This window comes from Polyodon spathula, chromosome 3, assembly GCF_017654505.1.
Source record: "Polyodon spathula isolate WHYD16114869_AA chromosome 3, ASM1765450v1, whole genome shotgun sequence".
NCBI classification, from domain to species: Eukaryota; Metazoa; Chordata; class Actinopteri; order Acipenseriformes; family Polyodontidae; genus Polyodon; species Polyodon spathula.
Window position 1 is genome coordinate 5,288,278 of NC_054536.1, and position 72,089 is coordinate 5,360,366.

The 72,089-nt window shown below is 36.9% G+C and overlaps 1 long non-coding RNA gene across 2 annotated transcripts; it reads left to right on the forward strand.

Moving 5' to 3' along the window:
* Positions 1-2,911: 2,911 nt before the first annotated feature.
* LOC121310906 lies at positions 2,912-36,552 on the forward strand. Of its 2 annotated transcripts, XR_005948965.1 has the most exons (5): positions 2,912-3,043; positions 13,433-13,490; positions 28,388-28,584; positions 29,255-29,320; positions 34,493-36,552. It is a non-coding gene; the product is annotated as an uncharacterized LOC121310906 (long non-coding RNA). The 2 variants fall into 2 exon arrangements; XR_005948964.1 differs by lacking the exon at positions 34,493-36,552 and having other exon boundaries at positions 28,388-29,596.
* The last annotated feature ends 35,537 nt before the right edge of the window (positions 36,553-72,089 follow it).

The following is a 72,089-nucleotide window of genomic DNA, read 5'->3' on the forward strand; positions in this document are numbered from 1 at the left end:
CAATGTGGTGTGCATATACTGTAAATATGTGTTATATAGGAAATATAATGAAAGCTAGAATTGCAATGTTCTGTACCGATTTCACAGGAGCATGTTAATGGAAGAAAATGTTCATAATGAAAGCTACAAACCGGTATGCTGTTGTCATACCCTTTCAATACAATACAATATGCGATTGCCTTGTTTTTTAGGAGAGCTTACAACAAACTTGTGTGTGCCATATAAAAAATTGAATGTAAAGCTTTCTTTAACAACAAATGTATAAGTGTCGCTCCAGTGGGTGAATTTTTATAGTAATTAAGAAAGGGCCTTGCTAATATTTTTATTGAAGTTTATTTTATGAACTACATTCTATCAACTTGTGTTTCGTGTAATTACCCTTCCCCACTTAGCAATTTCCCTGTATCTGCTGGTTTTCATTCCAACTGAGTTCTCAATGACTTAATTGAACCCTTAACTGAACTATCCATTAGCTTAATTAGACCTTTTTAATAGTTTTCAGCGTTTAAACAGTTGGAGATGTCAAGTTAACTATGCAATTTTATAAGCAACTTGAAATCAGCAACTTTTTAGAAGATGAGAACAATTAAAAAGGTCTAATTAAGCTCATTATTAGTTAAGGGTTTGATTAAGTAATTGAGAACTCAGTTGGAATGAAAACCAGCACACACACGGTGGTCTCCCAGGAACAGGATTGGGAAACCCTGCTGAAAAAGACAGACGATTCTTACATGCGCCACTTTACCAACAGTACATTTTTACCTGGCAGAGATTATTCCCTGAGGCATGACATGAAGTTCATGTCGCTTAAAAGGGAATTGATGACAACAATGACCTCTACACTCTAAAAACTATTCCTATCAAATAAAATTCTGTTAAAACAGGTTTATTTGTTCTTGTCTGGATTGTTCTTAAAGTCTTTTACAGTGTCTTAACTTGTTAAAAATGATCTGATCCGCTTAAATATAGTTTTCTATCAAAATATACACCCCTGGATTGATGGTAGCTAAGGCAGTATAAATAGAGGCATACAGATTGAAATGGAATGGTCACATAGTTTTATAACACATTATCAAACTATATGTGTGTGTGAAAAGTGATAGCTCTTCATGGCATAACATTTGCTGAAGCCGTTGTAGACTTCAGTTCCCAGATTCCCCTCTTAATTTTCAAAAATATTAAACAGGGCGAGCTTGAAACTAGTCTGCTTGTTCAGTTTTATTCCATAGCTGATTTACGGCCCAGGATGTAAAAATGTACAACAGAGTAACGACCTGTGGTAAGAATGACTTTGTGTTAACGCTAGACCAGGAAGAGACAGACTCAGTACTATGAGGTAAGCACAGCTGCACGTTTTAATAATAAATAAAATGGGTGAACAAAACAAAACAAAACACTTTTGTAAAACAAAACTGCATGATGGCCGAACCAAACAGACATAGACCAAAACAATGAATCCAAACAAGCATCGTGCTGAGATAATTCAGCACACATAGGGGGTGCTTTTCTTTCTAGTTCTCTTTAACTCACTTTCTCGTTCATTCGCCCTGAGTGCCACATCGCGAGTGAGAGAGTCCGTGCCTCTTTTTGTGCAGTTGTGCTGGGACTCGATTGCTTATTAATCAATCGAGTCCAAGCACAGGCTGTATGTGAACTGCTTGGGAAGATAATTAACCCTTCCCTGCCAGCTTCAAACACCCATGCCCAAATACATAACCCAAACCATACAAAATAAACAAAATACACACAGGGGAGGGGGGTACCCTGTCACAGACCCATTCAAGATATTTTTAAGTGTCTTTTTTTGTTTTGTTTGTTTTTTTCTATATTTATAGAACATAACAAAAGTGGCATTCAAACCCCAGAAATAGCAATACTTTCTGTTTAGAGTGTAGATTAAATCTAAAACTAATTGTGTAATCTTCCCATTTGTGGTTTATTTTACGCAGCATACAATCAATCTAACTGAAGTTTCAATTTCCACAGTACAGACCCACTTGTATTGAAATAAAAGACTGGAACCGCACACACCCTCGCTAGCAGCAGGGCAGACACATAAAGGGAAGAACACTTGTGTTTTCTGACTCTTAGTTTATTAATTGAAACATCTCACCTAGATGTTTTGCAGTATGTAGAAGTATACACACCCCTTTATTGATGTTGTTGTAGATAAAAGCTAGGTTGCTTTTACATTGTGCATATGCTGTTTTAATACCAACATTTATCCCTGTGCTCTGATTTTATTGAAGCTGTGTGCACATTTTTAACCCTGTATATAACCTGTGTCTGAATCTATTCAGTGTATTTACATAGTTGTTACTTAGTAAATACATGTGTTACTTACACATAATTACAGTGTTATGCAGAGTTACAATGTATTTAATCTGTACATTTTTATGGGTGATATAACCTGAACTCCATCCCTATCCCTAACTCAAAACTTAACCCTAACCCTCGCTCTACACCTAACCATAGCTCCTTTCTCATACGATTGTGTACTTACATATATCATTCAAAAAGATTTGCACAGTACATTTTAACAATTCATGATAACATTGTAAATACACAGTAATTAGAGACACTTGATTCTACTTGTTCATTGGCATGCAGGTAAACAGTTTTTTTTTTTTTCCCCACAGTGGTGATTTATTGACCCACTTATAATTTACTATATAAAATAAAAAATAACATCAATAATAATATATGAACTTGCTTAATGGCCTTTGCACTTGTGAGGGTTAGGGAGGAAAGTGTCTGGGTGTACTGTACTTCACCTCATCATGCTTCAGCAAGCCCTGGTTAGCTGCCCAATGAGAACCGGTGTACACTTCCTGGGACTGTCTCCACCTCTATTGTTCAGGTACGGCAGCATTGTAACATTTGTATCTTTGGTTCAGAGGGTGAACCGACACGGCAGGGCTGTCACTAAGATTAGCAGTCGTCTCTTCATTTACAATCCTCCTCATAAGCAAGTGATTGAAATGCACCTTTGTGAAGGGCAAGACAACAGCAACGGCTTCTTGAGCACAAATAAAATGTTCCTGTAAGTAAAATCTAATTTGGCTAAAAAGGTATTATTTTAATTAATGTATGTGATGTTGTATCATTTAATTGATTACTATTGCAACTGAACTGTAACCTGTGAAGGCAAATTGTGCGAGCTGTGTGCAGTGCTGGGGACTTGGAGGATTGGAGCTGTGTGAGATGACCATGAGCAGTAGTGCAGGATCAGGGGGATTGCTGCCTGGGAGCAGTGTGCTCATGAGCAGTGAGATATATAGCCCTCCATTTATAGCGCTCACCCGCTCTCTTTCTCGAACACTTAGCCTAGGTGGCCTGGATAGATGGGGCATTAATGTGTTTTAAATTGTATGTAGTCTTTTAGAGTGAATCATGTAGTGGCTGTCTATTTAACTCTTTCACTCATGAGAAATATGTAAAAATGCCAGGGAAGATAATATATTTAAATGATGACTGTATTTTGATCTGCCACTGTTAAGAAAAAAACTCCACAGTTCTTATGCCAATCACTTTGCAACACTTTTACAGGCTATACCGTGTCTGGTTAGTTGTTTTTCAGATCTCTGTGAATCAAATAACAGCTGTGCTAGGTAATTATAAAATAGCTTCGTACAGCTAGGTACCAATATGTTTCTAATACAATCTTATTCTTAGCAAAAAGTAATGTGGGAGATTCAGGGTGGTTCGGCTGTCCACAGTCGACTATTTTTTTTTATTTAGAAGAAGGAGAACAAAGGGAAGTCACACTGCAGCTCAGCTACTAAATAGACCTACAAAACCTAGCAGTGATCGATTTCCCTTTGTCACCAGCTCCTTTTAAACACAGAACAGGCCTTCAGTTCAACCCTTAATCAAGCCTCTCCGATGAGATTCATTGCATTCTCATTGCGTTTGGCCATCTCAGCCCAGCAGCGCCAGCTCTGGCTTCTTTGTTCATTTCTAATGCAGACCACGTGAGACGCTTAATCAAAATAGCATACCCACACCACGACATTTTATCAATGTGTGTACACTAACTGTTTCCCTGAGCTGTTTCATGTATGAACCTCCACATCTTGTTGATGTGGAAAACCAGAAAAAGATCAGCCACAGTAGGGGGAATGTTCCAAACACTAGGAGCTTTGAATGGAATGTTTTTCCATATTCTGTTTTAACCTCCGATACCAATGTCCTGACTGTACCCTTTCCTAATTTTACCACATCTATTGATGTGACAGTTGAAATAAGGATGACTAAGAACCAAGGAAGGCTTTAAAATACATATACATTGCTGTGCTTTTTTTCTTCACCTAATTCAAATTTTATTGATGTCTTTTTGTTGTTCTTGCTGAAGTAACCAAATGCAAATATTCTTTAAGTAAAATAAAGCAAAACATTGTAGCAGTTTTGCCCCCTGTATCTTGGAAGATCTTTGTACATTTACATAAAACATTTTCTTGCCTTTATACTTTGCCAAAGCAGGTCTACTGGGAATATGACATGAAAGCATGAAAATTAACAATAACAGTTAAAAACTCACCAGATCAGAAGGGATCATAGTGACAGAGGGTTGTTAAGATGAATTCCCCAATAGTCACGATAGGGGAAGAAGATAAAAGTATTGAATAAAGTCTCATGGGCTTTTCTTTTGATCACCCTTAGTTTGGAAAACATCAAGCCTACCCTCTGAATCTCAGATAAAAAGGTGCAAGTGAGATTCTGATCACAGAAGACACAGATTCCTGTTAGCATTACTGCATTGGAAGGTGTTTTGTACTTTGGGGAATAAACTCATACCCTCACTAGTTCTTTTGTTTTGTCTTTAGAAAGAAGATTCCATCATGTCAGTCTTATCTGAATCAAAAATCCGATGCATTGATGGATAACTTTGTACTGAAACCGCACAGCTGTTAAGAAGATCTGTCAAACAAGAGTGACACGCACATCACATTTTAAAAATAAAGCATAAACAACATTTCATTTAAAAATAGGTTCATTCTAATAATTCTGTAGTTTAAAAAAAAAACTGAACAATTAGAGTTTGGTAATCTGACATCCCCTTCAACACAATTCCTCCTAACTTCATTTGAATGCCAAAATACACACCATTCACTATAACAAACTCCCTTAAAAATCTCTATGTATTCATCACAACAACATAGATGTTTTTTGATTTTTTTAAATTATTATCATGTTTAGGTTTCTGTTTTAAGATTATATCAGAATAGAAACATATTTAAGAGAACTGAGAGAATCTTGAAATAAAAGGAAATTCAAACAGAAACACAGCTGACCAATAGCTTGTTGAATTTCTGCTAACTTCAGTCCATTGTTGCAATCTTTTTCTTTGATTTTAGATCTTTCATAACTAAATGTGTGTACAGTATTACAAAATACTCTGCTTTTTAAACAGCGAAGAAATACAGTACATTACTTATGCAATAAATAGAATAAATAATTTCAAGTAGGTTTTGCATCTCAAGTTTTATGGCATTGCAAATATTGACTGCTGCCCCAGATAGAGTAGCACACACGTATTAATATGGAATCAGTACTACAATACATTATTACTGGCTGAATTCACAGACCCTGATTAGCACTTGTCTTGGACTACCATAATGTGACCTAAGGTAAGGCAGTCCAAGATTAGTACAAATCAGGGTCTGTGAAGCCATCCATAAGTGTATTGTCAAAATATACCGTGGTACCATTCTAAATTACATGCAGCCATCGCCCTTTCATACAGAACCTAATGTACACGCAGCCATCTCCCCTTCATGCAGAACCACTGTAGTGTCATTACAGTGTCACTGAAAATCATTTTATAAGATCAGAGAGGGTGAATGGTCTCTTTTATTTACAATCAAAATAAACGTCTGGCACTGGATATTGCTGATCCCACGTATACTGCTGTTAGGCATTTACTATTGGGTACAGCCAAATCTTTACAAAAATAAAATCATAATTTGGAAATTCTGTTCCTCAGATTTCAAAAGACATGACTTTGTCAGGGTGCCTTTGTGCCCAGGCTCTAAAAATATTATGTGTGCTCAGCAAGCTGAACAGTACTGTTGCAATGACTTTGAGCTATTTATATTTCCATGGCAACGTTTCAAGGAAAACATTATTCAAAACGGCATTTGCGTGCTAATGAGATCAAGATGGATTAGGAACTGACCATTCTATTTTCTGACCACGTTTATGAGGACCACAAAATTCAAACTTCCTGAAATTTGACTGCAAGATGCAAGTGCTGTTAAATTGATTCACTCGGATGTGGTTCTAGGTGGAAGTATTTCAGTGAATCAGTCCATTAGCAAACCACTTCGAAAGTTTAAGATCCGTTATGACAAGACAGGAAATTCCTCCTTTTAAATGTTTTCTACAGTAAAACATGAAATGCTCTGCAGTCTCAACTGTTCCCAGGGGGCTTTTTTAAGAAGCTGGACATGCATATCAACAGTTTCAAACTCAATATACCATATACTCAATATAACCCTGTAGAATAACTATAACTGCAGATAAACCTACCATTGCAGTACATTTTTATTAGGGGAATGATAGGGGAATGATTTGTTTCCTTCTACTAGAAATAACATAAACAGCAAACATCATAAATACTACTGATGAAAAGACAGATGACTAGCATGATTTTGCTCCAGACACTAGAATCTTCTCAATGTTGATCGAAGGCTTCTTGCTTCCGCATGTAAAGTGCTTACTTATGTCCTTTGCTGAGTCACATTGAATAGTTTTATTTTTCATTGTCCAACCTTCTCAATATGGTGTTCAGGTGAAGTTATTTTCTGATAACGAGCTATGTTTAACCAATTTGTGCAATTCAAAAGCCTGCTTTTCTTTCACTGAAAATATTGTTATGTTTTTGTTGTTGTTGTTGTTGTTGTTGTTTAGATAATGGGTTCACAAATTGTGAAATTGTTCAAATCGTGAAAATTGGTATTTGTTGTTGCTATTTGAGTCACAAACTAGAACAAATGAAAATGCATTAAACCTTTACCCAGCCATTAATCAAAGTGATAGCAATTCAAGACTTCCCTGTTGAGTAACCCGTTCTTATGAATCCTGACTTCCTGCTGCCTCTTCTGTATTTACTTTAGTTTGTCTGAGCTGATTAGTAATGTACCTTTGAGTATGAAGGGTAAATCTGTATTAGTTCAGACTGAATGAAATTAGCAGATGGACGTGCGCTTCATTGTTTCCTTTTGTGTGCCACATACTGATGTTATTTACATACTAGGTAGGAGTTTGATAAAGGAAACTGTAATGGGGGAGTCTAATTTAGCTTGGTTTCACTAACCTGTTTCCTTTGTAGAGTATTCACATTCCCCCTTGGTATTTTAGTATCCCTATATACATGATATCCCAAAATGTAGCTAATCGCGGAACAGGTTCATTATTGTGCTACACTAGATGGCACTGATCCCTATACAAACATCCACGTTTAGATTTTGAAATAGCAAACCACAGAGTTCATAATTATTCACTGAAAAACACAGCATAAATAAGATACAATAAATTGACTTGGTCACAGTCTCACACCTACAGTACACACCTTTCAGGTAGAGTACAATAGCTCTGTACTGACCTCCATGTTACATGTTGCTGGTGTGTAATACTCCACGATGTTCATGCTGCAGTCAAACAGCAGCTCTGCAATCAAGCTGTCAGAAAAATCAAATGCCTGTAGTATAGACATATACTAATTTGGCTTTATTTGCAACTTCTTTTTTGTGGTATCACAGAGGTCAACTCATATTTAGGCAGGACTTTGGTAGAGTAAATCTGAGGGAACACAGGAGACTAGGTTTCAGACCACTACATGGCACACCAGGGGAGACTTGGGGGTTTAATGCAGACAAGGGTGTTGATTATCATCTGATGCTTTATTGATTGACCAAGTGAGCCAGTAACAATGTATTGGCATCTCATTTCTTTTTTCATCAAAAATCAATAATATAGCAATAGCCATTCCAGCAATAGTCATTTACTACATTCCAGCAATAGTCATCTACTACATAACAGCCTCAAATGTGTATTTTAATCATGGTTAAGAAATGAAAAAAAACAAAACAAGTTGAGCAGTAGAATTGCAATTACAATTCTGCTTTGTTATTTCTGATTAGCAGTGAAGGTCAGACACATTTATTTTTATTGTGTGTAGTTTCAAAATATTTATTCTCTGAAACTAGGTCAAGGATAATTATCAGGTTTGGATCATAGCTGATCCAGTGCACACCACGAAGCCAGCACCTCTTCAGGAAAACACTGCTATATTGGCTTAGGATAGCATCATGTAACTGGGACTTCTTAGATATTATCTCTTACATATTCTCCTAATTAACATAACCTGCACAAGGTTTATATTCTCCAGGTGAAGAACATGTGGTTTCAGACTTCTTATATGTTCTGTTACCCCTAACTGGAAGTTGGCTAGATTCTGTAGTAGTTTAGTGTTTATTTTATTATTTATTATTATGTTTTTTTGTAATGGTTTATGCTTGTATTACTGACTTTTTGGTAGAGAAGTTAATGTAGTCAGTACTGTGTATCCATCAAAGATTGCTTTAGAGTTGGAGACTGGCTGACTAACAAGCTGCTGTATCGGGTTCCACAATCTACTTTGACAGTTTTGAGCTTTTGAACCCACCATTGGTCATTATAATATTGTTTTCAACTGAAATGGTTGAAGTGGTATTGAGTCATTCTGTATGTATAAGTATCAATACTAAATTGTGAACAAATAAACAGAGCCTGAACACACATATTTTATAGTTGACAAGTGTTTGTATTGATTAGGACTATGGCATCAGCTTTAATGATAGCATCCAGGCAATACGTTCAAATATCCATTTCTAGGCATTGATTATGGAAATACTATATCTTGGGCTGATATAAACTGCCATCATATTTCAATGGAAATCCATTAAACAAAAGAAAGTGAAATGTTTTAATGGACATAAAAAATTTACAGAAATATAAATGATGGCATCCAATATCAATATAAGGTGGTATTTATATATGACAAAGGAAATGTAATGTTCAATGTTAATACTGTTTTTCAAGATCTCTACATGTCTAACCTGCATCCCACTCGGGCTGGACATACGCAGGAGTAATGAAGCAGTAACAGCGCATAATCACATTTTATTCCTGGCTTCTTTCTGTGATCATTTTAAGCAGTTTATAGGGAATATGTGCAGTATAGATCTGACAGAATCATTGTTAAGTTCATATAGTTGCCACATCCTAAGGTATAAAAAGTAAAACTAGTTAAACCTGTATGGGGCACTGCAAATGTACAGTAAATATAGGAAGGCTGATAATTTATAAGCCCTTGTAGAAAATATTACCTCTTGCTGTTTACTGTATTTTGAAATAATGTGAACAAAAAGTTTATTTTTTGGTTAGAAGTAAAAATTTAAAGATGATGTTATTAACCTTGAGTTGCTGCTATATAACATTTCATATAAAAAAGGGGTATTTTCTTTATAATTATATTTTTATATTATTATCCTTATACATTATTTAAAATGTTTAACAAGTCCCTTATTTTGTCAACAATAATATTGTACGTACTTATTTGTCACATTTATTGAGAGAGATGTGTTTTTTATTTAATTTTTTATATAAAGAGCAGCCAAAAGGCATTTTCTGTTTTTGTAAGAGGTGGTGCCAATCTTATGTTCAAATAAATGATTTCAAATTTCACATAAAGTCTATCCGTTCTTGTGCCTTGGCTGTTACAATGGCATACGAGGAAGCCCCTCAATCCCACATTAACAAAAAAAAAAAACCCTGAGGTGGACTGGACTGTTTTGAAATGAAAGTTGAATTGCCAGGAAGGAAATCAGCTGTTATAAAACTCAAATTGATGAGTCACAGTTTTCTAATGGTAAAATCTTTTCAAAATAAACAAAGGAAAACAGCCTGGATGTTTTTGGTTTTCTTTGTTTTGTACAGTATATAGTAATTTGTTAGGCTGCATGTCTTCAGTTAAGGTCTCCCGTGCCTCTAGGAGGAGTAGAGGAAGATTAAACTGACAGTCAGAAGGACATGTGGACGGTATTTAAAGACAACAGGATCAAGTGTTAAAGATGACATCCTTAGAAGTAGTCCTGATGGAAGACATGTTTTGGATGCCAGCGTGCATACAGTATTTAAATATGGTAGGGTGTCTGATCTTTTGCTTTCAAGGTATGAAGGCAGGAACTGTCCACTGGGGAATAGAGAACATAACATGAAGCCCAGCTTTGCAATTTAGTTGTTGGGTGAATTCTGCTTGAACTGATATATTGAATGTGACATCTATAATATAGACTTTCGTTTTATGAATTAACTCATGTAGCCTGCAACCTTTAAAAACTCTGTGTTGTGTGTTAACATTGCTGCAAAATGAAGATGCAGAGTTCAGAGGAGCTCTCTTACACATTTCATGTTTTCTCTTTTTCATGTTTGGTCTTTTTGTCTGTGTGGCTAATACAAATCAGCTGTCTCACTGCAGGGTGGGTATTTTTAACTGGTCATGGGGTCAGGCTAAATTTGCCTCCCTCTGCAAAGGATATCCTTACTGGCAAAAGACAAAGTTTAGTTCCCGTCACAATCAAATCAGAGAGCTTGACGTGTTAGGAAGGCACGTTTGAAAGAGCTTTCGCTGTTACCAAGGGCTGCCTTCCTGCAATGACAACACAGTATGCAACAAAGATAAGCCCCATGGCATTGAACAACAACACATAGCAGTTAAACTGACAAGTTATATGTTAAACTAGCATGTATATTACAGCTTTTGTTAATATTCAGGGTAAAAGGAATTCTGAGGGGGCCCTAGGATTTTGTACTTTACTCAAATTCACCTTCTGTAGAGAATAACTGAATCAACTTTATATTAAAAAAATAAAGATTTGGATGGTCTCATGAACCCCTGTTTCCTTTTATCCTCTCAGGATATAGACATTAATTTCCATTTATGAGGACTACTAAAAGAGATGTATGTCTGGTTTCATAAGATTATTGTCACACTACCTGTGTTAGTTGTTAGGGGTGTGGAATAGAAACTGAATAATGTATTCAGTTTCTTTTACCTTAGACTTTTATTTGATTTTAAATTGCATTACCAAACAATGCTATCTGTACATTAGGATCACTCTAAGAACGAAAGAAAAGCAATAATTTATATTTCTACTGGTAAAAAGGGTGACAAACTGTCCGTATGGATTTACCATAGAACACATCTAAATCTATCTCTACTACTGTAACACTTTTTTTCCCCCCAGCTAAACCCACTAATTCATGTTTGTATGTCAAAGGGAAAAGTTTCAAGGCAGATATGAAATCAATCTATTTTCCTATATTGATAAAGCTAAAGATAAATGCTTATTGTTAACAATGGTCAGTTATTGTTGACAATCCCCAAAGCTACTGGTCAATGCTGATAAATGTACTTAAGCAATCACCAGTTATTGTTGATAGAGTCACAGTGGTATGGGCCACGATCTACATTTCTGTGCTTTCTTTTTATTATAATGTGGGGGGCTGTGGATGCTCTCGCTCTCTCTCTCTCTCTCGTGCTCTCTCTCTGTCTGTCAATATGTCACACTTACACTTGCATATACTGTGTCTAAAGAAGTGCTTATTCACATGTGAAGAAACTTTATTTGGACATTGAGGGTATCACAAGCACGGGGTGTTTGGACAGTTTTTACATGTGGTTTCTTTACCATGTGACATGATTGTTTACTTGCTTTCTTTGATGACATACTTCCTATTATTTCTAATAGATTGCTGTCAAGAGCAGTAAAACAGAACTGTACAAGAACCTTGGGAAATTCTTATTTAAAAAACAAAATAAAACACAGCATGAAAAAAGACTCATTAGGACACCACAATATTGAAATAACCTTTAAGCCATCAATAGGGAATGTGCATATTAATTGATGGGATATGCTGTACTGTATGTTCACAAATACTGTATACTAGGTTATACTGTTCTGTTTGTGTGTGTGCGTGTGTGCATGTGTGTGTGTGTGTGTGTGTGTGTGTGTGTGTGTGTGTGTGTGTGTGTGTGTGTGTGAGAGTGTGTGTGTGTGTGTGTGTGTGTGTGTGTGTGTGTGTGTGTGTGTGTGTGTGTGTGTGTGTGTGTTACTTCAGCCTTTATGGCAACGTGTTCATTCGGCAGAGCTTTTCAACCTCTGATGGCTGGCAGCCACTGAGTGGTGAATATACACACTTCTTGCCAACCATGTGATTTGCAGCCAGTTAATGTTTTGTGATCTTGAAAGTGTCACAGGATATTGGCAGCATGAATCACACCACAGGGCTAATGGATGAAACGGCCAGTCTCCAGGGAGTGAGGAACAGTACAGAAAGCATTGACTCATAGGGTGTGTTTGTTTGCTAAAACAGTTGTGTTCAAGTCAACCAAACTATATTAGAAAAGTCACAAAAGTTTCCACTTCAAACAGCAGGAAAAAAAAACAGCTATGGAGAATGGTTGGCCTCTCCCCAACCTTTGCTTTTTATAATTAAATATAAATATCCATTAGAGACTGGCAGAGAATACAGACTACTATGCGGAAAGCAGTGCAAATCTCTGATAGTCACTAACCAAGAGTGGCAGGGAACAATTTAAAACACGTAAAAGGGGGGAGCATTATAATTAGGGCTTCGAGTTTTTGGTTTTTATTTTCCATCTCTGTCCCTCCCATTAAACTTTAATTAATAGTTGTTAAGCATTAACTGAATACCAGATTGTTTAAATTAGCGACGCACTGCTAGAAACTAACGCTGTGGAAATTAATAAGCTGAATTCGTGCATGTGCAGAGAAACTGAGTAGACAGTAAATTCGAGGAGTCGATGTTGCAGTTTTGTGAAATTCTAGTTTATATTTTGACAGCGCCAGATATGAAAAAAAAAAAAAATCCTCTTAAGAAAATATTAAATAAACATTTTACAGTCAAAATTAGCAGCGTCACTGTACAATTATTTATCATACAGGTGAAGTGAACTAAGTAGAGGTTGAGTCGCCAAACAACCGTACGTATGCTCAGTAATCAAATGTGTCACCAAGGTGTTAACTCTGAGGCATGGGTCTGAATTCTATCACCAGGATTTACATTCACAGAAGCAGACAGCCTGTACAAGCTTATAGTCGTGTTTTACATTTGAAACACCCCGGCCCTTATGTGTTATGGATATTAAAATGAATTCAAATACATTAGTTATTACTTAATAGTAGAACAGTACTGAAGAACTGAAACCATGAATAAAATTGAAATGCCAAGCATTCTTCTGCCTCATCAGTACTGAGAGATTACATATGTATGGCAAAGATATTGCTCAGGGTGACTGTCAGAGCTAAATTACTTTGTCTCTGGTATGTCTATGTGAATATCTATTTTTATACTTTTTTTCTAGAATTCCTTTGAGATTTCTCGACTCTACTACTTACATTCAGTCATGCCATGGGACAAAGGTAATTTCAAGTTTCTATTAAATGTACTGCAATGTTCTTGTCAATGAGAGTTGATTAAATACCACATTAATAACAACACTCCATTCCATTGTACTTTACAACAGAAGGAATGCCTGCATTTCTACACTTAGAAATCTCAATAAATCAACTTTTACTATTAAACAAGATGAAAGACATGAAAAGAAATCAATTTAGGCAAGAACCTGCAAGTATTCAGGATTTATAAGGCACTGAAAACCTGGAATACAGTTCCACTTTGTGAAGCCAAAGTTTTTAGTCAATGATATGCATAAGGCTTTAATGTCAAGTAAACTGGATTACCTTATAATTCTTCTTTATACTACCAATATTTATTTAATACACACAATAAAAACATCTCATAATTTGTCATATAATATTAACAAAACATCATAAGATGTTTTTGTTAGTTGTCGGACACCCTCGCATCCTAGTCATGACAGATTAAGTTGATGATCGAACCAGACTTTACGCTCCAATCCGATTATGGTTTCAGGGGACATTGCCTCAGTTTTCCACAGACACTTCAAATCCAGATCGGTCATTAAAATTCCTTTAATGTTGTTGAGATTGTTTGGACTTATTTCAATAAAATGAATGTCCATTTTTTTTTTCTTTAAGTACATTAACCAGCCAGCCAGCCCATGCTGTAGTTTTTGTTAAGTGTTTTTTTCAATCTTTGTTTTCTTCTATTTCATTTAGCAGTTCATCATCTATTGTTATGTGTCTGCTCTTGCTGGTGGACTGTTTTTTTCAGATGGATTGCTGTCTTCACTCAGACTGGTATTGTACCAGTTATGTGGAGTTTCATCCCCAAATATATTAAAAGAACTAAGTGAAATGCCACTCATTTTTGGCAGCGGTTTTGTAACTAATAACAAATAATATGGCAGTTTGTCATGGAATTTAGAATGTAGTGTGCGTAGTGATTTATTTAGTGTGAAGTGGCCTATTAGTATGCAAGCCATGGTATACGTTATATACAGTGCCTATAGGAAGTATTCACACACACACACACACACCCCTTGGACGTTTTCACAGTTTGTTGTGTAACAACATAAAATCTTGATGCATTTAAATTGGATTATTTTTTCTTTTCGATTTACACAACCTACTCCACACTTTGAAGAGGCAAGATCATTTTTATTGTGAAACAACAGTTAATGAAAAATAAAAAACTTAAATTTCTTGGTTAGATAAGTATTCACAAGTCAATACTTGGTAGAACCACCTATGGCAGCAATTATAGCTGTGAGTCTTTTGCGGTAAGTCTCTACCAGGTTTGCACATCTGGATATATTAGCCTATTCTTCTTGGCAAAATTGTTCAAACTCTGTCAAGTTGGATGGGGATCATTGGTCGACAGCAATCTTCAAGTCTTGCCAAAGATTCTCAATCGGATTCAAGTCCGGGCTTTGACTGGGCCACTCTAGGACATTCAATTTCTTGTTTTTAAGCGACTCCAGTGTCAATTTTGGCTGTATGCTTGGGGTCATTGGGGTCATTGTTCTGCTGAAATGTGAATCTCCGTCCCAGTTTTAGATCTTCTGCAGACTGAAACAGGTTTTCCTCAAGGATTTGCCTATATTTAGCTCCATCCATTTTGCCATCTACCCTGACAAGCTTCCCAGTTCCTACCAATGAAAAGCATCCACTTAGCATGATGCTGCCACCACCATGCTTCACAGTAGGGAGAGTGTTTCCTGGGTGATGTGCTGTGTTAGGTTTGTGCCAGATATAACTCTTTGCATTTAGGCCAAATAGTTTGTTTCATCGGACCACAGAATCTTTTGCAACATCTTTTCAGAGTCTCCCACATGTATTTTTGTAAATTCCAAGCCGGATTTGACATGTGCTTTTTTCAGAAATGGCTTCCTTCTTGCCACTCTTCCATACAGGCCAGATTTGTACCTCAGCTATTGTTGACACATGGACAGTTTCTTCCATCTCAGCCATGGAATACTGTAGGTCTTTCACAGCTGTCATTGGCCTCTTGGTTGCTTCTCTGACCAATGCCCTTCTTACCCGGCTGCTCAGTTTGGGAGGACGGCATGCTCTAAGCAGAGTCTAGGTGGGGCCGTATACCTCCCACTTCTTAATGGTCGACTTGACTGTGCTCCAAAGGATATCCAGTGCCTTTGAAATCATTTTACACCCCCTTCCCTGATCTGTGTCTTTCCATCACTTTATCCCGGAGTTGTTTTGAAAGCTTCTTGGTCTCCATCTTTGCTTTGAATGCACTACCCAACTGTGGGACCTTACAGAGACAGGTGTTTGGTGACAGGTGAACTACTTTTATTGCACACAGATGGACTCCATTTAACACAGTGTGTGATTTCTGAAGGCACTTGTTTGCACCTGAGCTCATTCAGGTTTTTATTTTGAATTGATTTGTTTTTTTCATCCCCAGAAGGGAGATATATTGAGTGTATACCCGACGTACCACTGCAGGTGCAGTGGAGGCGAGAGATGTAGTTCAGAGAGACAGAAAACTGCATCTCCCAGAAGGTAATGGTCTAATGAAGCCAATTTTGGTATAACAAATTAGTTAATTATACAGCTAGTTGCAATTAACTAATGAGGGCTGGTATAAAAGACCGGTGCAAACAGTTGGTGGTGTTAGCATGAGGTATGGTTATAAACACAAAGGAGTTTTGGTAGCTCAACTGGAAAGAAAGGTAAAACTATATATATATATATATATATATATATATATATATATATATATATATATATATATATATATATATATATGCCTTTTGGTTTAAGAAGGGGAGTAGGAATTAGCCCTCTCCTTTTATAGACAGGGACTAAACAAGGGAAATCACCAAAGTTAAAGTGGAGCTCAGAGAGATTTAGATTTTTCTTTTGTTTGATTTTTGTACACTGTTTTTTTCTTGTTTGCATTTAAAGGGCCAGTCGCCCTATTGCCCTGTTTTGGAATGAATAAATAAAACACTTATTTACTACATATTACATATCAGTACTCTGCCCACAACCCAGAAACCCCAGAAATGACATAACTGCTTGAAGATAGCAGCCTCGCCACACTACCACACTTGCGCTATCTCACTAATATACAATTTGCAAATGTAAATCAAATATTTAAGAGCCAAAGTACATTTCTTGGATCATTTGATCCTGATGTCAAACTATTAAACTTTAAGGGATTTGGCCTTATAGCTGGATAAGTATTTAAAGTCTTGTAATACTGTAATCCTCTCTCTCTCTCTCTCTCTCTCTCTCTCTCTCTCTCTCTCGCTCTCTCGCTCTCTCGCTCTCTCAATGTAATGCAATTATACATGTTATGCTTATAAGTGGGAACCATGCCACATTGTGTGAGACATTGAGAATGGGCTTTGAAACAGAAAGATTATAATAAAAAGATTCATCAGTCCTTGCAAATATTGTATTCCTTCTTGGGTTCATCAGCTTTCTGTAGCTAAACAGTACATGGAAAATACATAGCTTTTCTGTCTTGAGTACCCTAACCACAACCCTTGCCTCAATGTATTTCTTTCTAACTAAAACAATCTGACTAAGTTGCCCATGACGAGTTGAAAGGAAGAAAGGTGAATTATTAATGAGAAGGTCCAGCAATCGACTGGATTCACATACTGTATGTTACTCTTAGTCAGTAGATCCTGTGGTATCAGAACAGCAACCAGGGTGTTTCAGTCAACCAATCAATAAATCAATACCTCATTTGACCATGTAGAACCCTTTTTTTCTTCATTTTTTTGTTTTATTGACCTGTAATGTGACTTGTAATGTTCACACCCTGATGTCCATACAGTATACAGAACCTGTATACAGCAGAGTGTAGAATAGCGGGACAGTGATGGGCGAGCTTTGTCTCAGAGTGAATGATGTCCCCAGCTGAGCCAACAACACCTGTTTGTGCAGTACCTGATGTGAATGATCTCCACCCCAGGGAGTGTCTGCGTCCAACTCAGTTTAACTACTATAAAGTTCCAGAGTGTTATGGCTACAGACAGGATACTTCATGTCACCCCTGAATTATTACCTTACCATTGTTCTGGGATATGTATGTATAACACACAGAAACAAGCTGTAGTCATTGCATTAGAAAATGGTCATTGCTGTTGTAGTTGATGTAATACACACCTCTAATTATTGAGCATGTACTGCAAATATACTGACAAATGCATTCTTACTCATTGTGTTATTTCATGAGCCATATACTGAAAGAGTATTGTCAAGAACAAATGATGTCATTATGGTTTGTAATACAATAATTGCCAGTTGTTTGATACAGTTACGGTAATGCAATGACGTACATAAATATATGACAGTTTGCTAACAGTGTAATTAAGTAATAGAGGTGTGGTTTGAAGTCACTGCCCCCTGCATATATATAATAGTGTTAAATGAGGCTGATTCAGCAGCTTGTTGTGGCTTGACTGTAACCACGTCCAGATAGAAACAACTTCCTGTCCCGGAGAGCATGGATGGTTAAGGCACCCAAGGAATATCATGCTTTTTTGCTTCTTTTAGGATTCACTTCAGTAATTGAGGGCCTTACCATTTTTTAACGCAGTTCCGATGATGTTACTGCTTCCCTTTTGAGAAATATAAACAGCTCCTGATTACAGGTTTGTTGTAAACATTTAAACATGTAAACATACATCTATGACATTTATAGTTGTTTTTATATTGTCAAATTTGCTTCGATTTGTGCTTTACGTACAAAGAAAGATTCAGGAATGCAATGTAAAATCAGCCTTTTTGTTTATTTCTTCAAGCCCCAACACAAATGATGCACTTATGAAGCTCAGAATGCATTGAGGTTGGCGTCAGAACAACCAAAAGCTTTTTAAATATTTTGTCTTATCACTTGGAATTGGGATCAGTTCAGGAATTCAGTAAGGTTGCATCAGTTACATTATGGAGTGAATTACTGTAATAGTTGGTTGCCAGTGACTACCAGACCTTGAGATCCAGGAATAGCATAGCATTTATCTAAAATCCTCCAAACAATTGAAGCCAATTTTTAGTAAAGAGCTTAAAATAAGCTAAGCAACCAAGCTTATTTTCTTGACATGTTTAATATGCTCCTGTAGCAGGGCGATTGCCGTGCACATGGAGAAATTAGTGTTGTAATTTATATGTGGAAATTGATTTATTGTGTGTGCTTTTTTGGAGTTGTTATGTTTCATTAAATTCTTGTTTACAGACAGGCGCTCAAGTGAGATTTGCTGCCAGCTAGGTTTGGTTGAGAGGAAGGGCAGCACGCGATTGGCTGTGTCGGTCTTCGACCAGCAGGTGGGCGGGTCTCAACTGAGTGTCTGTCAACATAAAAACATCCAGTGGGGATCGTTCTAGGCCACTGCTCTGCCATGCTACACAGAGGGGCGCTGTGTACCCTCAGGAGGAGAGCACCTGCTCTGCAGGAACTACAGCTACACAACCCTTGAACTGCAGATGGTGCTCGTGAAGGCAGTGCCCAGCCAAGGCCGTATGAAGCAGCAGGAGTCGTCGTAAGAACACCAGCTCATCAGTATGTTAGTTTAGGGGATAGTGATCACATGTAATGTATAGCGAGGGTTACGTAGTGTAGCAGGTTCCTGGAGCGGGACGCCTCGTTTAGTAAGGCTAGTGCTCGCCCTGTGTGGCATCTTTTATTTGTAGTTTTTGTACGGTGTTCTATTTTGCCTTTTGTACAGTCTCCTGTATGTGACCCGTTTGTTTACTTTTTGGGTGTGTTAATAAATCCTGCGGGCCTGTGCAGCCTGTGACAGAGTTGGCTGTAGAGGTGACATCAGGCCAGAATGCAGGAACAAAAACAAACACAGTACTGCAGGACAAAAGATGTGGAGTGGGCCGTTTTTATTTAAATAACAAAACCAAAAAAAGGCTTTAACAAAACAAAGCTAACAGAGCAAAATAAAAGTTTAAACAAAACATAATCACGAACACTAAAGACAAACAATAGGTCAGGCTGGGCAGTTGCAGTTACTGTCACTGTTCCTGTTTATCTTTTAGTTTCATTTTCTCTGTCGTCTCCTCCGCTCTCGTTTTCCACTTCCGAATACCCACCCAGACTGCAGAGAGCTGCAGGCATTTATGCAGGTGACCATCTCCCGATTAGCAACAATGAATCACTTCATTAATAGGGAGATGGCCACCTTCTACACAAGGTTTTTAAATTGTGGATGGGGCTTCCCATCCACGCTGCCAAACAAAAACACCCACAGCTCTTCACCGTCACATTTAATAAAACAATAACAAGATGCACGGCTTTCGACGTCATTTAAATACATAATTAATAATAATAATAATAATAATAATAATAATAATAATAATAATAATAATAATACAAAACAAATACACTTTATAGGAGCATGGCTTTGCCCTGCCCCCTTCTCATGTCAGGGCTCCTGGCTCTGTTAAGCAGCCCCATAAAGATCTTTCTCTGCCTTTCTTCAGTGGAACCTCAAGGCAACTGTCAAAATGAATGCATTGTTGACTTCATTAGAAAATAAAAAATGCAATCGCATGAACTACTGTGACCTTCTGTGAAAGACAGAAACCCAGTAAACACAAATGCAGATGAAGTCAGTCAATCAAACAGGATGGGTCTTCAGCGAAATACAAAAGGTTTCTTTGAACCAAGTAATTATTATGTTATGATGAGGTTTAAAATATCTAAATTATATATGCCTGTCTTGACCTTGTGTACTGTGTTGTCACTTGAGGTTTCAACGTTGTTTTTCTGCAAAACTGCTAGCAAACACAATGCTTAAAGTCAGAATATAAATGCACTGTTAGTAGCTTGTTTTACATTATTGTTAACAGAGATTTTTATTTTCAATATCAATTTTTTATCACATACAAAGATGGCTTTTTTTTGTGCTCAAATGCATGCGATACTGAAAATTTTTAATCAATACCAATAGTCTTAGGAGTATCTACTGTCTCTGTCTTGTGTGTTTCTTTGTAAGAACATCTATGATAGATACCAGACCCGTCTGAGCCAGATCCTAGCTTGCTCATTGCTGTATTAGTACACACAGATGATTCTACAGCTGTTAGCTGTTTCTATCTGTTTCGGTAAATCTAATTACTGTACCTCTCCAACACTTACAGTAACTTTCTAAGTAATCCTATTCTGAGAACTCTACTGTATTTTATGGTTATCATCTCTCGCTTGGGACGCATATCCTAGATGATGGGGATATACTGTAGTGTATGCAGCCTGACACATATCAGTCCATGTGAGATTTAACGACCCACCAGTCCAGCTGTTATTGGATATATCTTAATATCAGAAAATATGGTGGTGTATTTAATAATAATTGAAGGGTATACCTTACAGATTTTAATATGCTGTATTTTTTCTCAATCACCAATAGAGTCAAATTAAATTACTTTCTAAAATGACCTCCTATACCAGGGCTTCTCAAACTCGATCCTGGGGACCTCCTGTGTCCGCTGGTTTTCATTACAACCAAACTCTCAGTTACTTAACTATACCCTTAATTGAAATGATAATTAGCTTAATTAGATATTTTTACTTGTTTTCAGTTTGTAAACAGTGGCAGTTCAAGTTACTTATAAAATGTTACCGCTAACTTCAAATCTACAACTGTTTAGAGCTGAAAACAAGTAAAAAGGTCTAATTAAGCAAATGATCAGTACAATTAAGGATATAAGTAATTTAGAGCTCGGTTGGAATGAAAACCAGCAGACACAGGGGGTCCCCAGGATTGAGTTTGAGAAGCCTTGTCCTATACAGATTATTTGTTAGAAATTTACATTTTGTTTAACTCAACACTAAAGTTTATGACGCCAGCAGCCTGCTGCAGTGCGGTGTCTATATTGACCTGTACAATATGAGTCCCATCACATTTAAACTTATTTGAGGGAATTCTTATAATATTGAAAACATTTGCTGAATAAGGGTAGTTATGTAAATGTCAGTAAGGTAATTGATCAAATGCACAGAGTTTGAGGGAATTAATAAAGTTGCGTATTGTTATTTGTTAAACTTATACATGATTCAAAAGGCTGAAGTCTTAAGATTTCAACAATGTGGATATTATTGGTATACAATAGTTTTATAAACACCATTAACATCTAAACAGGGGTCTTCCATTTGCCTGACTATATAGACCAGGACTTCATATAACACTGTCTCAGATCAGGAGACAGAGCATGCAGAACTTTGCAGTTTGCTTATGTCATTATAAATGCAGCTATTTGCTAATCAAATGCTTCATTTTATAGGATGCCATCTTTAGATTTCAGCTATATAGATGTTATTTGTATATAACAGCTATTTCTTTTAATACATTATTATTGTAACTGTTCTATCTGGGAATGACTTTTGAATTTTAAAATTTAAAAATAATAATTATACATATTTTAAAAAAAATAGACAAAAGCAAATAGACAAAAATTAATACAAAAACTATTAACTGTTTAACATGTAGCTCAGAATCTCTATTTCTGAAAATGGTTACATTAAACACTTTTTAAAAAATGTTCCCATTTAGTTATTTTCATGCAATGTGCTCCTCTACAAATTCGTAATTAACTTCATGGCTCTAGGGTATAGTTTTAAAGAGTCTGATCAGTTCCTGTAATAGTTTTTGATAATAACCATAAGATACCAGGCAACATGCATGTCCTTGTGTCTGTGACTTGTAGGAACATTCCAGTATTCTCTGGTGTAACTAGTTGTGGGAATGTTTGTGGCAATAATTTTAATGTGACAGCACACATGAAACCACCTGAGAGACAATAAAGGCAACAGATACACAAATATTGAGCGTGTGTCTGTAGAGGGGGTGAGGATTTGAAAGCCATGGGTAACACTTTACATTAAGTGTATCATGTTACTGTGCATTTACATAGTAGTTACAATGCACTTAGAGTCTGATGTAAGGATATGTACAAACTAATTTGCGGCTGCAAAACACCCATATTATGCCCAATATCTGCCTTTTGCACGCATAAAGTGGGACTTTAGTGTCCATTAAAGATGTGGTGCTTGTGAAGAATGGTTTTCACCTGCCGGTCTGCACCCGCTATCAAATTAGCACATGACCATTTAGATGATATTGAAATGTGTTCATATGAAGAAAAGAGCATGGACTTGGGCAGGGATCTCGAATAATAAGTGGGCTGTGGCAGGCTGGCGAGTGGAAAGAGGCCCAGAGACAGACTGCAGTTCAAAAAAATAACTATTTTATTATAAATAAACACAAAAATGAAAGGGCACAAGGGCCAAAACAAAGCAATTTAAACACAAAGAAAGACAAAAAGCAAAACTTACAAAAATAACAATTTCCAGGCTGGGCAATGCCTTCACTGGATTCAAACTTTCCAAACAACCAAAGGAAAAACCAACCTGCTTCCTCAGCTCCCTCTCCCAAATGAGAAGCAGAGGCCTCCTTTTATGTCAGGTGGCTGGGCGCTGATTGATTGTTAATTAACCTAATCAACTAATCAACCCCAGCCACCTGAACATAATAAACCCAGGCAGGTAGGGGAAGTTAACCCCATCCCTGCCAATTTAAAAAGGGCAGAGCTTTGCTGTGCCACATGGGCACAAACATTATAATTATTATTTGTTTATTTAGCCGATGCCTTTATCCAACACAACTTAGAGGGACTAGTGTGTGTGAGCTGTGCATCAGCTGCAGAGTCACTTACAACAACGTCTCACCCGAAAGATGAGCACAAGGAGGTTAAGTGTACTGCTCGGGATCACACAATGAGTGAGCTGAGATTTGAACTGGAGGACCTCCTGGTTATAGCCACTGGACCACATAGACTCCTCCTATGATGAGATGGAAGGATTTTGCCTTGTACTTTTTGCAATTGCTGACCCTCCAAAAACACCTCTTACAAGGTGTAATCCATTGTAGAAGCGAGTAATTCGGAGCTGTATAAAACCAAACACCTTCAGAGACCTGTCATTGGCCTCAGGATGGCTGTTGTGGTACACTTCCCGATGTGGCAAAGCTTGGCTCTTGTTGAGGACAGGCAGGAAAACCTTTAGAGAAGAAGGGCAAGATGGAGAAGAACCTACATGTTCAAACCCAGGGTCACTTTGCTTGGGCTACTAGAGGTTGAGGTGGTAAGGTGTATTGTCTCACTACGCAGGTCATCCTAGATTTCAGAGCCAAATTTTACCTTTTCATCACGTTGTTGACTGTCCTCCTGATAACACTGAAAGCATTGACTTTCTCCACTATAGAGGACCATATGCCCTCTTTGGTACCATAACTGATTTTGGCTGAGGTTTCGCCAAATAGCTAAATTGCATGCTGAGTGAATAAAAGAAAAAGAAAACAATATTGCTTAATTTAAAAGTATATAATTTTATATAATATTTAATATTCAATGGTATTGCATTAAGAATGCATCAATGAATAAAGTGTACATACAATCATATGTTGACAATGACAAACTTCAGTTTTTTACATCACCCAAAAACTTTCTACAATCATATGCCTGTGTATTGTGCTGTGCACTCAGGCCAAGATTGACCTTAAATCCAATCATATCTATAGATATGGTTGTTTTTTGGGTTATTCAGAGACTGTCACGACTCTCCCTCCCATCCACAGAAAATAGTCTGGACCAGCATTCCAGCTGATGAAACTTGCTACCTATGTATCCGTCCTTATGTAATACAGACACATAGGTTTGATTATACACAGATGCAAGTAGGAGTCCTGAGATTAACATCCTGAGTTCTATATGACAAAATTTAAAATATTATCTTTATTAACAGCAGGTGGTCAACTAGGTCATTTAAAAAATACATCTCTTCATTTAGTGAGTCATGAGTGTTCTAGTTTGCTGATTTTTTTTTTGCTGATTGTTATTTTAACAGAACACAAATATGGTTCTGGATTTAAATGATTCGTTTTTGTAAAAGTATCCTTTCAGAGAGCTTTAACAAGTCCAGTGATTCTGTGTACTGATTGAGAGTGCTGTTTTTATTGTTCTCTTTCGGCACACTTTCCAACACACTTGCTTGCGAAGTCAGTTGATATACTGTATTACATAACTCAGCAGTAGACTAGTGCTGCTAGTAGAAAAAAGAAAGATTAATACTGAATAGAATCCTACTTGAATAGCAGTAGCAATATGTATTCATAATGCAGACAGCAATACATGAATTCAATTTATGTAATGATTCTGACCCATGTAAGTGTGAAGATTACATTTTGATAAAATACTCAAATGACATTTAGAGGTAGAAATACAGCAGATATCAAACACTTCACATAAAATTACAAATTTTCTCTAACCTCATTTTAACACTGCCTCTGGGAGCTACACTGTTTGCATGTTATAATAAATGATATGCTGTAATAAAAAGTATTTTAATAGGATTTTTCTTACATTAAAGGTTAGTCTAGTTGTTCGGTCGCTCTGTACTGAAATATAAAAAGAAGGAATTTCCCCTCTATTCCAGATTACACATTTTAATTGTAGATTAGGAAAAGCAATCTTTAGAGTACAGTGGTTACTATCGTAGAGTAGATGCCCTCTAAGCTAACACAGCCATGGAAACTCTTACTAAAATGATGCATAAGATCCCGTACAAAGAGAAAAACACACATGTTATAATAGCCTTATTATCAACACATACAAACGCACACACATACAAACAAGGTGAATAATAAATACCTTAAGCAAACATTTACCTGGATATGTGCTTTTTGTTTTTGCAGTGTAAAATATTGCATCATGTGTAGGTTGTACTATGTGTACGGGTTGTATAACAGATACAAAGACTGTTTGCAATCTGTAACACAATATAGACTGTACTTGTGTTGCTTTTGTTCAGTCTTAAGCAAAAACTATGTGGAATTGGTATAGGATTCCCAGAAGCAATAATAAAAAATAACAATCTTGTAGCTTGTATTGTAGTGACCCCTGGTGGTCAGTAAGGGTTTTAACTTAATTTCACTAAATACAGCAACTGTTGCAATACAAGCTGTTATATTGTTTCCAATCAATCCAGAATGTTCAGTGCTCACTAATGTTGATATCAGCAGATGAATATTTTATAAAAGCCTCAGGTAAATAACAGCATTTGTTACACCAAAATGTTACTTTTAAGATATGGTCACCTTAACACAAGTTTAATAATCCATGACAACTTTAGCTACAGGTTAAATTGTTTGCCAAGACAGCGAGAGTGCAGGAGTTAATGAGACATTCAAGAACTGAAGCCAGAGAAAATAAAATAGATGAAGCGATAATTATTGTTTTTGACAAATTCCTTCAATGCTTGTAGAACTTAAAACAAAACTCATCTTCACATTCGCCAAAACTCTCAGCACACACAGCCAATTTGTTATTATCCCCTTTTTAAAAGATGATTTAACAAGGGAAGGTCATTTAAACGAGAAAGACTTACGCATAATTCCAATGTTAATATTGCGATGTTAATGTGCCTGCGAACTTCGGGCTTTCTCACTAATCATACCCTTCTTTTCCTGCCCACTTGGGAGTCACCCTCCAATCACATCCTAAATGACAACCTGCCCCAAAATTGCCACAGAGACACATACTGGTGTATCGCTATAGAACCCCCCTAGCCAACAGCCTGAACCCAGCTTCCCTCATAACCCATATGGAATGAATTTGTTACAATGTGACAATGTGTAAATATTTTTGCTATATATATAAGTACGCAATTGTATCAGAAGAGGGTACAGGGTAGGATTAACAGGGTTGGATTTAGAGTTAGTTTTAGAGTTAGGGTCAGCGTTATATCATGCAAAAACAAATGAAATTACACATTAAGTACATTACACATGTAATTGTGTAAGTGCACATGTATGTACTATGTAACTACTATGTAAATAGATAGTAATGGGAGACGCTTAATATAAAGTTTTACCTAATGCAGTAACAAGCCAATGATATAAAGTTAAGAAATAGAGTTTATTTTGTCCTCTGGACAGGGTGAGTGTGTGTGTTTATTATTACTGAAACTCTAAAAGGATCTGCCAGGCTGTCTTGCCTTCTAAATTTACACAGCAAACCCAATTGGGAATGAAGACATTGGTGCTTGAACCACTTTCCCTGTGGAAAACGCTGTAATGAAAAATAACTCTCCCCAAAAACATAACAGCTTCATTATAATAGAGAGCCAACTCTGCATGATAAATCATATGTCTTCATTACGGAATGAACTGTAGGTTGTCAAAACTCCTCTTGTGGATTGCTTCTGTACTGTGCCTCACAACAGCAAGTTGTCATAGAACTGGGTGATAACCCTATGACACTCAGTTCTGTGGGTGGAGCTAATGCTTAAGGATTGGGGCTGATCATATTTAGGGGCTGATCGCATTTAGAAGAGACTGACATTTTTCATGATTACAACAATTACTGTAGTCTTTTTTTTAGAGCTTCAATACATTGTCACACTACAATTAACAAAAGTATTTAATGTTGCTAGTATGTGTTTTTGTAATATTGATGATAACCCATTCCAGCAGGTAGCGTTAATGTAAAGCGGCCTGTAATACCAAAAGCGCTGACAGTTCTCATTTACCCAGTATGTCATTCTTTTCTTTGTCACCGGACAGTTTGAAGATGCACAGAAAGTTTAGAAGTATAATTAATGAAGTGTATTTGATAAATTCTGTTAAGGTCTCTAGAAGCTAGAAATGGAAGCCATGCCAAAATACAATATGATATCATGGCATTAAGCTGTTTTGCTGCTAGCAAATACTACACATAAAGGTGCTAAAGTTAGATCTAGTATTTGTTTTTCTTGTCTTCATGTTTGGCGTATTCTATCTTTATTTTAGATATTATTTGTTGTAGGATTGGACAGCTTACTGTGGAAAGATAAAGAAAGAATGTACTGTATACCAGAGAAGAAATAACACAAACAACATAAAACTGGCTATTGCAGCAATACATTCTTTCAAATAGGAAAGCCCATCTCGACTCCACTTGGACCAATGGCATATGACTGTAGCTTAAACGTTTACAGATCCTTATCACGTCAAGACATTTTAAGACACACTTGGTGTAAAGCAAGGTCAGAGAGTTCAGTTTTTCTAGCAGCTCTCCTGCTCTAGTTGCAAGATTGATGTATCACAGGCAAAATCAGCAACGTTTCTGTGTAGTTGATACATTGTTATCTAGTCAATAGGAACTGCATTGTGTACAATGCAACAGTAATTCAACTTTTTTTTGCATTATCCCCCACCACTAAATTCAAAATAAGAGCTAGAAGTCTGATGAGAAAATGTAATGACCATGATATTCATCAAGAGTATGTACACAATATTACAGAATAAAAATGATTTCATGACAATTGGATAGCGGTTGAGTAGGTACAGTGTGATGTACAGATAGACAGGCACCCCCTATCTTCTCAGAATATATTCTTCATAATTTATGCTAAATAATCTTTATACCAAGTTTCATGGCAACTGGATAATACGTTTTCCACATATATGAAGATATTCATGAATGTACCATGCTGACATACATACACACGGAGTACCAGCTCCTTTATATCTCCTTTGCAGGGGAGTTCATCTCCAGTGGAAAGTTAATAAGACAGAGAGTGATGGATGAAGAGAGCTGTGAACAGTTTGTAGAAACTGTATATTTGTACATTAGCAGAATGTATTTTGCCATCTTCCACTGATGGTGATAAAATAAGGGGAATTTGAAATTATGTAAATAAAAGAAAACTAATCATTTATACATATATATAATTTGGGAATTGCTTTATTCACTCTTGATTTGGTATTCTTATGTGGATAATGTTACATGGATCAATTTATAACTAACAAAATGTGGGAAACAGAAGCAAAGTAAATCAATTAAACACAGCTATTTTTTTTTTTTTTTTCTACCAGCAGTGGCACAACAGGTGTGTCACCACCCACAGGATGCAGACCAGCAGATGGAGGGGGCCTGTCCAGCAGTGGTGCCATGGGAACAGGGAGCACTGGGCATGGGTATAGCTGCAGCTGTTGGGGCAATGGTGGGACCAGTTGCATTACATCACAAGGCGGATGGACAAGTGTGGGGATCTTCTCTCTGTTGCTGTGTAGTGAGTTTTGGCTACTGGCTGTGTATCATGCCTGAGCTCTGCATTGTTGGTCACGTTTTGTATTGGTTCTTTGCGGATTTCATATATTTTGAGGGATATGTTGTTCTGTCACTGTCTCAGCGGTAGAGGTACAGACTGCAGAGGTATAGTTACATCATATAGGTCTATTTGTGTTTTAGATGTTGGCTGATTATCTGTTGATAATATTATGTACAGTAAATCCTATTATTTCGTAGTGTATTGTCAGAAAAAACTAAACAAAAGGAAACTTGATCAGACAGTGGAAGATCACTAGATGGCCCTGGCTTTTATTTCTATAAAGACACTTTGGCTGACACTTTTCCACTTCTGTAACCTAAGGTAATGTTGAGACAAGGCGTTGACGTTGAATTGTAGTGAACTCAGACGTTGGATTCTAGGGGCTGATCTTCGGGAGAACCTTAAAATAAATGTTTGTGTAACCTGATGAATGGCCAGTGAACCTGGGTTACATATTGAGTCATAAGTTCCAGGAAGAAGTCTTGTCAGATGATCTATGAATCTGCAGAGGTAATGAAATGTTGGATTCTGTGTTAGGGAAGGGCTACGTTTAGAATTCATAGTATTACCTACTGTATTATCAGTAAAATGACTGTGAATAATAATAAACAGGGTTTGTTCTTTTTTACAGGAAACTTACAAATTTTTGGAGGAATTGCTACCCATGTCTTTAATGAAACAAGTATTCACATTTAAGGTAATGAGTAACCACCTAAACATTGACTGGAAAAAGCAAAGAGAATATTAGTAATGGGAAAGTACATTAAAGATTACAGTCTCTTGCCATGAAGAAAGCGGTTTTAAAAATAAACTGAATCCAGTCATTGGCTTAAAATGCTGCTACTGAATAGGTTGTGGAGTCCCATGACTTGTGTTACTTACCATTGCTGCCTGCTGTGTTATACATATTTCTACAATATTGTAATGCTTTGTTTTTACACTCTATAGCCTGTTCAGTAACACTGCATTACTTTCTGGACTGGAAGTTTTTTTTTTTTTTTCCTGAAGTACAAACGTTGTAACCTTCAGTAACATTGAAGGTATTTGTCAAAAGCAATATTTATCCCTTCATTTATTTTATTGTCTCTGGCCTCAGTTCTTGAATGTCTCATTAACTCCTGAGCTGTCACTGGCAACGTGTGTAACCTGAAGCTAAAGTTGTCATAGATCATTAACCTTGTGTTTAGGTGACCATATCTTATATGAGTGATAACTGTGATGTAGACTTAGTGTCTCCCGCATTCAGACTTGTGTGGCGTCCTCTACCTCCATTCATCACAATTATTAGACAATAACCTGATCTCATTCCACTGTAGACCAGTGTCATTTTCAGCTGTTAGTTACCCATGCCATTCTCGTATCATATCTCTCATTTATTTAGTTTTTTGCATACTCACTCAATTGGAAACGGTGACCACAATACTTAAAGGCTAATGACTATTCTGGAGAAAACATGTTATCCCCTCTTCTTCCATCATTGGTTTACCCCGATCGTTTAAATTCTTGGACTCGCCTCCATCCTTTTGTCTTCCTTTTCCGGGAATGATGTGCCTTGGTTGACTGACAGATTATCTCAAAAGAGATTGGTTCCTTTCTGGTCGTAAGGCAAGATTCCTTTAAATAAATATTTTAAATGCTTAACGGAGCCCTTATAAAAGGTTACCTTGTCATTTTTGTTACTTTTGATCGCACTTATTGTGTTATATTCTGGTTGGTTTGTTTTGGAAAACCACTCTGAGTTATATACATTGGCCGATATTTCTATATGCTGTAGTAATATTTGTGTTTGAACTGTACCACTTCAAAAATCTGGGGAGGAGAAAAAAAGAGAAACAGAGCAATATACAGGCGTATTGAAGCTGTCTAAGTGAGTCGAAACTATCGAAATAATTCTCACATATTAGTACATAAATATCATATATATAGAGGCGCCATTTTAGATAGCTACAAAAAGTTCAAGGTAAATAACTGACCCCCTCAACAAATTAACATTTAATGTTGAACATTCCTAAAGCCTGTAAGAAAAAGCCTTGGCAGCCATATTGTCGCCCCAGTTCCCGATGTGCTTATGTTCGATGTACGCTGATGTATGTGAGAGGGCTGATGTTTGCCCTCTGTCTGTTTTACTCATCAGAATAAAGCTGCAGATTACGTGGTCCCCATGCCAGCCAGTTTGCTTTTCCCAAGGTTATACTGTGCATTTCCCATAGTTTATCCTGATTTGCTATGCTTTTTAATATGCTTTACACACTTTTATAAAGATTATTTGATTTTGCTGTTTTTTGTGCAACACCAATAAAACCTGGATGTCTGTGCCACCTAGGGTTGCCACCTTTTATACAGACCAGACACAAACATATTTCTCTGTCAGCCTAGCTCTATCAAAACTGCAGTATACTGTAATACAGTTTAACACAATACCATCAGCTCACAGTACAAATCAATAATCATGCAGTAAACACAATATTGTGCTCTTAATATTTCTATCAATTGAAAACTGGTTAATAGACTAGCAAGCACTGGCAAAATCAGCTTTTTTTTTTGTTTTTTGTTTACGGTGCAGAACTAATTTATTTTAACATATTGTTTAGGGAGTTTGCGATACCTGCACAGTGGATAGTAGTATCTACACATATCAGCATTAACAATCCAAAGCAAATCTGCATTATTGTTACAGATTTTCTAACAAGTCTGGCATAAACAGTTTTGGCTGCTACTTAAATAACCCCTTGTAAATAAATTAAATAAATAAAAAAAAAAACACAGAACTGCTTAACCTGAAAAAGAAGAGTCTTATAGGTACCACAGCAGCAGGCATAGTTCACACAGCCTCAGAGTTTCTGATCGCATCTTAAATTCCTGATTTCCTAAATACATTGATGGAAATATCCAGTTTACTTTTAATTTTTTAAGCAAATTGGCTTCATCATTCACTGCCACTTTCATATTCACTTTGACATCTGACACATTCTTTCCCTTGACAAGCGCGCGCTTCTTTAACATGTGCTACATACCACCAGTCTGTCAGAGGGTGGGATAGCACACAGCATGCCACATTCTGATTGGTGGAAGTATTATTGGTGATCTAATCCAAACCGCCAATAAAGCCAAAATAAATTCCACTCCAAAATGTCCCGTTATACGGTATGTCAATGAAAATATGAAAGGATAGTTAGTGTTTCTTATGCATTTCACTTAAAACCGGACAGGTGCATCTGGGTTTGTTAATTCCTGCCACCCAGACACAGATTCCAATTCCTGTGACACCATTTCAATCACAACCCCTCTGATCCTCTGTCACTCTCGCAGCACACTCCCAAGTCCTTTTTACAGTCACATTGTCACGTGCTTTTCACTCAAAGCAGCTGAAAGACGGAATTGGAAACGTACACTGATCAAAAATATAAACGCAACATGTAAAGTGTTGGTCACACGTTTCATGAGCTGAAATTAAAGATCCCAGAAATTTTCCATACGCACAAAAAGCTTATTTCTCTCAAATTTTGTGCACAAATTTGTTTACATCCCTGTTGGTGAGCATTTTTCCTTTGACAAGATAATCCATCCACATGACAGGTCTGGCATATCAAGAAGCTGATTAAACAGCATGATCATTACACAGGTGCACCTTGTGCTGTGGACAATAAAAGGCCACTCGAAAATGTGCAGTTTTGTCACACAATACAATGCCACAGATGTTTTGAAGGTGTATGCAATTGGCATGCTGACTGCAGGAATGTCCACCAGAGCTGTTGCCAGAGACTTGAATGTTCATTTCTCTACCATAAGCCGCCTCCAACGTCGTTTTAGAGAATTTGGCAGTACATCCAACCGGCCTCACAACCTCAGACCACGTGTAACCACATTAGCCCAGGACCTCCACATCCGGCTTCTTCACCTGTGGGATCGTCTGAGACCAGCCACCCGGACAGCTGATGAAACTGTGGGTTTGCACAACCGAAGATTTTCTGCTCAAACTGTCAGAAACCGTTTCAGGGAAGCTCATCTGAGTGCTCATCATCCTCACCAGGGTCTTGACCTGACTGCAGTTCGGCATCGTAACCGACTTCAGTGGGCAAATGCTCACCTTCAATGGCCACTGGCACGCTGGAGAAGTGTGCTCTTCACGGATGAATCCCGGTTTCAACTGTACCGCGCAGATGGCAGACAGCGTGTATGGCGTTGTGTGGTCGAGCGGTTTGCTGATGTCAGCGTTGTGAACAGAGTGCCCCATGGTGGCGGTAGGGTTATGGTTATGGGCAGGCATAAGCTACGGACAATGAAGACAATTGCATTTTATCAATGGCAATTTGAATGCACAGTGATACCGTGACAAGATCCTGAGCCCCATTATCGTGCCATTCATCCACCACCATCACCTCAGGTTTCAGTATGATAATGCACGACCCCATGTCGCAAGGATATGTACACAATTCCTGGAAGCTGATAATGTCCCAGTTCTTCCATGGCCTGCATACTCACCAGACATGTCACCTATTGAGCATGTTTGGGATGCTCTGGATCGACGTGTACGACAGCATGTTCAAGTTCCCGCCAATATCCAGCAACTTTGCACAGCCATTGAAGAGGAGTGGGACAACATTACACAGGCCACAATCAACAGCCTGATCAACTCTATGCGAAGGAGATGTGTCACGCTGCATGAAGCAAATGGTGGTCACACCAGATACTGACTGGTTTTCTGATCCATGCTCCTACTTTTTTTTTTTTTTTTTAAGGTATCTGTGACCAACAGATGCATATCTATATTCCCAGTCATGTGAAATCCATAGATTAGGGCGTAATGAATTTATTTAAATTGACTGATTTCCTTATATGAAATGTAACTCAGTAAAATCTTTGAAATTGTTGCATGTTGCGTTTATACTTTTCTTCAGTGTAATTGCTTTTCTGCAAAGGAGAATCTGCCCCTAACCAATACATCATCAGCAAGTGCATAAAAGATCTGTGTATTATTCTTTCATGTCGCTTCTTTTTGTTTTGGCCTCCATCCTCCCCAGCTATCACCTCGCAGCATGGGGGGGGAGGTGGCTCATAGCCACTTTCTATCTGCAGCACTGGGATGCATGCAACTGTTCATGTTTTTCCAGCCGGCCTCGTGCAGATAGCCGTCGGGCACCCACGGACAAGACCTCCGGCCAAATTTATCTTTCACTCGGGCCCTGAGTGACCCCCACAGTCATCGGACCCTGAGCGCCTTTCACAGTTCATAAATCATCTACAATTGCAGTCATCATCACTCATTCATTGCCATTCATTCATAACAGATCCTCTGTGCTGAAAAGGCAGATTTAGAAAGAAATGTAATAACTGAATATTGGAACAACTAGAGCCACGCAAAATGATGGCAAACACCAGGAAAGCATATGGGAAAGGAAAGAAAAGAAACCGCAATGCAATTACATTTGAGGCTATTGATCTAAAAAGTTAAAACGTTGGTACGTTTGTTGTTTTCTGAGCCTGAACTCTCAACTCTCAGAATGTCCTTGTCCTTCACAATTCTTTCATCAGCGTCCTCAAAGTAACATGTATTTTTTGAAATTATATATATATATATATATATATATATATATATATATATATATATATATATATATATATATATATATCTCTACTAGTTTGAAGATGTTTTGAATTGTTTATTTGGGTAAATGGCCATTCTTAAGCTATTTTTTTAACACTCTTACGCCTGTATGACTAAATAATGTAGCCTAATACAGAGCTAGTCTGTTTTTTGTTTTTTTGTACCTTAACTAACCAATTGGGATATTTAAACAGTATTAATGTCACTTTTACATGCACTGTGTTGAAATAAGCATTGATTACATATGTCACCATTCTGTTACAGAATTAACGGTTTGATCAAAGAGCACATCAACGCTGCTTTGAAGAATCTCATCATTCATGCTTCAGTAAACAAACATCCTGTGCTCATTATTATTATTATTACTCATCAGACCTATTTCAGTCCATCTGTTGTTTTTTTTTTTTTTTTTTTGTATTGCATATGTTGTTTTTTTCCTCATCACAAAGAGAGTAACCATTGGTTTTTCATGTATTCAAACACAGTGACATATAGTGATGTTAATTTACATGTGATATGAAAGCTTTGGTCAGATCTTCTGCATCTCAGTGTAGTTTCGAATGTACAGTAATTGCATTAACAAGGATCCCAGTACAATACCAGGCGGATTCTGGTTTAGATAAAATGATTAAAATTCTATATTGGCCCAAAAGATCAAGAACCACACATAATTGTTGTAGCCTCATAAAAATGCGTAAGGCAAAGGTGACAAAATCAGGTCTGATGTATAGGCAATTGTCACAAAGCCACTCATGATTGTGTATCGGAGAAGGGAAGTAATGTAACAAACAGGAACTTTGTATTTTAGTGAGTCAATGTCACTTCTATACACTAAATGGACACCTCCTTCATAACACCTTGTTTAGATTGCATTTCTTTGAGTTAGAGTACAGTACAAGAAAGACTCCCATCTTACCTATTTAATGAAGACCCTGGTTATCTGAAGATTTGATATTGTCAACACTTCCCTGGCTCCATTCTTCTAGGAAGCTAATGACCCTGGCTGTATCCTCTGCAGTCTCTTTCTTGTGCACGAAAGTTACCTTCTGTACAGACAACAAAGCCCAATGCTTCACACTGGAGAAGTTGGCACTGGTTATACTGCATCTGGTTTAAGTGGGAAAATCATCCACATGATTTGAGTGCTTTTGTGAATTTCAGTTAATGGTAGGATCATGGGCTGTGCAGTGTGGTAAGAGTCAGTGCCAAATATAGATACTATAAAGTTTAATTCAGTAATTGTTGCTGGCAAAACAGTAGCCAAAACGGCATGGATTCTGACCACTGACTCTATAGACCCATTGGTTGGTTTAACCTTTATTATGTATAGCTGTCTATGGTTACTACCAGAAGCAAGAAAACCAGTTCATTTGACTTGGCTTAAAGGGGTGCTAATCAAGGATTATTACAATAAGCGGCATTATCACTGGTGGTCTAAGCTCTAGTGTGTTTTAATCTATCTTGCATTCATTCAGTTTCCACAAAAGAATGACTGGGGCGAATCACTAGGTTTTGAATCGTGTTGCTGATTAGATTTGGAGCTTGATATAAGGAAAGCAGTTCTAAATTCAGCTGTTTAATTTAGGGTTAAACATACTTTCTTTTCCATTAATTGAGCTTGTTCATGAACAGAATACTACTTGTGTACATCGCAAGCTGTGTTAATTTCAATGTAACAATCCCCATTCATCAAACATCGACAGAACTCCATGAAAGTATCTTATGTGAATTGAACCTTCTGCTTGGTCTTTCTATTGTCCCACTCGCTACCTTTGAAACCTTTGTCTTCATTTCCAGTGTAGTCTAAATCTGAAGGTACCGGAGCGCCATTAAATATTGATTTTCACAAACAGGAATTGTTACATGAATTCACAATTTATTTATATACTAAACTTCTAGTAACACATATATGTATTTATCTAATTTCTATATGTATTTGCACAAAGTGTCTTTCTCCATCTTGTCAGAATGCTTTGCTTTACGTGCCTCGGTGTGTCAGTGGCTTCATTTGTGTTCACAGTCGTAAGCCCCTTTCACACTGGCATGCTCTACCCGGGTCGGAACCTACCCAGGTCTGGGCCCGGTGTCATGCGGGTCTGCTACGTGATTTCACACTGCTTTTGATAAAGCAGGGTTGACCTGGGTAACAGACCCAAGCCTCTGAAGCAGCTTGCTACAGACACTTCAATCTAAGCTTCTCGGAACTGAGTCGTCGATTGAATGTTGGTTAGAGCAAACGTTTCTTCATTCCTGCTACAATCTGGCTCATGGTGTGTCTCATGGAACAAAAATATGGCTAAACAGAATAAACAAAAACATTCCTTGCAGAAGTGAAACCTTCACACAGGCGTGGCTGTTTGTTATTTCATCTGTTGTCATGCATTTTGTCTTGCTCAACCCCAGGTCAGAGTTTGTTGACCCACATCCTGAGATGGGTCACTAGGACCTGGGTTAACCCGGGTATGACCCAGGTACATGGTTTCACACTACGTTGGATTGTGAACCGGGTAGCCAGATCCTGGGTCTGGACCTGGGTAGGAGTGCCAGTGTGAAAGGGGCTGCTGTAGTCGATGCACTGTTGCTGTCGTCTTCTTCTGCATTTCTAACCTTCTTAAAGAAGTAGTTTCTAATGCTCTTTTCGTTAGACCAAGAGGACTACTGATGTGAGATGTGAGTCATGTGATTAAGCTTGCCTGTATGCAAGTTGCAGCTTGACAACACCACTGCCCATTTCCCTTTATTCCAGCCCACCTGGTTAATTAAAATTGGTTGTAGCAAAACAAGCTTTCCTGCTGAAAAAATAAAATATAATAAAAAAGAGCTTGCACCTCCTACAGGCAAGGTTTGTTACATCTGTATGGATCTGTAATGTCTTTATTCCATTGCTACAATATAATTACAGGAGACAATTGCCTCTGTCCTTTTGTTCAAGGGATAATTTAATAGACATAGATAAGCCATTAACATTAGAGCTGTTTTACAGAGCCAACCAATTCATCCAAGATGCCTTGTGGCTGAGGGAATTGAATTAGAGAAGACTCAGGGCAGCAGGTCTGTGTGTCCTTTATCAGTGGAAGCTTTCTGTCCCAGATAAAAGGATTTTAATACCAATTAACTCATCTGACATACACTTATAAGGCTAAATATATAGCAGCTTTTGTCACAAAAGTATTTGATCAAATACGAATAGAAGTAATCAGTTCCTTTAAAGGAAATAAAAAGCGACAGGTGCTTGGAATAGTACATAGATTGATTGAAATTAAATAAAATGAGCTTAATTTCATTTCCATTTCCATTTAAATTAAAATGAGCAGAACTTGCCTTTCTGGAATAAGAAAAAAATCACATCCCAGTTATTTCAAAGCTTAAAAGCTAATTCAAAGCAAATTCTGGGTGTATGGAGTGCTGATGGTTATTGATAATATCTTATACCCCTGCTGGCTACCTAGGTAATGGACTTGCAGGTTACAGGGTAGAACACGCAATGTTTGTTTGTTTTTATCTTTAAACTAGCTACCAGCAGGCAAGTCCTAGTTCCTTTAGATTATCAGCATATGTTTTGGCACAATGTACTGTAAAGTGGATCGAATTAGAAGAGAAGAGGACCATGGATAGCTTTATACCATTATTGTATTTCTCTTTCTCCTTTCAAATAGGGTCTCCACAATATTGTCAAATGAGATTGTGTTTTTACAAGTTCACCAATGTAAAAAATATAGATGTGTAGAATTCTCTTCAGTACAGTTGCGATTGTTAGCCACCAGGTGGCAAACTACCATTAATATGAAGCGATGCACGCATAGCAGATTCCAATTCTGGAGCGGTAAGGAGGCTGCCAGGTTGGTACGAGTGACATCATTCCAAATTGAAGAATCATCAACTTACTGAGCCAGAAATACACTTTCTTATCTCCTGTAATCCCGTTGCAAGTCTTAAGTAATGCATATTACACAACTCTAGAACAAGTAACGCAGAGCCAAAGAAACGCTATAAAAAAAAAATTGCAACCAGGGAATGGCACAGAGCTACACCAGTGCTTCCCCATGACTGTCAAAAGTGCATTCTTAGACATTTCACAACAAACTTCTCTGAATAATCTCAACACGGGTCCTTTTTTCCTGTCTATTTCTGCATAAATATAAATTACAAATACAGTATAAAGTCGAGATACATACACCTCCAGATTGTCGTTGATAAAACCATGCCTGCACCAAGCAGACCCTTCTGCATAGCTTAGTCGGTAAAACTTTAGCTTGCCGTTCTTAAGACAATAGCATCACATTACGCTGTTACAGACAATTTTAAAACACAGGTACTTCTGCTGTAATTGAAAATATAATTAATTTGGAGAATGATGCAGTTACACCTGTTAACGTGCATAATACAATGCACACTTAATTTATAACATATGCTTCACAATGACAATATTAGCATAGCCTCTCCTTAATTACCATAAAATGACACCCGTTGATGCGGTACTTAAAAAGTTTGCTCTAAACCTGTCCTTTTAGAAAGCACAGGGTCAGGTAGATTTGTTTAAGGAATAAAAGCTATACAATAATAGTGTGGTACTTCTATTTTCATGGTTTTCCTAAAACAATGTTCTGACAATATCGATTAATATTTTGTTTCCTATGGGCCACCAAAATTGTGTGCAGTGAGGACATGGCAAAATGACTCCGATGGTAACAGTTTGCATTTTTAGTAAGGTAAGAACCGCATCCAAGCATCCTCTAGGGCTTAGCTTAATAACATAGATTAATAATTCTACTTAATTCAGATACACATTGTAGCATTTTCTGGTTCTTCTAGAACATAAATGAGACTGAAGCTGTGAGTAATGAAGTGAAAGGCTCAGGCTGTTTGTTTTTGTACGATAATCAATTATAAAATTATAAAGTGAGGGAAGGGAACTGGGAGTCGAAAATGAAATAAAATGATTGTAAGTAGTTATTTGTTTTATTTTATCCTTTCCTGCCCTCTCTCTATCTCCCTTAAACACAGCCTTATCTCACCCTCTTGTCTGCCCCAATCTTCCAGTGTTTTCTATGCATCCCCTTATATCCCCTCACTCCCTCCGCCCCTTACTCACGTCTTTCACACCAAACCTGCACCCCAATTCCACCCCACACACATCCACACATAACATGCACATCAGTTCATGGACAATAGATGGCAGTATTACGCCTACATTAAAGACACAGCTGCAGTTTGAGGAAGGCACTTCAGCCAAGGCAACATATTACAAGGCAAGTACTAGACTGTATGATTTCAAAGATTTATGCTGGAATGACTTTACTGCTGAAGTAGTATTTCAATTTCCAGTCTGCTTTGGCAGGTACATGTAGCCAGACTTGTTATTACAAAGCAAATGTGCTGTATTGTCTAAGCCTGTGCAGAAAAAAAAAAACAAAAAAAAACATCTGATCTCATCTGATGAATATAAACCTTTTTTTTAAACTTTTTTTTAAAACATGTCGTATGTGTGTTGGGTGTTCATTTTGCCTCTTTACTGAACCTACAGTATTCAACAGATCTTAACAAACTACTGAACAGCAAGGGTTGCTGAAGCAAAGTTTGATGAAGCAAACTATGAGAAGACCCTGCATGAGGTGAGTCAATAGGGACCTGCAGACAGCACAATATAGCCACACTATATTCATGATTTACTAGGCTGTATTTGACCATATATGACCACGTATCAAATTCTGATGGTACACCACTAGCAGTTTAGAAAATAAAATTGAGCATCTTTAGCGGCAAGTAAAATGAATTATTGGTTAGGAAATCAACACTAGAATCGACCGATAGGAGAAAAAGCAACTGTCTTGCTCTGACCTCCTCCTCAATGATGTTAACATCTCACAGATGCTGAAGATGTATCTGCCTTCAGCTCCAAACATGGCTTCAATTACATGATGTCCGGGTCAGCCAAGGGGCTTTTTAAAAGCACAGTAACATAAAAAAGAGAATAACTTCTTGCACATTCAGTCTAAAATTGAGTGTTAATATTCTATAATGTTTTTAAATCTGCACTGGTATTCACTTTATTGCAACAAATTGTCCTTATCTTTGATTAAGACTGGAGGATCAGGCACCAAGTCTGATATTCAAACTCCTGCACACTTTAAGACATGTGTTTCTTTTAGCAAACACTAAAATATCGAAGATAAAAAAGGTACAGATGACACCCCCTGTGGTCAGCAGAAAAAAGGTGTTAAAAATCACAATATCTATGGATAGGCCAATTTGGTTGTATGAAATAAAACAGCAGTGTGAACAGACAGCATGGCCTAACAGTGTCATGCATTGTGGTTAAGTCTTTGACACCTCTGGGTTAAAACCCTGCAGGTTTGCTTTTCGTTTCTTTTCTTTTCAGTTATATTTTTACCTCAACTTTATATACGGCTAGCAGTTCCAGATCCAATAACAATGCCAAGTTTATTCCAGTTGTGTCTTGTTAACTGAAACTCTTATACATCAGATCTTTACAAGGCTGGCACTTTTTTGTACTGTATATAAGTTGGTCCCTTTTGCAGACATCACATCTTTTTCTGGCTGGTCCCTTTATTCTAACTTGGATGTTTTTTGTACAAGTCAAAGGTTTTGGATGGATAATATATGATGTTCTACGAAAGGGACACTTTTAATGATGATGACCTTTGCCAGCCTCAAGACACAGGGTAAGAATGGGTTTCCAAGCCATGCTGTAGGATTTGAGTCATCCCTCTAGAGCCAACTGTACAGAATTCTGGAATTGATGTACTGAACTTTTCTTATGATATTTTGTTTTTCCTGTATGTCACCTTAAGTGTGACTAGTTCTTATAAGAACTATAAGCTTTTTTATTGCACACTACAGCACATACTCGTTGTGTTATGCGGCCCTAAATGTTATGATTCCAGTGCTACACGATTAAAGTCAATGTAGGAAATTCATAAACAGGGATAAAAGCATTACCCTACATGAACAAAAGCTGGTTTCAGTCAACGCACTTTTTGAAATGTGTTGTAAGCTGTAACACGCCCCACATAGTGCTTTCTAAGGTCAGCTAAACCAGGGTAGTTACAACCAAACGTAAGGGAATGTTACAATAAACCTAAATAGAAAGAAACAACAAAATACAAAGCAACATAGGGCAGCATAGGGTTAATTACAAACAAATAGTTATACAAATACTTATTCATTCCTTTTGGAATACTGGCTGGGACTTGATACAGCGACATCTTACCTCCCTGAAAAAGCCTAGTTTCTTTCAGTTATTTTAGCTGGAACAAACCTGAATACAATGACATCTATTATAAGGCTCATTAGCAGTGAACAATACCAGGGAACTCCTGTGCCAGGGCCGAGCCACTGTAAGCCATCACAGCTGTCAGGGCAAAGGCATGAGAAAAAGGTTTAACTCTCACATCAGCAGTTAATTATGTCACTAAATGAAAGGTATTTTGCTGGCTAATGAAAGGGAGGCAAGATGATTTATTACACACTGTGAACCTAAGGGAGGGTATGGAAGTTTAAAATATTATCACCTTTTCTTGGGCCTGCTAAGTAGTTCAGTATCTTGACATATTTCTAACCTTTTTGGGTAATTTAACGTGTTTGTTTGACCTTTTAGCTTTAGTGATCTTAACAAAGTGTCTTTTGTAAGTAATGAACAGGCACGTGTTCATGTTTTTTTTTTTTTTGTGGATGTTTATTTAGATATTAAAAAAAAGGGTTTTAATGTTCTTATTTGAAATTACTGTACTCGTGCCTCCTCATGATCTCTTGGGGTTGTCTGGGAGATACATCAGTTCATTAATAATTAATTTGACAAGCCAGGCTAAATAGCACTGTGGTACATTACTAAAACTACTTGGAAAACATCTATATCTTTTTTGCAAAAAAAAAAAGGAAAATACATAAGTTACTTGATTTTCAACATTAGGTGTCTAATTAGCTTTTACATTAGGTGTCTCTAATTACTGTGTTTATCACACAATTTGTACTTGGGACACATAACTACCTGGCGAATAATGAATGTATAACATCTAAGACCATCTATAAGAATACTTTTATCCTGAATTGTGTATGTTTAGGGACTCAGGTTTCAGCATCATGCATGTCCTTATTGCACAGTCACTAGTTTATAATGAAAAAGCTATGATATACCAATGTTGCCAATTGTATTTTTTACAGAGTTTATTTGCAGATTTGTTTAATTTCTGCAACTTTTTGTGACATCCCTTGATTGTGTTTTGAGACATAAATAGCCTTAGAAATGTAGGACAGGTTATGCCTTTTACCGTGAGTGAGTGCTCATAAAGAGAGGTGTGCCCGCAGCTTCAGTACCTAGCCTGCCCTGAGACTAGGTATTCCTAACAGCAGTCTGGCTAGATTTCCTGTCCTTATGGTTTTTACATTCTTGAAGTTTGAATTAGTTACAAAAGACTTATCATGGTCTACTGATTGCCTGTGGGACTCTCATGTTTTCCCAATACATCATCATTGTCAGTTTCAAGACATCATTCTGAACTCTTTTGTGCAACTGGGGTATCTGCTAATGAGTAACAACAAGCACACTCAACAATGCCAGGAGCAATTGTACAGAACAAATTAAAAAGAAAACAAGCAAATGAAATGGAAAAAGTAAGCATACAATCACCCACAAAAGCACCAGGACACAAAAACAAATACTGTACATAACAACAAGCAAAATACTCTCTAGGCATTATGAATATATACAAACTTTCTTTGGTTGTGCCTCCTCCATGACATTAGGAATCCTGAATGCATAAAAATGTAAAATCCTGTTCATGAAAACCACTCCCTTTGTAATAGCACATCCTGGGTTTGGAAATGGAGATTATAAATACAACATGTTCCTGTTAGGACAAGCTACTAAAAACCACTAAAGAAATGTATTCCACAGCCATGCAAACTCCAGAATCAAAGTGACATTTCATATTACAGGTAGATAAGAAACACTACGCCAAAAGCACAATCAAAAGCTATCTTTGGCTGGTTTCACAGCCCCTCAATAGCAGCAATCAACCAATGTAACATCGAGTAGTTCAGGATTAGTGCTAATCAGAGACTGAGAAAACAGCCTTCATAATACAAAGCTACAATTATTGACTCAAAAATAATTCATTATTTCAAATATAATATATTCATAATAATATAATGGTGTTTTATTTTCAATGCCAAGAATACAAAAACAAAACAATAATGAAGCAGTGTTTTTTTTTATAATATGGGATTATTAGTATGGGATTCAGATATGTGAATTGTACAGAAGTGAATGTAAGTACGCTACTCTATGCTACAGTGCTTGAATGTGAGTCGGATTTTTCCAAGCCAATGTGACTCAGCAAGCTCTTCCTGCCCAGAGTGTAATCCCTTTTTTCTCAAAGTATGGCATGAGTAAAATGCCCAAGCCCCAATAGAATAGGTTGAGTATAAATAGAGAAAGTCTGTCTGAACAAAGCTGGGGTTTACTTAGTTGGTAACAACCGTGTAAGCTAACAATGTCCAGTACTGATTTTAAATTCATCAGGGCTGTCTTTGTAGGGTTTACAGGTGGTCAGATTTTTAGTCTGTGCTGTCTCAGGAGCTTTAACATCACACAAGTCCATTTTAAATCACATGGATCACCTCAGCCAATCCTGTTCTGAGTACAAAATAGCCTCTAAAAGCTAAGAAGGCTTTAAAATCTTGAAACTTGCTTTAAATCATTAATTTCTATCAGCCTAAGCAACCCAGTCCAAAATATAACCTTAACGTACTTTTAAAAGCATCACAACAAATAAACCGGTGTACACAACAAATGAGGTTTATAATACCGTTAATCTAATCTGCAGTGATCATTATCTGAAGATAGCTGTATTTCATTACACGGCATCGTCTTTAGCTCGGACACAACTAGATTACGGGCCACTGCGTCTCTCTGTATTCTAACACAACAGGTATTTTCCCATCTAATGAAAGAAAAGCTATTTAAGGCAAATTAATTCACTTGCTGTAGCAACATGATACTATAGCCCCAAACTGTGGAAATGTTTTTTTTTTTTTTTTTTTTAAACCTACAGTCAGGGATTTTTAATCCCTTGTGAGAATCAGTTGACTAGAATGAACTGTATTCGTTCCAGATTGATTTAATAAGCCGGAGTGGGCAAGTCAAGAGAATCATGTCATTCTTTCTTATAGGAAGGAGCTGGAGGCAAAAGAATCATCACCGGTATGCAGATGTTTGATTTCTAGCAGGCTGGAGGCGCTGAGGCCCAGGTGTGGAGACAATGTTTTATTGCCGTTTTGCCCTTGACAGACCTGACAGAAGACAATGTATATGGCAAGCGTTATGTTGACCATGGTGTTGTTCAAGCCAACCGGTGGGGCGGTGGAAGTGTGATGATGTGGGGAGGAACCTCCTTTAACACAAGAACACCTTTGGTGAAGACTAAGGGCAACCTTACCGCGATACATTGACAAAGTCAATCTGGAAGTGTTGATTTTCCAGCAGGACAATGTAAGACCACACAGTGCTAGGGTTACAATTGCACAAATTCAAGAAAACAATGTCGAGGTCTTGCTGTGGCCAGCTTTTTCGTCTGATCTGAGTCCAGCAGAAATTCTGTGGGACCAAATCGCAAGTGCTATCCACAGAAAACAACTGTGATCCAGCCTTTGCCAGCTGGCTGCAGCTGCACAGGAAGAGTAGCAGAACATCCAGAGGCTGATGAGGTCTATGCGTCAATGCTGCCAGGATTGTGTTAATGCTTAGGGAGGTCATACCTAGGGGTCTACCTAAATAGTAGTAAATCTATGTCTTTTTTGAAGGTAGGTTATGGAATAAAATTTGGATTTTGCTGACATTTCGCAGACCTGTATAAACATTAAATAAACCTAAGTAGACAATATTTCAGAGCACTATATAAGCTTAAAAATAGTGGTACTTGCTTCCTTACTAATACAGAGTGATGTCATTTTTTAAAGGCAAGCATGCAACATCCCCCAGCAGCTGCTGCTGACATTCTCTGTCTGGTGTGGCCTTGCCAATTCATTGAGACAGCATGTCTGAATCTACTGAATTGGTTGGAAGTGTAAGGCAAAGCTTTGGCAAGTTATACAGATGTGGAAATCAATTAGAAACAGTCCCAAAACTCAGTTACCCAAGGGCATCTGGCATACTTTAATAAATGCAGCACGTTCGTTGTCATGTTATTTGTCCCATCCAAGAATTTATTTTATTAGTAACAAGTCAAAACAAAGAAAACATGCCTATTTGGGTTTAAAATTCTAACTGCGTTTAAAAAGTAAGCAGCAGGTTGTTTGAAGCGAGGTGGCTATGCTAGATTGTACCTGTAGTATTGATTTAACCTGGCTACAACCGACAGGAATACTAATTTTTTCTGCACTGACTTTCCAGTTTGGTTTCTGAAAGCTGTTTATTTTACTTTCTGTTCAGCAGCCTCTGTAGTAGCCTTTCATTTAATGTATGATTGTGATGCTAAACAGCGATCAATAGTATTTTCTCTAGACACATTACAAGATGTGCAAAACAATGACCTCCATCTGCGTGTACAGTTTGTTTGGGGAATATCTTGACACAATCATCAGCCGAAATATACTTTGCTTTTTTGCTTTGTCTTCAATTTCTGATATTTTACCTTCAATGCTGAAAACTAGATTTTAGCAATCTAAACCAAAACAATGCAGCACTGACTGTGTCCCACCCCCCTACTGTACAGTATAGCCAGGTCACAGAAAAACCAGTACAGACACACTGATTGATTAAAACATTGTTGTCATTTGAACAGTAAACAAGAACGTTAACTGCTTCGGAAAATTTATTTATTTTTATTTTGTAAATGTTACTTGTCTAAGGTTTGCATTGTGCAGTAGTTCATTTAAACAAGGTTTCTTTTTTTTTTCTCCGTACTTGTCTGGTATGCATTGGCCCCTAAAAGAGATGAATTTCACAATGACCCCTCAATTTCCAGATTTCCGACAGACAGGCAGACAAGCATGTGGGTGTTTGCTTCAGATCACAGCCTAATAACCCACCTGTGCAACATCATTTTCTGCAACATTTAACTCCTGTTACTAAAAAAGGAGACATCATTCAGTAGCAGCAGCTTCTTCCAACTCCCATATCTGAACATGCTGACTATGTGCTGCTACTTTCATAAGAACATAAGAACGTAAAAAAGGTTACAAACGAAAGGAGGCCATTCGGCCCATCGCTCGTTCGGTTGTTAGCAGCTTATTGATCCCAGAATCTCATCAAGCAGCTTCTTGAAGGATCCCAGGGTGTCAGCTTCAACAGCATTACTGGGGAGTTGATTCCAGACCCTCACAATTCTCTGTGTAAAAAAGTGTCTCCTATTTTCTGTTCTGAATGCCACTCCCCTTGATTTAAATTCAACACTTTTCACAATGTATCCGAGCATCTTGTTGGCCTTTTTTATAGCTTCCCCACATTGTCTAGATTAAGACATTTCTGAGTCAACAAAAACTCCTAGGTCTTTTTCATAGATTCCTTCTCCAATTTCAGTATCTCCCATATGATATTTATAATGCACATTTGTATTTCCTGCATGCAGTACCTTACACTTTTCTCTATTAAATGTCATTTGCCATGTGTCTGCCCAGTTCTGAATCTTGTCTAGATCATTTTGAATGACCTTTGCTGCTGCAACAGTGTTTGCCACTCCTCCTGTTTTTGTGTCGTCTGCAAATTTAACAAGTTTGCTTACTATACCAGAATCTAAATCTTTAATGTAGACTAGGAATAGCAGAGGACCTAATATTGATCCCTGTGGTACACCACTGGTTACCACACTCCATTCTGAGGTTTCTCCTCTAATTAGTACTTTTTGTTTTCTACATGTTAACCACTCCCTAATCCATGTACATGTGTTTCCTTGAATCCCTACTGCGTTCAGTTTGAGAATTAATCTTTTGTGCGGGACTTTGTCAAAAGCTTTCTGGAAAGCTAAATAAACCATGTTCCTTGAAAGAGAATGTTTATAGGTGAATCCTGACAGGGGGACATTTGTAAATCATCACTCATGCTTATTATACATGCTGGACATGATCCTAGAAGAGGGGATTCAAAATAAATCAAAATATGAGTGGCAGTATGAAAAAAGGCTCTGTGTCTTTTTAAAATAAATCTGTATTGGGGGGGGCGGGGGGTCTGTGGGTGATAAACCCAATATTAGGGTAATAAAATAATACACTTACATGTTGCATAACACAACTTGCAGTAGAACCTATTGTAGTATACATTTTGAAGCTTTTCTTTGTGATTCTTATCCAGCCCAAGATACAGTAGGTTGTATCCCATCTGTTTGCAGTGGCTTCAATACAAGGGTGTATTGCTTGTATAAAGAAAAAGTACAGTGGCCAAATTAGTAACAGATACCTATGTGGATGGCTTCATGGTTAATAGTAATAAATTAATGTGAAACGTATACACTTTAAACATGGCACTCCTGAAATCAACCACTAGGGAAGCATGGAAGGGTTGGGTTGGTCTAGTTGCTTTCTGCAGGGAGCTGACCTAATGATACCAATCAAGGGACTGGGATTTCAGGCTAGCATTTATACAGAGCAGGGGTGGGAGTGCAGTAGATTGATGGATGGATGAGTCTGCTGAGAAGTGCAGAGTATGGTGTGGGACAGAGCATACAGCACAACACTGCCCGGACAGAAAGTGTTGGGATGTTGGTCTCTCGTATTGGCTCTAGTTGTGTTGCAGCTTCTTTCCATTCACCTGCTTGAGTGAACAGGACATAACCCGAAAGGGGCGTCCAATGTAACACTTAGAAAGAAGTGCTGTTGTTACAGTTTTTTCAACAGGAGTAACATATATTTAATGGTACTATTGCCCCAATGGTAAAAGTAACAGAATAAATACAAACATACAAACTGCCTGTTTGACACTTAACATGTTACAAACCAATGAATCATACATATCTTCAGCTATTGTTACCTGATCTAAATTATCGGTGAATACTATGTTGATCTAGATAACCCAAAAAGCTCAGACAGGCATTCACTGTCCACACATCTATTTTCCAAATTGCTTTATTTCAAAAACAATGGAAGGCCTAGCTATGAATTTCTAGAGGCTTCAAGTCAATCAGGAAGCCATGGTACAAATATTCATAACGTTTTCTTCTTCTTCTTCTTCTTCTTCTTCTTCTTCTTCTTCTTCTTCTTCTTCTTCTTCTTCTTCTTCTTCTTCTTACTATTTTTTGCTTAATACCAATATTCCCACAAACAGAATCTCTTAAATGTCACTTTATTTCCCCCTTTCTCTAAAAAGGGTGCCAAAATAGTAGTTCTGCCTCGGAGGATGCTTCTGTTTGAAGATATGATAGATGATGCTTGTAAATGTGTTTCTCAGTTGGGCTGTATTTTAACAATCATCTGGCAGGGTAGCTGGGCTTGAAAGAATGTGCCTTCTTCTCTGGACACACGCCAAGTCAATCAATCACCCTGTATATCTTACAGAAGTCCTGATTGTCACCCTCTGCTTGCTCAAAATTCTACATATGTTAAACACATTGATCAAGACAGCTTTGTCCTTGGCAAGTTTGTCTGTGTTTGTGTGGACCTTCCTCTTGAAGATGGAAGCTGTTGACATAGTTTTAAGGCTGGTTACCAGCCCGTTTATCTGGAAACTCAATTAAGTGCTATTCCCAGCACAGCTGTTCTTTGCCAGCACCTAAAAGCAGAATATCTTGATGAGCCTTCAGTCTGAATATAGCCACTCTCGTTAGCTTGTGGTGATACGCAACACATCTTCTCAAGTTCCAGCAGTGTTCCAGAAAACAGAATAAGATAGAAACTTCTACACACAGCTTTCGCAGCTGGTTGACATTATGTCAGATTTCCTAGTCAGCTAAATTACCAGGCTTAACTTTCTGCTGTTAAATCAGGGGCATGTCAGTCATGACCTTTTATTCAAACTGTGCGAGTACCAGGAAAACACAAGGGTTAATAATAGATATATACCTTTTGTGTACATCCAAAAAAAAGCTTTTTTCATTTCTGTACACTGCAGTTATACCTCCTTCCAAACTATAAAATTGTATTACACTGACCCATTCACAGAAATTAAAGTGTGGTAAATGTGTACAAAACAGCAGGATGTACAAATAAACTGCTCTTTAACTGCTGCTGGAGTTCACAGCACTAACTGCACTATAATATAACAGCAAGAAGAGCTCGCTGGAGCACTTGAAACTGCACATAAAATGCAGCTTGTTTCTTTTTGTGTGTCTCTGTAATTATTGATTTTCAGCAATGAACATATGGTGTACTTATTATTCAACTAGACACCCATAATTGACAAGGCAAAAAAGTCAGACATGACTCCTTGTATTTCATTTTGAAGTGGTAAACTGACTAGTATCACTGGTACTGTATCTGATCATATAGTCAGCAAATAAATAATTGAATATACTGCACAGAGAGACACTAGTGATAATACCTTTGGTTTTGTAATTTACAACTTCACATAAACCCTAGATGGAATTATTTTCCTGTAACTATATATATATATATATATATATATATATATATATATATATATATATATATATATATATATATATATATATATATATATTCATGCTATTCTGTAGGCATTTCAAAAAAAATACTATTCTGTTCTTTTTGCCCACTAGGGGGCACTAGAACGTCACCAAAACACAGTTTGTAAAAACGGCAAAGCTCTCAGAGTGGCAGAATATACAGGTAGCAGGTTTCATTGGCTGTGTTTCATAGCGCTTTTATTCCTGGCAGTGACTGTCATTTTATGGTACAGAGGAGCTATGCTAATAGTATGTATATCATGCATCAAAAACCATACTAGGCCTATGCATAGCATGTGGATTTCTATACAGAAATATTACAGTTTCAATTAGAACATAAGAACATAAGAACATAAGAAAGTTTACAAACGAGAGGAGGCCATTCGGTCCATCTTGCTCGTTTGGTTGTTAGTAGCTTATTGATCCCAAAATCTCATCAAGCAGCTTCTTGAAGGATCCCAGGGTGTCAGCTTCAACAACATTACTGGGGAGTTGATTCCAGACCCTCACAATTCTCTGTGTAAAAAAGTGTCTCCTATTTTCTGTTCTGAATGCCCCTTTGTCTAAACTCCATTTGTGACCCCTGGTCCTTGTTTCTTTTTTCAGGCTGAAAAGTCCCTTGGGTTGACACTGTCAATACCTTTTAGAATTTCGAATGCTTGAATTAGGTCGCCACGTAGTCTTCTTTGTTCAAGACTGAACAGATTCAATTCTTTTAGCCTGTCTGCATATGACATGCCTTTTAAGCCCGGAATAATTCTGGTCGCTCTTCTTTGCACTCTTTCTAGAGCAGCAATATCTTTTTTATAGCGAGGTGACCAGAACTGCACACAATATTCAAGATGAGGTCTTACTAGTGCATTGTACAGTTTTAACATTACTTCCCTTGATTTAAATTCAACACTTTTCACAATGTATCCGAGCATCTTGTTAGCCTTTTTTATAGCTTCCCCACATTGTCTAGATGAAGACATTTCTGAGTCAACAAAAACTCCTAGGTCTTTTTCATAGATTCCTTCTCCAATTTCAGTATCTCCCATATGATATTTATAATGTACATTTTTATTTCCTGCGTGCAGTACCTTACACTTTTCTCTATTAAATGTCAAATTGTAACTTTCCTAAATGTGGCCACATGGGTTTCCACAATTGTAATTGAATTGTTGTACTTTTCATGGATACTTTGTTTTTCTCCCTCTCTGGTTTAATAACATTATTTGTTAAATACCTCCCTTTTTATTCTCTCGCAGCACAACAAAAAAAACCCTTTTCACTGCGCTGTTAAAGTGAGGCCAAGCTCATGAAGATGAGTTTTGATTCCATCTTATAGTGCACCCCATGCTTCACTGTTGCCAGATTAATACTAATAATATAGACACCTTCAATCAAAATGATGTCAAACCCTGTACTCCATGCTAATGTAGTTTTAAAGAAAGGCCAACAGCAAAGGCGTATGCACTGAGCCCCAAAGAGGGCTCTGCTATAAAAGGTCAGTGATTTGGTGATGGGTGCATGTACTGTAATGCATGGACTGTATATTCATGTTCAGATTCAGCATACACATATGCTCCCTTGCTTTATTTGTTTTTTCTTAAAATGAGATTTGCAATTAGACTACAGAAGACCAGAAAGTGTGTTTTTGTCACAGTAAGATCTTGTTTTGTTTTGTTTTTTTTCCTTGGGTTTGTCCCTGGAAACTGATGGCCCAGCATCCCCCTCCAGGCATGCCTTTATCTAGGAACATACACTCTGGTGATGATATCTCAATTCTAAAAGAAGAATGTTCCATTGCGGATCCCAAAGTAGTTTTTTCCACTTGCTGACCAATTACAATATTTTAAAACATTTCAATACCGCCATTTGCACAACAATTAATTATTTAAAAACATTTTAGCGAAATTACAACTATAACAAATGTAATGATTTTTGCTAAAGGACACAGCCATAGACAAGATTCATTATAGGCTTTTAGAATGATATACTATATGATGACCGAATAATAAAAAAAAAGATGAATAATAAAACACATGTATACTGCAAGCAAAATGTTGGTCAGTGAAAATAATCATCAGATATATCATATATATATATATATATATATATATATATATATATATATATATATATATATACACACACACACACACACACACACACACACACACACACACACACACACACACACACACACACACACACACAGCTCTTAAATATCAAATAGTAAATAAGTTTGTCAAAATATCTACAAAAATAGATCTACAAAAATAGCACAATCCTTGTATTACACAGCTGTTAACACAGTCTCTTGGTCAAACTGATGTACAGAGGTATGGGGGGAAGGCTTTCTTGTCATGAGATGCCTGTTGGCTGTCCTATATATTTAGAGAACTCTGCAGCTCCTCTTATTTGTGAAAATTGGAACTGCAGGCAAGCATCAATAATGTCTATTCCATTTAGTGTCTGACATGGTTCCAATCAGATGCACAGCTTATCTTTAACCAATGTTACAGATCCACAATGTAACCAGTTGTATATTTGTTCCTGTGCAAAAGATCTGTTAAGATCAGTCATCTCCTGATGAGGAAGGGGCAGTGAAGACTCCAGTGAGGAAAAACCTCTACCTTTTAAAACGTGTTGCATCATTTTAATTACTAGCATATTGCCAGAATTGTCCAAAATGCAACACATCTATCAGTTATAATACACATGGATCAGTTATTACCTCTGCTGTGCATTATAGAGTTTGGCAGTGATAATGCTAACTGTAGGAAACATCAGCTACAGGAGCTCTAATGATAGCTGTGAGGTCTCTGATTCGAAACCCCATCAGTATGTCTTTATAAATAAATAGATGTGACAGGGCAAAGGCTGGACACAAATCAATAACCAACTCCCACAGCAATCACCTTATTCTGTTTACATGAGCAGCCACCACTAGGGGTCAAAATCAATTGTCCGTCACAGATTGTAATAAAATATTTGAATTCTCACAGTATACCAACTGCTTGTTCTCTAGCTCAACATTACAGTTTGCACTATAAATATGAGAACAAACTTTTAAAGGTAATTAAATGCAATAAATGAGGCGTGTACACCACAAATGTTGTATTAGACAATTTACTTGAAGGTCCTTCATTAAATTGTATACGTTAGCAACGAAACAGAAATAACTGATTTGCACGAGTGGAACTTGTTAACCCCAGAGCTAGGATATCATTAAAGTGATTACATTTAAGTACCAAATAAGTACTTTATATTTAAAGAAGAGTTTAAACTAGGAGTTTAATAGAAGGACAGGAAAAGCAATTAAGAGGAAGCAGGAAGTCAAAATAACCACTCATTACAGAACAGTGATATTGCTTGGCTAAAAATGCTTACAATAAGTAAAATAATATGGTCATAACTAGGGCTGTGCAAATACTCAAAATGTCCAAGTATTTCCCTTTTAGCATATTCTTTGTTGGCACGTATTAATTAAAGTCTGTTAAAATGTGTGAATTTCACAAAAAAAAAGCTGACTTTCGCTCATCTATGCACAAGTACCAATCAGTGACAATGAACTTTAGCACTGACTGATTTAAAAGCTGCATGCAAGCAAATTTTCCTTTCTCCTTGAGCGCTGACATTTTTACTGTCATGCCACAATTAGTACCAATCAATACCAACCTGACAGTGTGATTTAATATAGACCCGTGATGATCAAACCAAATGAAAATACGCAGATACAGTATTTATCAGTGATTATTTTCATAGAAACTTGTCTCACAATGTGAGCAGAGGATTGTGGGATTGTAGTTCTGGGCAAAATGTAACCTCTGATTAAACCCCACAAGAACAACCTCATCTCCCAGTATATAACATCACTAGAGCATCTCAGTCAAAGTGATTATCTCTTAAGGTAGGGCTGAGGAAAGGTCATGCAGACACTATGAATCAATGGCAATGATAGGATGTCTTTGTTTCACAACATATGTTATCAGTTTACAGCTCCACATATGGTGCAGCAGTAAAAATGTTAGCACCCAAGGCAAAAGGAAAATTTGCTTACCAAAAGGCATGCTTCAGTTTTATTTGATACCTGTTGCCAGAAAAAAAAACAGGTTAAAGGGAATTATTCTGAATTTCAGAGTATTTGCAACATCCAAGCCATTAATTTAAAAACTGGATTTATGAATGGAAAGAATGTGTTACAGTGTACTCATTTGATAAGCATGATAGAATCGTATTAAACACATAAATAAATACATATCTTTAAGATTGTGTTACAGTCCATTCCAGTTCAGGACTCTGTTCCAACAGGCCATTTATAATTGAATGGAGCCGTCCAGAGCCTTGTTCTAAACTGGACGGTTTCATTCAAGTAATTAAACCTGGCTGGGACAAGGTCCTGGCTTGCAATGGACTAAAACAGCCAGAAAAGAGTACAAGCTTGTTTCAGAAAAAATGCCCAGGACAGATTTTGCATTTGTCAGTAAGACAATAAATAAATAAATAAATAAATAAATAAATAATGTAATGCTATAAGTATTTTGTTATTTGAGTACATAGTATATCTACCCACACAGTGGAAGGACTTGGCTTTGCAAGCTGCTGCCCATGGTAAAGTGGAGATGCATTAACATATATGTCCCATGATATTGTGAAGATAATTAGATAATTGAAAAAAGCAGGCCTGTGCAGAGATAAATGACAACAGAACTGTAATCTGTGTAATTATGATATATACAATGTATATTTTCATGAGATGTGTTTTTTTTTGTAGGTACAGTTAATCCCTTTTATTTGGTAAATTAATTATCTACCTGCACTGTTTAGGTGAAGAGAAAGCCAACTATTTAACAGCAGGAAAAGCCAGTTGAGACCAAAGGACTAATTAACTCACCTGCAGAGCTGAGTCTGGTGGTTAAGATTGAAGTGAAGACAGCGGTAGAGCTACCAGCTAAATCTAAACTCATATTGCCCAAGCAAGGTGACTGTAGAGTCCACGCCTTCAATCTGCTACAAATATATCTATAAAATTGACAAGCTCATTGTTGATTTGACCAAATGGAAGGGATCAGCCCTTCGACATTTCAAAATTCTTCAATTTTTGTTTTTCGTTATGTATATGGAAAACTGCAAAGCGGTGTGTACTTTAATATGTTAACGTAACATTATTCAGCAGGTTTTATACTACTTTATGAAGCAAAATGAGTTAATTCTATAGGATGATGCAAAATTATTATTTTTGCATCAGAAAGAAAAATCAATATCTGTATCTTAGATTATATTTGGAAAAACTTCCTTTAATTGAAGTGGTAATAGATGTCAGCTACATGGGAAACAAACCTCTATCATAAAGAAAACTTTGTTAATAAACACATGTTGAATTTCACTGCTTTTCTGTCTTTGGTCTTTTTGATGACTCAGTGCAATTTGTCTATATTTAATATGCTTGACAGACTTGGATTTGCGGAAAGAAAGAAAAGTACTGTATTGTTCTGAATACAGATCGTTCCCATTACTGCGCTTTTCTCAATATGCTGTTTTGCCTCAAATCCTCATTTATATCCCTTAGCCATTTGTTTAGTATCAAATTTAATGCAACTTGGAAAATGTGGATGAAAAGATATAGCATTGAGGAGATGTCACATGTTTCCTGAGCGCTTGATATTCTGCCTCTTTCTCACCCTTTCAATGTGACTGAAAGGGTGTAATATGCGGATGCTGGTGATGTCTGAAGTCAGGATGTGAGTACCTGAGACATTTGGTATTTGAGTATTTTTGGTGACAATATTTTGGTGACATAAAAATCCCAAACTGGGGGGTGGGGGAAAACTGTCAATGAAGGACTAACCCCCCACCCCCCCTCCAAAAATACAATCACATACACGTGTCCTAATGTGTTTAAAACCAATGTTGTGTTTTTTTCATGTTTTTGGTTACAATATTAACAGTGGCGATTTAAGATACATTTCTTGTTCTTTGTGTCTTTTTCTAATGTCCTTTCAAAAGTAGCAATAGGCTACAATGAATGCTATCAGCTACACTGGTACAAGACTACAATAAAAATCGTTGCTATCATTTATAGCAATTAACATTCATGCAAACCCATACTACTTTGTGTTCTGCATTAGCATTAAATAGCCCATTTTAAAATGTTTTTTTTTTTTTTCAAATAATTCTAATTATAATGGGTCAAGAATTGATGCAGTTCTCATGAATAAATAACCCCAAAATGTTAAAATTCGATCAAAATAGATTGCTTGAATTTGCAACACGTAATTAAGAAGTGCTAATTAGTTATAGGAAAATCAAGGAAACTAATTTGCTTCTCACCAGGAATGAAAAATCCAGCAGTATTTTGTGAGGGCAAACAGTGGAATGGATTGGTAAGCTTTATGTTACATTGACATTGCCTTAAAATTTTCCAGTTTGCCAAATGTAGAGCACCTTTGAAATAAATTGGTTTGTAAAATGATTTGTATTACTTAAATAATTGCATTATATATTAATAGAAAACTATATATTTGCACAGGCTTCTATTGTCTACTTACTTCTTCTTCTTCTTCTTCTTCTTCTTCTTCTTCTTCTTCTTCTTCTTCTTCTTCTTCTTCTTCTTCTTCTTCTTCTTCTTATTATTATTATTATTATTATTATTATTATTATTATTTGATTCAATTAATTAAAAAAAAATAAGTCGAATAGTAACTTTTTATTTATTATTCACTTTCTGCATTTCTAGGACAATGGTAAGTTTTGGTGATAATATATAATTATTGTTGCAGTACCGGTGGTAGTTGTTAGTTGTTTAGATTATTTTAAAAAGATCCACAAATTCGCTTAAGTGAATTACAAAGGTTATGCCTCTGAGCAACCCAGATATCCATCCTCATTTAGGAGCTGCCAACTAGGAACTCTGCTTAAATCCACGAGAGAACAATATACTAGTATCATCTCAAAAGAAAAGAACATACCACCACATGCCTTTCCAATCAATCCATTGATAAGAGGCATTGGCAAATTCTTGGATCCTGATGTTAAAATAATCATGACCCAATATAACATGGAAGAAAAAAAAACTTCTAACCTCTAAGCTAACAGATATGAATGGTTAGCATTAAATATATGTGTGTAATTGTGAGTACAGTATGTATTACAAGCTAGTAAAACATCATTACAATATAGAACATACAATTCAATAAGCAAGGCGACCGCATCATTAAGCAATAGAATATTTGAATGATACGATATGATAGGTGTGACCAGAATCTCCCTTTTTAGCCTGAAAAAACCCATCCTTGTACGAGGGGAGACCCCGAAAGAACCCACCCTCGTACGAGGGGAGACCCTGAGAGAACCCACCCTTGTATGAGGGGAGACCCTGAAAGAATCCACCCTCGTGCGAAGGGAGGCCCTGAAAGAATCCACCATCGTACGAGGGGAAACCCTGAAAGAACCCACCCTTGCACAAGGAGAGACCCTGAAAGAATCCACCCTTGTGCAAAGGGAGACCCTGAAAGAACCCATCCTTATACAAGATGAGACCCTGAAAGAACCTACCCTTGTACGAGGGGAGACCCTGAAAGAACCCATCCTTGTACGAGATGAGACCCTGAAAGAACCTACCCTTGTACGAGGGGAGACCCTGAAAGAACCTACCCTTGTACGAGAGAAGACCCTAAAAGAATTCACCCTTGTATGAGGGGAGACCCTGAAAAAACCCACCCTTGTAAAAGGAGAAACCCTGAAAGAATCCACCCTTGTGCGTAGGGAGATCCTGAAAGAATCCACCCTTGTACGAGGGGAGACCCTGAAAGAATCCACCCTCGTACGAGAGGAGACCCTGAAAGGGACATGTTGTTGCAAGGGAAGTGGAGTGGGGGACGGTAGAATGGAGGTAAGTCCCAAACGGGCAGGGTAAACCAAAGAGGGAGGAAGAGAGGCTGTCGTATTGCCTCAAGAAGAGCAGCTTGCCTTTTAAAACACAAACACATTTTAAGCAGGAAGCATACAAAACCCAAATGTAGGACCAGGGTATTCTTTTGAAGAATCGAATCAGTTAAGCAATTCAGCTATTAGGGCTATCCATCTACATAAAAGATAAATCTAATTTACAAGGACAACCTAATGCATAGCTGGTGTCTGTATTTAGTTAACAGGTAATGGAATTGCTACAGCCCAAGGGACAAAAAGTTATTACTTATAGCCTGAAAATGATTAGAGATATTCCTTTCATACCCCCAAGTAGAAATTGCACACGCAGTGTCTTGTTGAGTGTTGGTTTGAATAATTTCCTGCATTTTTGTTTTACTTGCCTTTCAGTTTAGAAAACCCTTGAAGACTATCTTTGAACTTTTATAGCTTGTTTGGTGCATTCTGAATCATTTTGTTAAAGCTAATTTATGTCCTCTCATTCAGGAGGGGAGACTTGCTATATTTCAATTGGAAATGCACACATCAGCGAGTGCAAACTGATTGCCTGTTTATGTGAAAGCAGTTTTGGACAGCTTATTATAAAGAACTGAAGCCCTTGGCAAGTAAAGTGTAGGTTCTGATTCCATTTTCAGCAGTGCAGTGCCAAGATAAGGGCCTGCACCACTGACACTCAAAGCATACTAGATCCCTCTCCTTTAAGGAGTGGTGTTATTCATTACACAAGTTTGTTTTGTGAAGGAATTACAGATTTGGTAATATTCCCAGCAATATTGCTAATAAAAGTATCCAAGTGTAAAACAAATACTCTTAAATGTGTTTATTTTACTACAAATGATTTTTAGAAAATCCAAATACTAACATGTAATCATTTAACTTTGACAGATGTACAGTCTACCCCACTTAAGTGTATATCCTGCCTAAGAGTATTCAATTCTAAAATCCCAAACCATTACCAATGCTGCATCATTAAATTTACCCAGTTTAAGTGTAACATTGTAAGAGTGCATCATTGTAGCATTGTATATCATTTCGATTTTTAAGTACAACATTTAATGCATAAAGAACCACCAGCATACATGCAATCAGCTTCTCATTGATCATCATTCTTCGAGAGGTGTATTACACTGCTTACAGTACACATGGTGCGGAGTTGGCAGCAAGGGGTATTGAAGGCCTACCTATATTGACCATTTCAATTAACAGCAATGGCATTTGTCCTTCATTATGTTGAGCATGTGATCATTTTTATTTGTAACCCATTCTCTCAAATTCATTTCAGAATGAACTTATTTTGCAAGGGGCATTCATGTACACTTGGAGTAAACCAATATATACATGTGCCAGATCTACATTTTTCTTTTCAGAAACTATGCTGTCACTGTTGTAGGAACCCTTTTATTTATTCTGCTCCATCCATTTGCTTAACAACACACAGCATCTAAGTTAACATAGTCAGAGCGTTGTGCAACATTTACAGTAGTTGATTCCAGTTTTCCACTCAAAGGTAGTCATCTGTGAGGTCACAGTGTAAGAGGAAATTACATTACACCAATTAGTTTTCCTAATCGCTTATAATTATTTTAGTGAGCACTCTTTGGTAGCTAGATTAGGGTCTCAACATGGATTTTGGATACAGGATTAAAGATATACAATTAAAATGGAAATGAGGACTTCAGTTGGAAATCTTGTACAGTTATACTTGTCTTTACTGTTCTGTACAAATCTGTTTATTTCCCCAAGGGCCAATTACTGCCCCATATGCATGCAAATCAAGCTTTAATCAATTCTGTACCTTTTTGTGTTTTCAAAAGGAAACAGAAACCTTCATCTTGAGTTTTATCTAGTATTAAAAGAATGGGTTCCTCATTTGACTGCTATACTTGAATGAGTAACTCATTCATTTAATTGTGCATAGTTGAATGGCTGTTGAATACTTTCATAAATATTAATATTGAAATGTTACTATACAATGTTATATATATATATATATATATATATATATATATATATATATAATTGATTTGTATCACTTTCTACTGTAGTAGCTTCTCCACACAGCCCCCTTGTGTAATGCCTTCCTGTGTATCCTCTAATTAAATTATTGATAGCTTTGTTTGAAGAGAGAGCAACCGGCTCTGAGGTGTACCTGGAGTGTAGGTTATATTTTTAAATGTAGCAAAGATAACAATGATTGACTATTATAACTCAACCTTTAAATAAATTGAACCTTTATAATAAGATACTGTAGACTATATGCACAGTATAAAGTCAAAAGTTGTATATATTTTTTTAGCTGAAAAACAGGGTGGTGAAGATTTTAGAATCTTTTCACAGATTTCAAGGTAGTTATATATTCTATACAGTTTGTATTGCAATGTGTGCTTCAATAATCGAGAATATGAATGTACAAATGATTGTCTGAGGTCTCTGTTTAGGTACAGGTGTAGTGTTTTCAATAATAAACAGTTTCAATATACCCTCCTGCTGCTCTTTGCTCCATGCCTTGGTTTGAACAATTAAGCGGCAGGTTTCCTGAAGTCATTGAAAGTTTTTTCGTTTTTTATGAAAAATCAAAGGGGAGGGGGGAGGACTTCTTCAAGGATTAGAGGTCTTTGTTGCTCCCTTTTTTGTTTTTTCTGCACAAGGTGTCTCCCTGCTAACCAATCTAGCTCGGTAGTTTTGTTTTAACAGGTGTGTGACTTGCTCAGCGAACCATGAGTTGAAATAAATTGTCATCACAAAATTGCAAACTAATCTAAACATGTCACCTACACTTTCTTTATACCTGGAAACCAAAAAACCTTGAAAAGCGATGCTAATTAAACTGATTTCGAACAATCACCTGACAGGTGATTCTACAATGGAGCTATGGATGCTGGTTTAGCTTTCATTGCGAATACCTTTGCTAAAGTTTACAATAGAGCCTAAAGTCAATCAAATGGGAAAGATACTGTTTTCTAGTTATGCACTAACATAGAAAAACCTTGCCACAAGTACATCATCCTCTATTTATTACAAAGCCAGAAGTGCTGAAAGAACATATAATGGATAGGTGAGGAATATTTAAACACGAGAAAGAAATGCGTTGAGATTTGTGGAGTAATAGGACTTTAACTGAAGGACAGAAATAACAGCAAGATAAAGAAAAAAAACACATTTGCCATACCTTGTCACTATTTAGCACATGAAAGCAATTTCACAAGGCTAACCAGCAGCTACCAGCTGTGTTTTTCTTTTGTATCTTTGTAATGGGATCATTACTCAAAATGTCTTGAAGTGCATTTACCCCAAGGATATACAGGGATTGGCATTTTTTAAACCTTCTAAAACTGCCAATTTACAACACCTAAGAAAATAATCAAAACGCTAACGAACAATCTTTAAATGTCCTTTTCAGGCTTTCTGAGACGCTCACCTGTACCGTAGTTAACAGTTGAAATGATGCTGGCAAACATGATGCAGAACATATGGTTCATTTTCTAATATCACAACTGCTAAGGCCGTGTATAAGCCTTCAGTCTACAGGCCATATTCAACATCATTACATTCAGTTAAAAAAAATGGCGTGTTCTTTTGTAATAATTAATATGGCTAAAATCCAACTTTAACAACTCTAATTTAACAGCTAAAGTATCATTAAAATGCTAACTAGGCTTAAATTTAGACTTGAGCAAAGAGAGACATGGCTTCCCTAACACATTGGGCAAGCCATTCTAGGATAGGGGGACTTGATTGAAAGAACCTTCGGCTACTTCAGTGTGGAGCATCAGGGGGCACATGCTACACCTTTAAAAGCTTTGTGAGTTAATTAGGGCCAAGTAATATACTTCATAAAAGGAAGACTTTGTCAGAAATCTGGAGGTGATGGTCTTTGAATCCAACAAACACTGAACTGCAGTAATGAAACCTGTAGGAATTTACACAGTATCTTGCAACAGGAATTATAAATCAGGTGTAAGAAATCAGTCACAGTTACAGGTATGGATTTGTCATAAAAGCCTCACATGAAGAGGGTGTGGTTAAAAGTGGTCTCATTTATGAAAGAGCACCCAGTAAATTACTACACTATTTGCTGATACAACTGCTGTTGAGATTGTCAAGATTCACCCTCTTTGGATTTTAAATACCATGTAGCTGAACTGTTACAAAAAAAAAAAAAAAAAAAAAAAAAAGATTTTACAAAAATCAGCAGCCACTTCTTTCAAAATATTTGTACTCATTCGGTTTATCACATGCTTTTATTTTAAAGAAATTGAACAAAACTGCACTTCATCATTCTGATCCACGGTATCCTAGTTATAATTTGGACGACTGGTCACTTTAATTAGAGGCCAAACCAAATCACCCACTAGATATTATTTTAATCACCTGCAGATGGGCTGCTAACATACATAAATGTTAAGTCACTTTACAGGGGCTGGTATAATGTACAAGTTAGCAAAATTAGGACAAGCACATGTCTGCATATTTATTGCAGGCCTTAACAAATGTTATTCATGCCAACATCAGATAAAAATGAATGAAAGATTGGTGATGTTCAGCTTCGTTGAGTTTTGTAGAAATTTTACATACAAATCTATTTGCCACCCAGGTACAATAGTTTAAGTATGTTGATTCCAATTGAATTTCATTGGTTGTCTTCATTTTCATACGGGCTGATGCCTGATAAGAGTTACCCAGGTGCTTTGCAAGCAACTTGTATACAGTGAGGCACAGGAAAGGAGATGCACAGATTACAGGCACACACACATACACACAGAAGCAGAGTAAAGCAAGGCATCTTTTAAAACGTGACCTGAATCTTTCAATTCACATATTACTAATATAACCTGGCCTTGTATCATGTAAGATAAACTTTGTACGCTGGATTATCCACACATCATTTTATACAAGTTCATAACCTACTGGTATTTCCCTTCAATGTGTGTGTAAAACCTTACCTAAATGTAAAAGTAGTCAGTAGCTACATCAGCTCAGCTGGTCTCAGTTTTGACACCCTCAAATCCATCACTTCAGAACCTTTATTTCTAGGTATCCAAAGGAACATAAAAACCTGATTTCAGTCCTAACACCTTAGTAAGCATCTTGGTTATACTGGCTCACTCGTGATCTTAATTGCACTGATGATCAGCTCAGAGTTTAAAAATAAATAAAAGCATAAATACAAAGTGGGAGAAAGATGCGAGGATTGGCTAATACAATCATGGCCATTATAAAATAAACAGATTAGCTGTTGCAAAGGAAAGCAAATGCACACATATAAAAATACTACTACCATCCAAAACAATATAGTTTACTATAGTACAGTATACTGCTAAGATAGGAGACTACAGTACTGTATGTGTTTTTGGATAATGCTAATGTATTTGTATACACACATTCTTATTTACTTATTTTTACAAAGTACTTGCTGTATGTGAAATGAGTATTATAAGAAAAAGCAATTCATTGAAATTCATATTTAAATATTTAATGAATGTGTATTTAATAACCCGGTGTGACTCTAGACATTATTATTTTTTATTTTTATTGTTTTGCTTTGTTCAATATTCAGCTAATAATTACATATAGCATGTTTTCTGTTATTTTTTTTTGAAGAATGCTTTTACTGAGTCAAACTAAATGGGTTTGCAAAGTTGGATACTAGCTGAATGATAAATGTCAGTGGGATATAACTTTGACCTGGTTCTTTGTGCCACTGCATTTATTTTTTATATTTTAGAGTGCCCAATTATTAAACCTATTTTTTTTCTCCCCAATTTAGAATATCCTTCTACATTCTCTCACCAAAGCAATTCCCCACAGCAGCTCAGGAGAACTGAAGGTCAGTGGGTGTCCTCTTTACGATTTGTGAAATCCAATACACAGACGTGTACAACCAATAATGATGCCTTATCTAAAGTTAAGATTGAAGTACAGCAGAGACATCCCCACACACCACACCTGCCACTTCTCCAATTAAGCAGTGCAATGAAACAGGCACGTCAGTGATAGGCATCCACCTCACAACTTTAAATTCAAAATTAGAGCCCTCAGCAACAGGAACAAGTTGATCCCCATGAATTCATAACAGCTGGACAAGCAGTTCTCTAGATATGTGCAAAACTGTAAAATAACATGGAGAAAGACAGTTGGGCAGGCAGACAAACACCATGCATAAACACACATACATATATATATATATATATATATATATATATATATATATATATATATATATATATATATAATATAACTTTTACTGATTATGCCTGTATTCTGCAATTTATATTTGCAGCCTTTCAGTATATAGTGTGCTTGATTCATATTTTGTCCTGTAGCCTTAGATTTGATTCCTTAAACTGTAGGAATGGTTGAAGGCTATATCATATTATTTGTGGATATTATTTAAAGATCTTCATGATTTCACTGCCAGAAAATCATTGATCTGCCTGTGATTAAATACATAACCTTTACACTAAGTAAAAAAGTGCATCAAATTTTCTTTAATTATGATATTATAATGGTAATTAAACCATAAGTATGTGTGTATGTCTATGCTTTACATATTTACCTGTAGCTCAGTTTTTATTTGTAACGTTGAAAAACCCAAACCAAATTTCACTGAATGTTAGCTCTTTTTGTCTCTCTATAACAGCACATAACTATTATACTTTTATACAGCTGTGAAATTGGCCATGTCACACTGACTGCCCTAGAAGAGAAGAACAAAGGGAGAATGAAGTAGAAGGAAATAATTTTGGTAATACAAGGTACGTGTAGGGGAGACTGGGGTTGGTTGTCACACTTTTTACTCTTTGTTATTTTCCTCAATCTGGTGCCATGCTGCGAGGTTCTGTTCCTCGTTATATTGAAGAATAACTCTTCACGTATGAACTGATGAACAGATATAATGAAAATGCATCTGCTTCCCTTCCCCTGGCCGAATATCATCAATAAGGATAGGACAGCGTGGTTTTGGATTAACGGGCTGAGAAAGAGAGAGAGAAAGCAGGTGAGGGCCTTTTACGGGGTCCCTCGAACTACGTCATCAGGCTACATTAACAAGGTATGTATTTTTTACTTTGGGTATGAAAAAAATGAATTATGTGCTAACCTTTATGTTAGATGGAATTACCCTCAAATTACAAGATAGTTGACTTCCAGACAATAGAACAGAAGTGTTAGTATCACCTGCCTGCGCCATCTAGTTTCATAGCTATGAGCACTGTGACAACCAACCCCGGTCTCCCCTACTGTAGGGGTTGCACTATTAGCTATTATCTCGTGTATCGACTGAATTAACGTTATCAAATAAAACTAGACAAAAAGCAATTACAAAATAATTACATCATTGTCCCGATTGTAAAATAAAAAATTAACTTCCGTACAAAGCGATTTTGCTAATAGCAGGAACCCTTAAACTACACTGTAGACAATACGTCATTTCCATCATTGGATGGTTTTAGAGTGAACTTTGACATTCACAAAGATGTGTCCTCTTTCCGCAAAAACAAATTGTTTTAAAATTAGAAAACAAAAATACTTGGATAGCCTACAAAAAAATGAGTATACATAACACATAAGAACATAAGAAAATCAAAAACGAGAAAAGGCCATTTGGCCCACCTATGCTCGCTTGCGTTGGTGCCAACATGCTCCTTTAGCAGAAGAAAAACAAAAAATCCCTAACCAGGTTAGTATTTGAAATGAAACCTCTGGGAATCCGTGGCTAGACAGTGCCATTGTCCCATACGCTTCATTTACTGCACCACTTACAGCAGACTGGCTAATACCTGCAGCAGCACCTACAGTCCTCTCAAAGGAATGTGGCAAGTTAGTTCAACCATGACTTAATGCAACAGGCAATGTATATCTATATAATATAAATTCCAGTATCTCTTTTCAGATCTGCCTCCAGTAACTGGCAGATATCAGCTGGAAATTTTTTGTTAGTCAGAGACAATGTATGTCTGATAGGCGTAAAAAAGAGGTGTGGAAAACTTTATCTTGATATTTCCTTCGATGCAGGAGAACGATAATGCATATTCTATTATCTCTAAAAACAAACCAACACAAAATTAATAAATACTCAATTTATAAAATATAAATATACATATGTATATATACTTCAGTTTTGCCTTTAGGTTCTTCTCCTCTTGTTTCTCCATGTTTCACTTCCTTCTACCCCCGGCACCGATGATTCCGCTTTGAATAAGCCTGCCTAATCTTTTAAAATGCAAACACTGCAGCTGAGCGCCGGCTTTGCGCTGCATCAAAATCACTTCTCAATGAAACGTTAATGACACCATGCCTCAAAAGTTATGCTGACCACTGGTGCTAACACTAGCCCTAAAAGACAACTCATAGCCTGGCTCCAAAATCAAGTTCCAGCGTGATAAAGAACAAATGCTTTAAGATATTGGTTTTATAACTGATACATAACTAGATGTAATGGTTCCCTTTTGTCAAGTTTGATTGTGAGTTTTTTTTTTTTCAAAATTAAAATGTTACTGTTTTGTAGCAGTGATTTTAGAAAGCTTGATATCTCAGAGACTATTTGAGGTACAGGCTTCATATAATACCAGTGTATGCAATAAATAATTTTATTATTGTTAGTAACCTTATCACTGCCATATTAATCAGTTATTACAGAGAGAAAGTACTCAGTTTAAGTTTTTTCCTGGTTACTATAAAATGTGACTGATTCCACACAAGCTATTCCTCAGGATATCTATACTGTGTTTAAATAATTCCAGATAAAAGTCTTTAGAAATGACCTTCTGTATCTCATACAGAAATATGCAAACTAGAACTGTTACCAAAGCAAAGTGAAACATAATTAGGCCTAAAGCCCTTTTGTATATATTGTGGCTATTGATTGCTGACATGATTCATTGACCTCACACAAACACAGTCTAAATGCCGAAGCTGTCCAATGGAAAGCTCTGGTGTCCTGCTTTAATGTAAAGTATATTACCTCTCTGTAAACTGTTTGACTTACAACATGATGGATAGGAATTTCAAAGACCTTTGCAGTCTTCAACAAAATACCAAGGAATATATATTTAAAACGAAATCTACTGTGTTTAATTGAACATTTGAGTTTATTTCATGTTCAGCTTAAGACATACTAGTTTGATATTATGTGTTTGCACACTGAGATAAGATTGTGTCTTACAATCCTTCTCGATGAAATTATTGTTGTCTTAACTGTTATTTGGCATTTCTTAAACTATAGTTCAGACAGCCTTTTTGCGCCAAACTGCAACGACACCAAACTGGACTCACTGATGCGTCCTTGATCCTCCAGCACCTGTAAAATATTTAACCCTAAACCGCTAGATAATATTTTATCCATGCCGCTGACTAGTATACATTTTGTCACTTGCAGCTCTAGTAGGTCCTAAATGATACACATTGCATAACTACCAAGTTTTAAGAGAAAGATAGAACACGATTTAAAATATATGAAGGTCTCAATTATTCTGTTTCTCATCTGTTCAAACATTAAAGCAAAAGTACCACAATAAATAATAATTTACTGTTGATATTAACCAGCACTGGTGAGCATACAGATGGGTTAGAAATGTTAATATCAAGTTGAGGTGACAGTATGAGAGCACATAAAAAAAAAATGAAAACAGCTACTAATAAACTAAAGAAAAATATGTACGTCTGCTGAAACAATTTTCAGTTTGTCTAATTAATAGCTGCACTATGGAAAACTGGCTTGTGTTTTCCGCGGTATAAAAATAGAGACTCTTGAGAGAGTAATCATCACTTTTGGAGGATTACTTGAAAATAACAAGGTTCAATAATTATAAAGCATCTTATTATCTTACTAACCTGGTTACACTTTATGTATTAATAAAGACCATGGGACCTGGTTTTCAAAACGTAAGTAGATTTTGAGTAAAATGATTCACTTTAATCACATTCAAAAGTATGAATCTGCTTTGCTTTTTTATTTCAATTGAAATGTATAAAATAAAGCACTATTAACGCCTTAAATAAGTAAACTTAAATGTTGTCTTCTTTTTTGCTCAGTTAAGTCATGTAGTTGAAGTAAATATGCAAAAACTATATTATTATCTCTACAAAAGTTATCAAGCTTTAAAAACCAGGCCCCCGGTTTACAGTGTACATGAGTTTGCTTATACTAGGGTATGATGCTGTATAAGCAGAATTCAGAAATAGCAAAACCAACTCTTGAAACTGTATTTGGGGTCTAGCCATGCAGTACAGAAGAGCTAGGGGCATAAAGTGGAAGTTTTGTTTACCACTTGGTTACATTTCCTTTTTCCAACACAGTAGCGTTCAGTAAACAGGTCTGACCTGAATTAACTGTCATTTATCCAATCAAAACAAGAGAAGCATGCCAGGCCGCAATTTACTCTCCCTAATCTGGTTTCAATTCACAGGGAGGCGCATTACCGATGGGCTGCAGCATAAGGACATAGCATGCAACAAGAGGAAATGCTTTTCTGTGTGCCCTAATTCCAACCACACACGCAATTACATGCTCCTCTGGTCCTCGTTATTAAAGGCTTCCTTTGTTTGATTATATTCTAAATTAGTTACATGTGTGAATGTTTTCCCTACAGTATCACCTGCAGCTGTCGGGATAGAGGGGCTCCATCATTGTATTAACCTCACAATTAACCCTTATTACCAGACTAGAATGACACAGGTGCACAAGCTACACATTGAACCTCCCCCACAGATGGTCTCTTGTTTCCTGAAAAATAAGTTGTTTTTCATTTCAGCAGTTGTTATAAGCTACACACTAGCGGTAATATTGTATTTAAAAAAAAGAAAAGAAAATGTTGTCTATTTTTATGTTATAGATATATCCAAATTCACAAGGGCTGATACAGTATCGATCTTCATGAGGAATTCATAAGAGCAGAGCCAGTACCTATCAGTGAGGATCTTCATGGTATGCAGAGTTGTGCATAGGTGCCACAGCAGAGGAGTGATCCAGTCTTGCCAATGCCTGTCTCTTAGTGATTGCAATGCTCTCAAACCACAGTACCGACTGCTTTGATTAACACACGATGATGATCCTCCACTGAAATCCCAAGTTGGAAGCTTCTCTTGTAACTCTGTGGGTGTTGACATGATCGGCTTCCAATGCCATGAAGAGCTAAGGCTCTATACCAAAATATTGTACCATTATACATTTTAAATGAACCTGCTTTTAGAGGCTAGGGTATAAGAAGGGGCTGGATGATGTACTCTGCAGACACCCTTAAGAATGACTTACCCTGAACTGTACCATGAGGCATCTCTGCTCAGCAGGAGCAGATCTGCTTGCTGGACCACACTATCCTCAGCAAAATAAAAATGTATACTTCTGTAGCATACTGAATACATTGAGCTTTCGTTAAAATCATTGAAATATAATAAAGCCAACAAGACTAAACACACAGATAGATTTTTTTTTTTTTTTTTTTTACATTTGGCAGTTTGAATGGCTTTCTCTCTTTTCCCTGTAGTTTACTTCAAATGATATTAGAACAACTTGTGTATGCCATCATTCAATATGATAATATCAATCTATTTTAATATACATACACATATTGTACTGTGCTTCTAAAATATATGCTAAATGATAAGCAAAAAAAAAAAAAAACACTCTTTGATACTTTTAAGGGTGTTCACCAACACATAAAACATGTAACTTTTTTTATATTTCAAAATGTGATGTTGCATTTTCATAAGAATTATAGATACACTTTCAACTCTTCTTGCAAAGTCTAAACAATAAAGCATAGCTTGCAGGAGGTTTAATAAACTTCTGTATTAGTTTTCATACTGTAGTATGGTACTGTTGTATATAGAGACATTTAACGGAGTCTTAAGAACATAAGAAAGTTTACAAACAAGAGGAGGCCATTCGGCCCATCTTGCTCGTTTGGCTGTTAGTAGCTTATTGATCCCAGAACTCATCAAGCAGCTTCTTGAAGGATCCCAGGGTGTCAGCTTCAACAACATTACTAGGGAAGTTGATTCCAGACCCTCACGATTCTCTGTGTAAAAAAGTGCCTCCTATTTTCTGTTCTGAATACCCCTTTGTCTAATCTCCATCTGTGACCCCTTTTTTCAGGTTGAAAAAGTCCCTTGGGTTGACATTGTCAATACCTTTTAGAATTTCGAATGCTTGAATTAGGTCACCGCATAGTCTTCTTTGTTCAAAACTGAATAGATTAAATTATTTTAGCCTGTCTGCATATGACATGCATTTTAAACCCGGAATAATTCTGGTCACTCTTCTTTGCACTCTTTCTAGAGCAGCAATATCCTTTTTGGAGTGAGGTGACCAGAACTGAACACAATATTCAAGATGAGGTCTCACTAATGTATTGTAAAGTTTTAACATTACTTCCCTTGATTTAAATTCAACACTTTTCACAATGTATAAGAGCATTTTGTTGGCTTTTTTTATAGCTTCCCCACATTGTCTAGATGAAGACATTTCTGAGTCAACAAAAACTCATAGATCTTTTTGCATAGAGTCCTTCTTTAATTTCAGTATCTCCCATATGATATTTATAATGCACATTTTATTTCCTGCGTGCAGTACCTTACACTTTTCTCTATTAAATCTCATTTACCATGTGTCTACCCAGTTCTGAATCTTGTCTAGATGTCTAGAAGTGTTTCCTTTGTTGGGATGTAATGTATGTTTTGTTCCCTTGCTCTGAAAGATAGAAGTTGAAAAGGCTCTTGTTCTTAAGTGTACATAATGAAGTAATACTTCAATAATTCATAAAAGAAAGAACAGGAGGTTGTTAAGAACAATTCTACCTTATATATAATATATATATATATCTATATATATATATATATATAGATATATATATATATATATATATTATATATATATATATATATATATAATAAACCCTTGCCACTGATAATCCGTGCAATGGAAAGCACACAATAAACAGGAGACAGAACAATGTATATGCCCTAAGAGGAAACGGAGGAGCTGTACTGTACTGTACTGTACAGTGTGGTCCTGCTTTTAGACTATGTTGTCGCTGGTCTTAGGTACAAATACAGGACTGTACCTGTTCATAATTCCACAGAGAGCAGTGGCTTTGTGGGGAGTTGTCAATTTGCTAAACCAATCCCTTGTGTTTTTATTTATTTTTGTTTAGATTTTTGTGTGATTTTAGCTCTTGAAATGTGAGTGACAATGACATTGACTACAGTCAGACAATGTGCTGACAGACAGGCACCATGAGAGTATGCCCTTATTACTCTTCAAGTACACCTCAATCCTAGGTCTACTGTAAACCCTCTGCCATTGAGTCCTAGGCCTCTCATGGACAGAGATAAGTTTTTAACACACTGAATAATGTCCACTAGTGTCTTTGATTTACAAATCAAACTAGCTGTACTTCAGCTAATATCAAACCACGAGACTCTAGAAGTGAAAGGGTAGTAAATGATCTTGCTTCAACACACTGCTCCCAAATCTTTTCTTGCAGTCAAACTGCTTCACAATCAGCAGCTTACTGTGCCTTCTAGTTTTTAAAGGTGGATCCTGAGACGTAAACTCCCCCACTGGAGCATCTGCTTTATTCCAGCTACAGGCTGAAAGTGTAATTTTCACATTTTCCTTTTTTAATAATTATGCATAATCCTTTTTGGCATGCACACTGATAAGACACAGCTGGCCGTTGTGTAACAGTAAGACTATTGTTGTGTGTGTGTGTGACTGCACTGAGACTGCATTAGCACATGGTCCATTTAAATAGCATGGAGAACTATCTGAAAATCTGGAAAGTAAAGGAAACCATTGCTACAAGATTAGAACATTTGACTACTTAGATCATTTAGTTCTCCAGCCAACAAGAGCCAGCAGTTTAGACTCTCTCTTAAACCTCTCTGACCTGATTCAATCACATGGAGAGTGTCTTAAAGAGTACTGGGCACTTAAGCATCTACTGTGTTAACCTTACATCCCCGTGAAGTACAGCAACTTACATGTTGTATAGGTTTTAATTATATTTTTTAAGCAAATCATGTTTGATAAAAATTATACCACAGTGAACCACCATACAAAGTCGGAAAGACATATTCCAAATCATCATTTGAAACGTTTTCCAAGCTATAGTTCATTCTAGTTCTGTTGTATTTTAAAATGTCTTATTTCAGTTGTTCTCCATTGTTCTAAAAAAACAGTCTGTGAGAAATCCCATTGCTGCTGTCAAGCTTTACAGTTCCAGCCTTCACATTCAGATTTACAATGGAATGGAATTCAAGAGAACTTTTTTTTTCAATGTACTAACTTGTGGTGGGTTAAAAAAAACCCTAGTTCTTTCTTAAATTGATGAGTGGTTTGTATAAAGCTGGATTAG